We start from the raw sequence: 72,089 nt of genomic DNA, 5'->3' as shown, positions 1-72,089 counted from the left end.
AGATACCGGTAGTGTGAGCTAACTAGGCAATAAACTGCTGAAAGATAAATAATATCTATAGCTTCAGCTACTCAATGTTAATAGGTGATATGGGAAAGTTATTATACAGGGTCTTTTCGTACTTATTTTTACGAAAGAAACAAATTCAGTAAAACAAAAGGGACCAAGTTAAAATAGTGACAAGAGTGTTGGATTTGAGTTCTTATCCTATTAGTAGTGGAGACTTCTCTGAATCAGCTTGATGCTAACTTGTGTCCTGCGCGAAGAGAACTTAACCTCTGACACTTAATCCTTCGGTTTGGACGCGCAACCAGGTTCCTCTGTGCGGCCTTTATTAACAAAAGGCTGATATCTCCTCCCTTCCTTTCCAACCCTTTCCTCGCGGCAGTGAATACACGGCCAATTTTCTCTTCATAGCCATAAACGACCCTCACTAGGCTTCTGCGCCGAGCTGTTTAGTCAAAATCGCTAGTATTATGTCCAATTTTCCTAAATGTCGGTCACCTGAAAATGCCAAACACTTGAAGCACCTTGCTTCCAATCGTAATGGAGAAACCTAAGAGTTATACTATATTCGTTGCAGCTGTGGTACTCTCTTGTGATTTGAGGAACGGATCGAATTTCTTACTTTCCGTGAGCTTGTCTTTTGCCTTTCTCTCTTGGTTATTTCTATCTTGGCACGTTGTTACCATTTACTGGGCGCAATTTTGCTCTGTGAATTCAGTAATCTCTGTACTTATGTAAAAACTCTTATATCTTATTTATTTGACAACTTGTAAACGCTGTTTTGTTTGATACTGCAGCTCATAAATATTCGTACTGTATGCATTAATATTGATATTTTGATTTCTGTAACGGCTTCCACACTTTCAAGGTCACTGACTCTCCCTGTAGAATGCGAGGGAAACATTGCAAGTAGAAAGTAGTAAATGCCCTCCAAAATCTTCACGCATTTCTCGAAGATTATTGACAGGCATTTTTTATTTGCATTTTGTTACGTGTACTCTGTAAAGGTCTTGAGAAGTGGTTTTCGCTGAGTGAGAAAGTGTGGGTTAGACCTTCTCATCAGATCTTCAAGTGATTAAGCTATGTTTGTAATGTTTAATTTATATCAGTGCAGCGGTACTTCTTGTGGCTCATTTATTGATTGCAATGCTCTTCCACTAAATGATACGAATACTGCCTCTTTTTTTCATCAGCTCAGTTTGCTACTAGGATTTGTGTCTAAGTTTAGTTCATGGTAAAGTATCCACATTAAATGGCGATTTGAATTCGGAAAGCGAATGTTCCACCAAAGTACTATTGATCCAGTCTCGAGTCCTCAGACAAGGATTGTAACTCCATGTGAATGTGAAGCGCATAAAATGATGGTTTGGAATCAACCATGATTTTATGCCCATAAATTCTTTCGTAGTTTATACCAAAGGTTAGTCGCAGAGGCATGGTAACTCTATTGGTGCCAACTTCTTTACGACGACTCTTCGTTGCCGCTTCACGTAAGGGCTCTAATTATTATGATAAATCTCATAAAAAGTATTTATGCTAAGTGAAAATTTTAATGCTTATTTTTATTTACATGTTTTTATAGGTATACTGGAGCAGTGATCTTTTCATGTGTAGTTTATGTTTGCCTAGAGGAAAAATCGACTTCATTATGAAAATTTAATTGTATTTTATGACGCCATGGATAGTGGATAGTAATACTAACGTCCGTTATAAAAAAATCCTAATGAAACGGAAAAAAATTCATTTTCATTCTAATATCCTGTCCTATTGACAATGCATTATTCATGACCTACAAGACTGTATGCATTGTGTAAATGAAAAATGAATGTTCTTTTGATTTTTTAATTGAAATTTGACTTAGTACGAAATGGACTTTTGGCTGCCGCGGTTAAATTAAAATTTGTGGTTCCATGCGACTATCTTATTCATAGCTTTTAATCTTTCAAACGTAATTTTAGCCTTTCCCTAGCCACGAGAGGAAATGTATATACTTCATTACTTCACCTTTCTTTAGCTGAATAAGGGATTTACTCTTTAAAATATTATTTTCCAAAAGTATTGAACCTCCTAAGTTGCTTTCATGCAGTAACGCATTTATTTATGAATTTGCTGCAATGTAGTTTCAGTTGCTTTTCTTTCTTGATTATATCTTTTAATGAGGAGTTATGTAGTCATTTCCGGACAAATAAAAATTTAATTTTGTTGACAAAATATTATTAATATTTTTCTTAATAATACTCATATAATTTTTATTACATTTAATAATGAAAATGACTTAAATAATTTTGTTTGTTAATTGGGATGGTTTTTAGATGAAAAAGAGCTGTCTCCTAGGAAGCATTTAGTGAATATATATCCTGCTATCTGTAATAATTTTAGTGAACATTACTTGTGTTTCAAATTATTTATAATAAATCACCGTTGTGAGATTGGATTGCGAATTTTATTCCAACTGAAAGAAATTATCTTCGCCCAGTCTCGAGATGGTGTTTCGTGGTAAGTAATGCTTATATAATGCATGAAATAATTGTTTCGGTGTGTATGAATGTTGAGAGAACATTAGAATGTCATCATTACTACTTAATGTAATAGTTTAATCTATAGAGTGTGATTATACAAGTTTGATTTTCTGACATCTTTGTCGGTGGACTACGAAAACCTTTGAGATTCAATAGTATCTTTAAATAATTCATGATGTTATTTTACCTATTTAGTACCCATTAATTAAAGAAGGAATTTTTTCGCCCGGCGCGGTATAATGCATTTGTATCATTTTCGTTGCCCTGACAACCACGATTGGGTACTTGTAAAACAATTATATACCATCAGAGCGTTCACATACTTGTTGTGAGTGAGCTTTTGGGTTTAATAATATGTTTTTTGTTTGGAGATATCGAAGAAGTTTACTGCTATCTCCTTATCTCAATAATTTCACAACGCCATTGGGTTAGTACTCCGAAATTTCCTTCTTTTGTCATCAAATTAATTAGAATTTTCTGTATAATATCTTATTAATTGTTAGAATAAGATGTGATTATATCCTTATAAACCTATGACAGTGGTTATCAAATAGTTTTTAAAAGAGAATGCGTGAGACGTACCTTAAGATTACGCGGAGTCCTAAGTTTATTCTTGGATGATTCGTAGAAATTGGCGGTGGGCTTATGCACGAATTGGTTTATAAACAATGTGTTGTCATGAATATTTGTTTTCTGCCTCTAGACTTAAATCTTCACGTGCCCTTCAAAAGCATTCTACCATTTAAAAAAATGAATTACAAAGCTCAGATTAGCCATTACGAAAAATTCCTGGATTAAAATATTTGATGAAATCATAGCGTTTTTTAAATAGAAAATGTCAAATTCCGGAGAAAGATTTTTGTCACTTTATTTTCCCGTTTCAGAAGTCATTATATTTTACTAAGTTTGGGGTATTAGAGGCGAATAGCCTCCTCCTTTCTTTTCTAATGCGATTGCAATTCTTAATATAACCTTTTCCGACAGCATGAAATATCTAATGAAAGTCTGTAGAAGTTGCTTTTCTGATAAAATTAGCTCCTAGCGTTACCTGTTGATTCGGACTCTAAATTTTTGTTGAAAATACGAAATACGAAGATGTGGTTGTTTTTGTAAATGTTTATGCATTTAGGCTTTCATGTGCTCAAAAATTTATATGCTAAATTTTTGGATTGTATTGTTGCTGTGACTTAAGTATTGAAGGTGCATACCGGTCATAAAATTGTGTTCGTTAATTTGAGAGAAATTGCCCTTTGCTCTCGGAAGATAGGTAAGAGGTAGTCAGTTCACTCGTTGCTAGTGATCTATCTTGATTTATCAATACATTCCTACCTTACAGATGCATGTGAAGATGATCATATGGCTTATCCAACGGCGATTGGTGAGGTTTTAGGAGGAACACTCTTTCTTCCCGAGAAAATGTTTGAATGAATATATATTCACTGTTTAATGCTGAATTTTCTCCAGATGTTGGACCCACGTTTCGGGACTAGGCAGTATGGATTTGCGTGCAAGAAAAAAATGAGACAGCTCGTCTATTTGTAAGAATATTCTGGAAAACACTGACACCTATTCATACTCATCACAACTCTCTCTCTTTCAATTTTTTCATTTTGCTTTATCGCGGAAGTTTTAAAATTGGCGTGCTATTTTCCCTTTGTCGTGTAAGTTTCAGCGTTTGCCGCTACTCGTGCTGGCTCTGAGTTCGCACTGTTTCCCGTTTTCCCTGCAAGGCGCGCTGGCGGTAAGGAGTTAAATCATTACTGTGGCGCGTGATCTTTGATGTATTCAATACGAAGATCGAATGGGTTGGCCACGAAGTAGTTTTAATGTCCACTAATATTTGGCAATGAGACTTAAACGTTACTTGCCACGGAAATAACAACAAAGGGTTGAAAACAGTAATGCAACGTATATAAATATCGATATGTCCTTTGGCATTTAGGAAAGCCTTGGTGCGAATGCGTTACGCTTGTGATATTTTTTACTTGGCTCTTGTACGGCCATTTATTATCATGAGTTGGAATTCAGTTCATGTTCAAGTGAAATTTGCTAATTCTGAAGGAAGCTATGTTTAGAGTGCTTGCCTGAGAAGAGAATTCTTTGCTCGTAAACCTGCACATGGCCTAATCCTTATGGAATTATTTAAACTTCTTGACTTTCTTCATTGCTGCTTACGAGGCTGAAGTCGATTACTTCATAGATTAAATGGGGACTGAAAAGTTGTATTTTTATGGTCGTGATTTACGGATCAAAGTGCCACTGCACTATTAATTGGTCAGTTGAATGTCAATTTCACCTTTAGTAATAAACTGGTAATGAAATCTGTAATGTGAATTTGACCAAACTATTCAGTTTTGAAGCATGATTAATCATGCGAAGTGATAGAAATTCTAGCTAGTTCATAATTCCATGGCTAAGGTCATATTTTGCAATGGCATGTAAAACGTTAACTTGTTTTAAAAAAATGCGTAAAATATGGGACAACTTGACGGAAAAAGGACTCGGACTCAGTTGTGCAAGTAGTTACAATCGATTTCTGCTCCCCTGGTTAATGCTTAATAGGAAGCCCTGGCCTATTATTTTTACCATAAAAGTAATTTGACTTGATCTGATATGGAGAGTTAAAGAGGAACATGTCGGTATTAATTTACGATAATTATGCTCTGTTTTCAACTTGTTTTTCGTCTTCCCGATCTCGTTAATTCTATTTTTTGACCCATTTTTGGTAAAAGTTTTTAAGCTGATCATAATCCACCGTCGCCCTTTTTTTGACCTTGGTCCTGCTTGCAGTTGCGTACAAGAATTGAGCGATTGTGTGATAAATTCGTAATTAAATATTTTGAAATGGCATGAAAAACTAGCGAAAGTGAATGTGTTAGCAAATGCTGGGGATGGCAGCGGCTTTAACCGTCTTTTGATATCTGGGGACTTTTCTGGAAGGCACGAGGGACTTTGGTAATGTTTACTCTGTAAAAGGGCTCACATTAAAGCCCTGTGTATATCACGATGACATTCTGCGCATGCGCTTCTTTACCTCAGTACTCACACTCTCCAGTCTAAGCTTTGATACCGCTCAAAGCTAATTAGTCGATTTATGTGTTTTAACTTAGTTATTTTTAATTTTTTCACCGCGCTTATATTTCTATAAATTTTTTAAAAGTAATCCCCACGTATTTTTTTGCTTGATTCAACTGATAAATAATAATGAGGATAATTTGCTACTTGAATAAAATATTGCGACCAATGGCAACATGATTTCTTATGATTGAGAGTGAACTTTAGTTAGCGTCCTATTTTCTTGATTAAATGTATCCATTAACTATATTAAGACCACTGTAAGGAGGTTCAGGAATTCAGCGTTCATTTTTTGTGAGCAGTCTTTCGCTAACTAGGAATTAACCGATCTTCTTAACACTATTCCTACTTAAATGAATTAATTTTTTTTAATCGGCTCTTGTGTCCTTAAAAAGGCGGAAACCACGCATGGTTGCATTCCTAAAGGATAGCTTTCGCTCTCTTGAAGGTCGGAATTTGTTGTAAGATCATATGAAAAAAAACTGACTCCGAGTTAGACTGAGTTAAAAGTGATCGGAAGTGGTCGCTTATTTTAGGTTGGCAACAGTTTTTTTTAAAGACCTTGATGCAAGGAAAAGGTTTTTTGCCCGTCTGCGAGTATTCCATTAGTTTTCAGATGGAATTATTTTTAGAGTGAGATGTAGCAATGAAATGCGAGCAATTAAATTTTGGCTTTTAATTTGAAATGATTCCTGAACTTCCTCACTGTCATAGTATCAGTCATAAGACAATGGATTTCCTGTACTGAGTAATGCTGATAAATATCTGAGATTTTTTTCACAGAACTTTATATTTATTCCGGTTTTATTGATAGGGATCATTTGAAGAGCATGGAATTACGACATAATTGTTCACTGTTTATCTAAAAGAGGCGTATTGTCTTAAATGCGGTAAATAGCGAAAAATGATACCACGATTTGAGGTGCAAGCGTGTTCCACAGAGATGAAGAAGTCAATTGAATGTGTTGTGCCCAGATTTCCAATTTAATGGGGTGTTTGCATGGATTTTTTTAGCGATATATGCGGAAACTTCACTTCATCCTAGATACGGAAATGCTATTTAAATTTAAATTTAGGGTAATTTTGGCCATTTCTGGCTGCGTAAAAAATTACCCGGTTTGAACGTCCGCGAAAACAAGAAAAATGAACATGGCCGCCTGTGACGTCACGTGCCCGTAACTTCGAGTACTTGCCGTACGGCTATGCTGTAGTTAATGGTTACGCGCTCTCTTGAACGAAAGTCAGAGATAAACTGTGCGCAATGTCGGCATGTAAATTTATTTATTCCGGTTTTATTGGTTGTGATCAGTTGAAGTGCATGGCATTTCGACTTAATGTGTCACTGTTTATCTAAAAGAGACGTATTCTCTTAAATGCGGTAAATAGCGAAAAATGATCCCACAATTTGAGGTACAAGCGTGTTCCACAGAGATGAAGAAGTCCATTGAATGTGTTGTGCCCAGATTTCCAATTTAATTGCATTGCAATTAATTATGCTTGTAATTAGGCGTCAGATGACACGTATGAACGGGTAGTTGAGCGATGCTTATGCTCATCTCTCATTGTTGTCTTGTAGTTTTAACGAAATAAAATAGCACTTTGTTATAATTCATTTATTGGTCTGTATAAATAACCAATTACAATTGACTTAGAAGAATGGTAGGTAGATTTCACCACAGTGTAATATTTTTGATGGCAGTTTTCATTCAAGACATACAAAGAAGGTGGGAATTAACTTAACACTTTTAGTTTCCCTGTAGCTGTGCCACTAGTTTGATAGTACTGAGCGGCATTTGCTATTTGAATATTTTATTCCGTTCAAGTGCTACTACTTCAAACCATTTATATCCTCGATGCTCAAAAACGGACAGCTCTTGAAACAATCAGGCCAAATGATTGGGTCCAACCAACGTGTTACCTGTTTTCTTTATTATTATTATTTTCTTTGGTGTTTCTGTAGCTTTAAAATATAAGAAATGAAGGTGCACTTTTAACAGATTCATTATCATTTAGAACAATCATTAGCAATAAGACTGCGTTAAGTGATATAAGTGTATAACTATATACAAAGGCAAGGTTGTTTGACTACTCATATAGATTGCGTAGTTTCCAGCCCTCACGAGACTGCGTCAGTAGGATTGAATCAAATGGGGGTGGGTTTCAAGTTGAAAGCTATGCAATTCACACTCGGTAGTCAAGGAATTCTATGCATCTAATTAAAAAGAAATCTATGCTCGTGGTTTTGGCATCAGATGCATTAAATACATTTGATATGGAAAGAGGTGTGAGAAGGAATAGCGAGAGGTAAAGACGAGGAAAAGCTAATGAGACACAAGTATGAGAAAAATTGGTTTACATGCGATCATACTTTATGCCCCAGGGGAGATATTTACAAAACTAGATAAGGTATAAACTAACTACTCAGTTAAAGACGAAGGAGTATTTATTCTGGAAGAAAAGTTAAACTCAATTGCTATATGTCCATAAGTTTACGAATTTTGGGTCATTGCGTCAGATTAATTATTCTGTAATAAGAGTTTTACAGTCAAACAAAACTTTTTCTCGTCTCTGAGCCTCAGATTACTCCTTTCTCGTGCATAGTAATGATTCCGTGTGAAATTATCAGAATCTTGAGACTGTGCTATATCGGATCCATTGAATTTCTAATAATTGACAGGGCGCTTTACTTTATGGGGCCAAGATTCAAATTACGCGACCGGCGATATAATTTTTTAGAAAATGAGAAACATTTTGTGGATGAGTCTTAAAAACCAGTTTCATTTCTTATTCTTATCCAGTCGTGTTCGTGATGACTAAATTTATTTAAAATAAAATTTCGCTCGAAATGTAATCGACGTTGCTTGTGAACTCGTATTTATGGGCCAATTAATCAGGCAATTAGCTGTCAGTGAAAGATCGATGGTGACAGTTAGTCCTAGATTTCAATCTTGGCCGCATTTGCGGAAATCAACAATCGGTCTTATCATACATCGCTCCCAGCGGCTCCTCACTCATAGATTTTAATGGCTTCTGAAAACGTCTCGGGCGCAATTCGCCGTCGATATAGGTTTTACCGTTGTATAGTTTTGATGGTAAGGTGGTTGGAAAGGAATTCCATGCCTTTGACTCTAGATAGCCTGAATAATCAATGGACTTCTATGCAGGAGAGGGGAATCGATATATTACTCCATGAATCGAATGTCGTGGTTGGTTGTCGAGTGTCGCTGGTCGTACATTGTTGATAGTTATTGAATAGCCATCGTTGTCGAGGTCGTCGATGGTAAGGGTAGTCGACTGTCGTTCTTTGTCGTCAGTTTTCGATCGTGAGTTGTTTTTAACCTCAGCGTAGGAACTCATGTTAAATGGTCTGGCTTTTCAATCGTGACTATCTGCGACTGTCAGCACTCCACGACCATGGATAACAGGCGGGTCTCGCAAAAAAGTTACCGATGGCTGCTACTTAATATATATGAAGTGGTAGAAATCCTGAACTCGAAACAATGAAGTATTGTACCCTGAGGCAGGCGTACAAAATTTTGGGAAGAACATCTTTGGTTCTAGATGAATCTCGAATTTTGGTTGAGAAATATGGAAAATATGCAATTTGGATGCGGGCGTGGAAAATATGCTCAAGTTGTTCACGAATGCATTGAAAATTAGAGACAAGATCCGTAGCTATTTGCTCGACTTCTTTAATAGAATTCGGCAGTGTTGGAATGTATTCTGAGATAGGCAATCGTCACTCATTTGTAACGAGTTCAGGGATCCAGGCCGTCGAAGATCGTATATATCCATCTATTTATCGGAAAGACTGAGATCCTGTGGAGTAAGTAGAGGATCAAGGAGTGAGAATTGCTTAGATTCGTTGCTTTTCATAAGTGGGGGAAAGGCTCACTTTTTACGTCTATATACCTTTGTAAGTTCCGTATTTACCTTTGAATCTCCTAATTTTTACGCCTCTATCCAAGCGGAGGGGGTGCAACCTAAATTGTGTGGGAAGCAATTGAACGAGCCCAGTAGCTGAAGGACACCGAAAAAGGTTAATGTGTGAAGCATGCATAGATTCGTTGCTCTTGGGATGGGAACGCTCTACGGTTATATGCACCCTTTGCGAATCATCACCGTGTCTTTGCATCCTCTCTCGCCCGCTGCCTTGTTATAGTGGGACGCACGCGGTCAATTAGCGGATGTACTTGGGGCTGAGCTCCAGTCCGTAGCCGTAGCCGACGGCAGCCGTTGGCGCGGCGTACTGCACGGTTTGCGGAGCGTAATGCGCGGGAGCGGCGTAGGTCGCCAGTTTGGCGACGGCCGGAGCTGCGACGTACTGGTACGCGGGTCCTGGAGCAGGTGCTGGGGCGTAGAAGTTGGCTGGAGCGGCTGCGTAGGCGACCGGCGCGGGGTAGGCGTAGGCAGGAGCCGGGGCGTAGGCGACGGCCGGCGCGGCGGCGTACTGCAGTGCAGGGGCGGCGGCGTACGTGTACTTCGGAGTGTAGGCGATGGCGGGAGTGGCGACGGTGTACTTTCCATAGGGCAGCGGTGGCGCGGCGGCGTGGTGGGTGTAGGAGGGCACGGCGGAGGCCGGCGCCGAGTAAGCGCCGTAGCCGAAGCCGAAGACTCCTCTTTTGTCCTGGCTCTCCTTGGCGACGGGCTCCACGACGCCTTGGGTTGCGCTGGCCAGGGCCAAGACGATGCAAGCCTGGGGATGGAATGAAGTTTGAATTAATCATGAAAAGTGATAATGTTGAACGAATTAGAAATAGAATAAAAATAGAATGAAATCTATGATTCCGGGACAATTGTGTCCATTAGGAACTTGCGATATCATGAATGTATTAGAGTGAAAAAATAGTGCACACATTAGAAAGATTTACAAGATACATCAATATCACAGAATCTGACATAATATTTTACAAAATGTTGCAAAATAGTTTACAGGAACGTATGAATGAACATGAAGCAATTTGATTTTGTAAACTGTAGCACAATAGGTAGTTCACTTACAATATTAAGTTCACTTGTAGTAGTATTTCATGACATTTCTTTTTTAATTGACTCGCATTTTCAAATATTTTTTTTTACATCGTCTGCCAAATAATTCTTCAGGGCCTTTACCTCTGTCTCCTATGAGAAAATTGTACCCCATAAATTGTTCTAGGGTAAATTTACCATGCTAGAGATTTAAGAAAATAGTGAAATAGATTTACTGTTGATATTCTGTAAATTTTTTACATCGTCTTACAAATATTCTGGGAGACGCGAGAAACTCGGAGGCTGCATGCTAGGCTTAGACTGTGTGAGCAATTCAGAATAGATGTATTCAAGAGCGACACGGAGACCCTGATATTATAGCCCCACTAGATTTCCAGGTCCGACAGAAGCGATAAATTAAGCCCTCTTAGTCTTATAAAACATTTATAATTTCATTTTTCAAAAAAATGTTAATAATGAGTTACACAAATACAAGCAAGAGCTTCGATAGATTAATATAGATTGACGAGTATATAAGTGATTACTGAAATAGCAAAAAGCCGTTAGAAATTGACGCTGGAAGCAAATTATGCCGGAAGAATATCTTCCCAGAATGGTGTAATGCCACGATTCGGGAAGGTAATTTCTGTTTTCAGCAATAAATGTCTAGGCTATTGCTTATGAGTATGAAATGCATGATGGCTTGGTTTACGGTGGAGGCTAGTCGTGCTTTTCGAACGGTGATGGCTTTTATGAGGCAATCTTAAGTAAACAAGATGGAAACATAAACTGTTCTGTAAAACGAAACGGAACGAGTGATTCATGTTTCCGTCCGTGGCCAATCGTGGCTCGTTGAACTATCGCCTCACCTCACGCCGTACCGTACTGAATTTTCTCGCGAAAGTCATTCCCTTCCTGAGTCACGATTTGATCCGTTTCTAGCAAGTCAGCGTGACTTTAATGAGGGTTGATTGCATTTGATTTATCGCCGATTGTTGGAATTATTACTCCCCTAATTTTTGAGCGCACTATCACCTAGACCTTTAGATTAATATATTTTTAATTTTTTTCCGTCTATTAGAACTCTTTGTCATTGCCTAGTTTCGTTCCACTTTCTGCGGAGCTCAGCGTGCAGGAGTGATGGGCTTTTTCCTTTCCCATGATAAAAGTAGTTGCTCAACATCCGTGTTAACTCTATAACCGCCTCTAGCTATTGATCATGGCCTTGTCTATATCACTGTTAAGGGTTGTCAAAGGATGTCTGGTTGTAGAAATTTGAAAATCTCTCTTTTTTCTTGTACAAATTATAATTCATAATTAATCTTTGTTATTACACTGACTTCGTTTAGTGCATAAACATATGCTCTCTGAGGAAGATTTTTGGGGAACTGCCTTAGTTGACTTAAGATGACATAATATTGTGACTATTTGATTTTTCATTGAACCTAGATATCATACGAGTAAAATACTTAAATCGATCGGTTGGGCTTTCACTTGATGGAAATTCCTGCTGAATGAAGGTGTATAACCTGTGTAAATATTCACAGATTTTTTATTTGGTACGATAATACAATCGAGATACTCGTGTATATTCACAGAATCAAGGTTCTCGAGAATGTCCCGTTAGCGTCGACACACGTATTACGGAATAAAAACAATCTTGAAAATTTACGAAGGCTGTACATCTTCATTCGATTAAGATAATGTTTTTCGATCTCAGGGCGCCTTTTTTGGCTCAACTGCATCTGGACGTAGTGTGAAGTCAGATTTTCCAGTGATCGGATTATCAGAACTATACAGACAGTAGTACTCTGGTGGTCTACAGTACGGATTAGGCGGAACGCGAACCTGCGACCATAGGGCTCAGTGAATACTGCAATGATGGTGCTCCGCTATAAAAATGGAGAATTTATATTACTTAGTTTCCTCTGTGTTTATATTATTTCCACGCCAATTTTTTCTCTTTCTTAATACAGAATGGAGCTTCACGAGTAGATTGACGCCTCAGATTAGCGCGTACTCTTTAAGTAAGTCTTTAATATGGAACTAGCAGGCCACCCGGCGTTGCTCGGGTAGAATAGTACCCATAGAAGTGGGGAATTTAGGACTTGGAATTCTTTGTTACATAGCAGGATTTCTGGGTAAGCTGAATAGCGAATAATGGTAAAAATGATTTCCATAGAGTGGGCACGTGATCAGATCATACCCCTTCCACAAAATTGATCGCTGTGTGTGTATATAAAAAATGACTTGTGAACTAATACTCCAGCAAAAGGGTTTGCATCTAGAGGATTAATAGATAAGAGTAGTATTATTTTAGATATGTTTTCCCATTGAGCGAGTGAAGAGGTGTACCTATCCGGCAGGATACACAGCCACAAAAGTTTTATGACGTGACGTAACAAACGATAATGAAAAAACGGCGCAAAGGACGCGTCAGACACAACCTGAAGTAGTACCAGGGGCTTTGAGAGGATGAGATACACTTTCGCACTAACTTTGGTCGCAATCCGGTCAGCCATATGGAAACGCATAGCGGACAAACAAACAGAAACACTCTTTTATATATGTAAATAGAAGATTACAAAAACTTAACTTCCTACTATGAAGGTATGCTTGCAACCTGAAGGGAAGCAAACTAAAGAGCTAATTCTACGAAATGCGAATGTAAAACGAGGGGTAGTGGGGTTCTGTTGCACTCACCAGTACTTTCATGTTGAATTTCCGTAGGTTCTCGGTGGAAGTCGTGGGAGGACTGATGTCTTTGTCGGGTCGCCGTGGGATTTTATATCCTTTGACTTTTGAGGGCTCGACTCACACCTCTTTATTTCGCGCCTCGAGGCCATCTCCACTTCGCGAGGATCTGATCATTGCTGACTACCTAAAAAAAAAACGGCCAAAAACTCACAGGATACCCCCCCACCAGTGCCTTATCCTGATAAGTCAAGGGGTTGTTGCGCGCCACGGTTGGACCCCCTCCTTCACGCTGTGTCGCCCACGGCCCGTCCTCGTACCCCCTTGCCCTTAGTCCACTTTTCCTCTCTTGTCCACTGTCTCGTGTCCATTTCTGTGCCCTTCGGGTGCCTGCCCAAAACCTCTGTGGGAAGTGGCATCGCCCATCTGGGTTCCTTTTCGCGTCCCAAATCTTCCCCGATGTCACTCCGCGATCATCTCGGAGATTCCGGGTCTTCCTTCAACACCGATTTTCCCACATCCGCCGAGAAGTGGCTTTCGGTGGCTATGGAGGCTCCACCGCTATTTTTCACTTCAAAGCAGAATCTCTCGATTACAATTTTTCGTAAATATTGCTTAAAAATGTTGCTTTGACGAGAAGCAACCGTGATGTTAAATAACGAAGTTGTTTTTCATATGTTTTTCCATTTAGGATGTTCCTTTACCATTGGGGATTCGCATCTCCTGTCAAAAAATGGCTTATGCGCTGTGTGGAAGTTGAGTTATTATTAGAATGGTAACATAAAATGCTGAGGATTTAAGGTGTTTTTTGTGTGCATTCAATTGCTGTGCGATTCTGAATGCAATTAAGGTATTTTGTATGCTAGTTTTATATGTTTTTATAATTACTGGATTCTTAAAATTGAATACAAAAACGATAAGAAATAAAAATATTCACTAAATTGAATTATAGGAAATGTGTACCTTTCATTGGTAGCACCAGTTCTGTTGGAACAATGTATGATGGTAGCCCCAGAACTGGTTCATATGTGGCACATGCACTCCATTGATTTTTTTAAGAAGTTACTGCAATTTTGTATGAGTGGATAAAGTTTTACTATCATTACTGTCATACTTTCCTTTAGCTCGAGTAACTACAAATCAAGTAAATTTGTTAAGTTTCAGTTACATTACTATTGCGCTAATTAATTCGTAAGTGGTTAGGCGAAGGGATTTGGTTTATTTTTATTATGCTTCAGCCCTCGTATTAAATGTTTTTATCAGAAGGTAGTTTATAGTTTTCTAATAAAAATTTTGCTAGAACACTCAAGAACGGACGTTAGGTTTTCTAAAATTTTGCCATTATGAAATGAAATTTCCTGAGAATGTAAGGAGAATGAAACATTCATGGAAATAGTTTCTTTGTGAAATCTCTTCAAGCTTATCATACCGTTCCAGAGACTCCCTTTATGATTTTTGGAAGTAGCACGTTTTTTCTTTGAACCTTTCAATCCATTGTATAACATCATAATACGACATGATAACACAATGTATTATCATGTATTTAAATATTTTAAGGGAACTTTAAGAATCCTCCGAAACCTATCGTGGAAGTGCTGGTAAGCGCTGAAGATTATTATAATGCTGTTATACCATGCATTAATCTTCAGCACTTACCAGCACTTCCACGATAGGTTTCGGAGGATTCTTAAAGTTCCCTTAAAATATTTAAATTAACCATGTTAATGAGGCCTGCAGTGGTTGCGAAAACCTTGGAGTACTAAGTGCGTTATGTAGCTGCTCCCAGGAACAACTGGAAGTAATCGCACTGATAAAAGTTTCATTTTAGAGACGTCATTTTTGAGAATTCGTATTTTCATTATTTATGTTGGACGCTAAATCCCCGATTACTTTAAAGATTGTATTTTCAATGCAGTTATCGTAAGCATGAAGTTTGCTTGAATTTAAACCTATGATTGAATCTTATGGTCGTTTTTGCCTGGAGTATTATTGTAATGAATTCAACATGTGAATTCATGCATCTTAACATTTGTATATTACTACCACTCGCAAGATTTCTGGATAACTTTCATCAGATGTACCTTGATGATGATACTTTTTAATGTTATCAGTTTTATTACATACTTTTACATAAATTTTATATTAAAATTGAAGAATAATATCGTAAATTTTTGTGAGGTTTAAACATTTTCATGAGTAATTTGATTGATAGATTAAATGAACAAATGATTATAATAATAGAAATCTAAAGAGCGAGTTAAAAATTTAGGAAATACAAATTTTTGTGCCGGTTCCAATGTTAGTGTTTTTTTCCCCTTCCCAAACAGACTAATAGAGGATGTTCAAGAGGTGAGATTGACAAAGAAAAACATCCTTGTTTTTCTCAAAAAACCTTGTTTACTATGTTTGTTTTTCCTTGCTGGATGCCTCAATGGTTGCAGTTTTGATTTCGTTTAGGAAATATCGGAAGAGCGAAACCGATACCGTATGACAGACATTTAATAATTGCGTGTTGATTTTGAAACACGGATGTGCGTACTTGTTGTTCAAATGCGTGGAGTGCATCGAGGGACATACCAACCTGCCTACTGTACTACGGAGGGCGGCAGGATCTTTCGCAATGCTCAGTCATGTGCGTCATGTTCCCGCTTGTGCCATGCGGTATTTAGAGCTGCCAATATTTAGAGCACACCTTACTCAGTCGAGTGCGTTGGTGTTCTTGTTTTTTCCTTGTTACTTTTCTCCCCAATGTTTTCTTACGTCCCACTACGGCCTCGGTTGTGGAGGAGTAAAGTCCATGCGTGTTAGTTTAGGGGTCGTGAGTTCGATCCTCGCCTGGTTAGGATTTTATCCCATCCAGAGCTTGGATGTATCGACTTTTAAAGAAAGGACTTGTGTAGTCCAAAATTCGGTTGATTAATTAAGACAAAAGTATTGTTATTATTCCGCGTGTAATGCTTTTGGATTGGATTGGTAATTGTGGCCATGATTTTAAAGGTGGTTCAAATGTTGTCAGCTGGAGATGATCGTTTTTATGAGAATGTATTATTCTAATTTCCATATGCAAAGCGTACAAATTATGGCGTGTTCTTTATAATGGCTACAGGAAAGAGAGAAATGTATGGGATTCACGAAAGTATGAATGTCTATTGGTCGTCAAAAACACTTTCGTTTAATGGTAAGCCTTGCTTTACTCCAGCTAAAGGAACTTTAAGTTACCTACAGCTCATTATGAACGCCTAGAGGAGAAATATCCTTGATTTTACATCATAGCTGTTGATTATTAAAATATCTAAGATTCATGCCGAAGTACTTTAATTTTGAATTATAAGTGGCACTTCTTAATATAAAAATTAATTATTCACAAAAAAGCTATTTTTTTATATTTAATCTTCCACATGTTCCACTTTTCGGTGTTATGCAAAATTAGTTTTGCAATGAAAATATTACAGTTCCCTTAATGAAAACATACGGAGACGGTAGAGAACATTTTCTTCACTGTCACAAGAGCCTACTAAAGAGGCTTTCTGAGTAGTAGAAATTTTGCAGCTTCATGCTCATAATTATAGGATATATAAAGAAAATTAACGCCTGAAGTCAATAGCCCGGTAAAATATTAGTTTCAAGATGTCAAAATGATTGTTTTGGTTATTATATATGTTTAGAGTAGCAGTAATGGGAGTGTTATTATTTTTTTACAGTCTATTTAGTACAGTCTATTCTGCAACGCAATGGGGCCTTGGTGTTTATTGAGGTACTGAAGACCCTTCGTAATAGATTGCTATAATGTCTCTATAAACGATGGAAAAATGCAGATAAGAAAGTTCTTAAACTTTTGTACCCGCAAAAGGTAAAGTGGATATTATGTTAAGTAGTTCGTAATTTTCTCATTTTAAATGATCAACGTAGTCATTGTCAAACATAGCTTAAACTTTGACTATCGACGTAAATAAATTTATTTACTGTGGAAATGATAAATTCTATAGCCCGTCTTGCTATAAAGCTTTGAAAAAATAGTACGATGTTGGTGGAGGACTCAACGAAATTTATGGGAGAAATTCTTTAAGTATAGTTACGAGATATTCTGTGGTACGTTTTTCATGAAAAACTGTACAGGTATAATATTTTGTTTAGAGTTTGTCATGCAGCATACCAAGTGACACCTCGTATGGACTAAGAAAAATTCAGATAAATTTTGAAACCCGAGTTCTTTGGCAATTAACGGACAGAACGGAAAATGTAATGGTAAGAGGATAGACATGATTGATTTTTAAACTTCATATCAAAATAACGTTGTACGACGGTAGAATGCGATTCGCATATAGTTTTTGTCCCTAGAATCCAGTGAAAGTTGGTTAAAGGTATTTTAATTGGCATGACTATCAAGATTAACGGTAGTGTTGTGATCATATATTCACAGTAACTGGTAATTGGTACACTGCAACCTTCCGTCTTTCCTTTTCGCAATAAAGTTTCTGTAGTTTTTCGATGGTATTCTTCCTTTGTCCGAGTTCTTATCTCGTTTTATAATCATAATAATAATTATTTAAATAACATCGTCAAATTGGCTGTTTGCCATGTGAAAAAAGGCGTTTACAAAAATTGACATTGTGTAATTTAAGAATGAAGGTAAGGGATAACTTCTCATGCCGCGAAATTAAAGTAAGTTATAACGGAAAACTAACATAACTGTTAATAAATAAACAATCGATTTGCAATATCCCATTTCTTTGCCTGTTTCTTACATTTCAGTGTTTTAGGATTTTATTACACTATTTTTAGGTCTATCATGCATGCAATACATGCCTACCGCCTTTCTTTTCATTTTATTGTATTAATAAAAGTGGTATTTTTCGCGCAATTTCCAATGACCTTATAAAAATGGTAGCATAGTAGCTTACTAGGTCGAGTGATCGGCTGCTTGCCGGTTAGACTGGGGTTTAAATCCCATTTTGAAGCCTTTAGAGCCCTACTAAATGAATCCTCAAAGTGCGAAGTGCCCCTAGAAAATGCCCCCTCCTTCCATCTATGCATGAAAATCTCACGGCTGTGGCTTAACCTTTGGTGAGCTGTACCCTCAGATATCCGTACCAACCTTCCATGCTAAACCACTAATTGAATGGCATTAGAAAAATTTATGCTCAAGACTGCAAAGGTTTTGCTGTGTTGAAACTACTTTTAAGAGGTGGGAGCATTTTTTTCCCGCCATGATCCAAATCGTGAATGTAAAGTTTTTCCTCTATTGAGATATTTTTTGCAATCGATGTAGAACTTTGGGTGTCTTGTGAAAGGTAGAGGTAAAAAACGTCGTGGAAAATTAGACTCGAAAGAGAGAATGAACCCGTTGCATAACTTCCTTAGACCAGACAAAAAAATATTTTGGCCGTGCCATATCCCCTTTCCATCTCTTATCTTTATTTCAAGTCACGCTTCCTCCGTTCTTCATTGAGTCGTTCGAAAGGTTCTTTTTTATATTCTTACGTGCCCGCTCGTCATTCAAAAGTCGGCCGTACGCTCTTTATGTACTTCTTTCTCTATTTTGCTCCTTTTCCTCAAAATTTGCTTTTCATCCTAAAGATTATGGTCGTGAATTACGTTAAGAGAAAAATTCGTTTTTCCCGGGGAAATAGCACCACAGACTTATTCATTTACGGGCATATGCGCGTTTCTTTACGCTACCGGGGTATTTAATCTCCCTTAATTCCCTAGTTAGGATCCTTTTCTCTATTGGAAAAATTAAGCTGCGTCATCGAGCAAGTAGTTAGTTAATGATAATTTTCAAAATTGTGGTATTTACAGTGACACCGAAATCCAAATTTTGGTCGGATTCCGAATGGAGTTGATATTTTTCTTTATGGATATTCGTTATTATGTTAACCCTTTCTAACCCAGAGGTACTTCAGGGAGAAATCGAATTTCAAGTTTATTCATCTTGAAAGCTTGAAACTTTTGCAGTCAATCATGATTAGTATGGGAGCTAAATATTTCGTAATTAAGCTTTACGCCACAAAATAATACGTAGTTAAAGTATTTCTGAAATAGAGCTGAAAAGTTATACATTTTTGATGTTGCCTAGAAGCAACATTGGGTTAAAATGGGTTAAACCCGTCAACCATAGTGACACTAAATTTCATCGGAAAAAATTAGACTTCGTATGCCTTTCTTCCAGCCCATGACAGTTTGACCAATGGGGTAGGTTCTCTGGAACATATAAATTTATTCAAGTTTATAAATGCCTTTGCATGATAAATGCATTTGGCATGCAATGGCATGTGGGCATGCCCACATGCCATTGTCATCTGCAATATTATGATGATATTTATTAAAAAAAGCATTGTTTGGAAAAAAATTGGCCGACCCACCTGTAATAGGTCAATTCTACATTCATTCCAATTCGACCAAAGACTAAGTTAAATATTTTTGAGGTAATTCGACAGTGACTTCTTCTATCTTTTATTGTAACGAAGACTATAAGCTAAGTTCATATAACATAGGATAGTTAGTCATTAGTATTCCCCAATTGAATTCAGGAAATAATGTTTGCGTTAACTCTAATCAGAGATAACTAGTGAGGACAAGTAAGGAATCATTTTAGCTAAATAGAAGGGCATCAAAAGAATAAGATATTTGGAACTCAATGTACTAGCTGATGGAAACTTATACTAGCATGAATATCCTCCTTATTGACTATGAAACTTATAATTAGTAAGTCAGTGGAGCAGAAGATTGATTGCTGTGAAAATGTGGCGCAGAAATGTGAAAGTAAAAATTAATTAAGGAAATATGAGTAAAAATTATGGAAGCGATGATTGCATGGAAAATATACAGCATGAGTTATGTACGTACACCGGTATTTTGAATAGTACAGGGTTTAAACCTTCTCACCTTCTTCTTTTGCTGAACGGGTAGCTCCAGTGGTGCGTAAGACAGCTCATGCAATTAACAAGCCTCCATCTCTCTTATTTAGACGAAGTTTGATTTAGGCTTATATCCATCATCTTCATTTTGCTTCAGGATGGATGTAAACGAAACCTTGTGAAAATTGGTATTACGGTCATATGACGCAAAGTTTATTTAAGCTGTTGGAATGTATAAGATGTTTCATATGGCATTAAACTTTTTACATATTAAAGATATAAAAATGAACCTTTCCCTTTGTTTCTGATCGCTGAAGTAGCCCGCGAGTTGGTTTTAACTTTGATTATTGCATAATTTTGCGGTCGTAGTGCCAAATTACTTAATATTCAGAGCGAACGAAAACCTCAGATGTTGAGTTTGTAAACCTTATCATGGTATTATGAATGAATGACAAATCGATTTAAGCCACTATTGGAGTACTCGTCTAATTTGAATGCAATATTAGTCGTGGAAAATTAAAATAGCAATCATATTATAGCTGTTGTGTTTGACTCAAGCTCACCTGTAATCTATCATGGATCAGCATGTGCTTGATTTATGTAACAAAGGTAATCAGGCTCTTTATTTATTGAAAATGCAAAGGAAAAATCTTCCTATTTTCACTGGAATTATGCTTGTTACTTTCGTTATCTTCCCCATTGTTAATTGTTGTATATTAGTTTATAGTAACCTACCTAGTGTACTTGAAAAACTGCTGATTAACTCCTGCGTAGTTTGAGTCACGTAGTTTTTCAAAATTCTACATTGATCTGAATAGGATACCTCTTCATTGCCGAAGGAATTAAACCCTGAGATATTTTCTTTTCTCCATATTCCAAAACCAGACTCCTGCATACCTGTACGAACTATTTATCTCCCGTAATAGTTAATGTGATTTCCAACCGTTCAAAATTTGGCCTTCAAACTCCTCAAGCACCAATATATAATTCAATTATTTTCAGCTTACCGAATTTAGTTTCTATAATTCCCTTCCGCTAGATGTGAAAACATCACAATCACTTCAATAATTTAAAGAAAGACTGTAGGTACTCTTAATCAAAGAACAGTATTTAAGTTCGTTTATCATCGTTATTTTTCTTGTTATTAAAAGTTACTGTTTACATATGTGTGAGTACAATTAGTGCCAAAAGTTATATTTTTGTGGTATTGATATTGAACATTTAATTGTGTTGATGTCAAAACATTTTTACTTGTTGAACCTTGCTATGATCTCTTCAAAGCCGCATATTCATTTTTTCTATCACTGATATGGTATATTTTCTAAAAATTATATGTTTCAGAGTGGAACATTATATGTACTTTCTTTTCTTTGGTCTCACAGGTTTTTCCTAGAGCATAATAAATATTCATTCATGTATTGCTCCTCAAAATTCTGTATCCAATAGTTATTAGTCAAATCAACCTCATTCTTGTGAATCCCATGAAAATGTCTTTCGTGTATTTGAATTTTACGCAAGTTGTCGTAATAATCGCGCCCAGTCCCCTGCCAAATCCCTATTTTTTGTCATTTATGGCTAGGCCTCCGCAAAGTGCGGCCATAGGCGGTTCCTAGATCCTTATGTAATTCTGGGAAATCGGTATTCGGATTTATGGCTTCCAACTTTGTTAACGGTCCTTTTACTGGCATTTTCAAAACTGACCGCATAATTATTATGGTACAATAGCATTTCACTATCCCTTTCGATCAGGGCATAGCAATTATCAGTCCTCCAATTAGGCCATCAGATGCCCATCCCATGACTCCTCCCTTTAGAATCTGTGACTCTTGCGAATCCTTTTGCGGTCGGTTTCACCTGCCTTTGATTCAAACCTACCCGTTTTCCCGGAAAAATAAAAGAAATGCCTCAAGGTCGCTCTCTCCGGACTTTTCAAGGTTCCCGATGGGGATGGGTTTTGCGATTTCTATGAGGCAGCTCTCGTACTTCACGCCACTTTCGGAATTGAAAGTGAGAGGATGAAATACGATTTTATGTCTGCCACCGTTTGTCTTAATGAGTTACTTCTGCAATTAAAGATTATGATGGCTGCTCTCACCTCTGCGTGGCTCCAATGGCAATATAAATGATACAATTAAACGCTTTATAATGCTAACATTTCGCTTCGCTCGAGTCCGGAGGACTTAATTCGCTTCGCAAATGTACTTGTGAATATGATATGTGGCTATGAACCTTCTAGCTGGAATTTGAGCATTTTTTTGGCCAAAATATCTTTGAACAGATTGAATGTAGGGAATTTGACTATGATCGTATCAGTTTTTTCTTCTAATGTGTCAAGGCACCACATAGAAGAATCTATGCAGACCTAGCATTTTCCCTTAGACTTCTGTTTTTTTTTGGGATCTTATTTTGCCATCATCGTGACCTTTTGATTCTTTTGCAGATCCATCTGTTTCCGTGATAGCTATCTGTAAAGTAGAGGCATTTTTACTGTGATCAAATCAACATTCGGATGTTGAGGAAGATAATCTGGTTTTACTTCCATAGACTTTTAATTGGTGTGCTCGTTAAATGTTATGCGAGAGCCACGGTCGTATCTGATAAGCAATCCTCTACCCCTGCAGAAAAACATATATTCTTCTTACTCTTCTTGTCAGCAAGGGAACATATTCTTTGGAATCACGATGACTGTGGGAAAAAATGGATTTGTTTTGCGTGAAAAAATTTGAATTTTGAGTAACAAGCTTTCTCGCTATTTCATTGGCATAGTTCATTATATTAGATGCATTAGGAAGATTTTAAAAGCTTTAAATTCTCATATGACGGTATCTATTATTTAAGCTGATTCCCATCCCAAAAAAGGTATGTGCTAGCATGAATAACACTATTAAAGAGCAGTTTGTACTTGATTAATTGTTATCGTATTTAATGCCTGTTTGATCCGCCTTCTGATCCCAACATATAAGCATATATTTTGCACTAGCGTTTTAAAAGACTTAATCGTAGAAATAATTTTTTACCGTGCCCATTTCAGAAATATATAATCTTTATTCAAGTATAAAATCCTCTGACCACGTGGTATGTGAAAATCTGTCGTGTTGCTTATTTCGAACTTTCATTTATCCAAACTATATTATTCAGCTTAATAATTATCCTATGCTAAGTAACATAGGCTGTCATAGAGCACAGACTTTAAAAATTTGAGGATAAGGATAGGAACTTTGAAGCGAATCTGTGGTGTGGTTGGGTCCGGGTCGAGATCGTTGTATTTTTTGCTACGAATGAAATCTGAATTTATATTACCTGGGTTGGTTTAGTCATGCGTCTATGATCTTGGAATGGATACGTACGTCGCCATTATATTATTGATTGAATTTAGCACTTAATGAGCACTTTTGCGGATGTAGAATAACTAAAATGTCAGTCGTCATTTGCATCGAGGCGGTAGAGGATATTGCTAGTGAGGCTAGAGGATATTGCTAATCATGGCGTTAGTTCCCGTCAATAGGAGAGAAAATATTAATTTACTTGGAGATTAAATGAGTATTTGGAGATTAAATATTTATATGTTAGGAGATTAAATGAGTCGTTAAAATCCATTTTTAAATGTTAAATTATTTGAAGTGTGAATATTTAAATGATACAAAAACCCAAATGAACTGGGTACCGATCTAAGCTTGGCGGTATTTATTAGAAGGTATCGCAGAATACATCTAACTCTTAAGTGAGAAGGACCTAGGCAATTATCTTGGTTAAATTCGTCGGAGATATTATTTGAAGCGATACAGCTTTTGAAGCTGGCCATGGAGCGGAAATATTCCGTCAAGCATGTCATTATAGTTATTTAATTTTAGTTCCAAGGCATAGTTTCTGAACTTAACCTTGAAAGCAGTGATATTCCCATAACTCCAACACAGTACTTCAATGTGTGAATTCGTAGAGTAACATTCACATGAATTGTTACGGAGAGCTATGTCCTTTGAAAACTTTAAATCTACCTACCGGGTAAACGAGCAGCGTTCTTGAAAATAGTGAGACATCAAATACGATGCTGACGCATTACATAATTATCTGAATGAATAAACTTTGTTGTAGTAGCTGGTATCAACGTATGATTCTCATTTGTATTAATCGCGGTGAGTGATTTATTGCGGAGCATTTAACTCAGCCGCATGAAAAAGAATCCCATTCATTTGTGATTCACATCCTGTTCGTTGGCGTTTGATGCTACTGATTCATCTTCTTGGCGAAGTTTCTATCCCAACAACTAAATTAGGCGCCGAATTTCAAGCTAATATATGAAGGAATGCGTGACGCACCTTATAATTAAACGATCCGTCCCGCTGATTGTGGCAAAAGTTTAGCATACATACTCTCTCTTTGCCCTTGGACAGAAAATGCCCCAGTGGGGTTCTTCGGCGTGGGGGATGCCGGCCGCTACCGCCGGGCTTCCGTTATGGAAGGTTTTATCATCACTACGTGCGTTAAAGCACGCCAAAGAATTTTCAGCGTGGTTATACTAGCAACTTCATTTCAGCTGGGAAATGAATTTAAAATATTATTTAGCTGTTTTTTAAAAATTACTTTTTCAAATGATTCCGATACAGAGCCTTGACTTTCATGGTAATTTGGCCTCGATAGCAGCGGGTTAGTGTCCTCGATTGTCAAACCGAAGGTCGCGGGTTCGAGTCCAGTCTGGGTAGCTCTCTCCAGCCAGACTCTCCAGGACATGGGTGTTTGAGATACTTTATTGTCCATTGATGAATATTCCCCGTGAAAGACCAAACTTGTGCTGTTTTCGGAACAAGTGGATAAAATATAAATATATAATCTTCAAGTTCCATAAGACGTAAAGTTTATTTAAGCTATTGGAATGGATGTTTGCTATGAGGTGACAAAAGTTTTCCATATTTAAGCCATAAAAAAGAACCTCGCTATAGGAATTTTTCAGTGTAGTATGTCATTATAATCATTTAATTTGATTTGGAAGGGATATTTGCCGAACTTAGTTGTAAAATAAGTGATATTACTATTAATTTTTAATATTACTATTACTAATTTCATTTATGAATTCACGAATTAACGTGAACATGAATTGGTATTGTGAAAACGTACCTATGGAGTTAGGATGTCAGAATTCTGTGGGACTTAAGATTGTCAGAAATTGACGGAGAACAATATATATAATCTAAAAACAACGAAAAATGAATAAAAACGTTGGATGATAATTAACCCCTTCTACTTATATTTATCTTCTGAATATCGTGCTCCTATCCTATTCATTTTATTCTATGGTTATATTTACGAGTATATCGAGCGGTAGGCAATGAAATGATACATCGTAGTTTCTAATCAACGTAGAACAGTGAAATAAAAAGTGATTTTTAAACATCGAGAATAATGCTATCGCCACTCGCATAGAATCATTGTATTCCTTCCAGGGTATAAAGTTAAATGAAATATGAGTTATTTGTGTACATTATGGATGATTTAACATCGTTAAACTTTCAAAATATTTGTATTGTTCCTCTAAATACAGCACACTCCCGATTATCCGGGCTAATGATGGGGAGAGACGGCACGAATAATCGGAAAACGCGGATAACCCAAAGTTTCACTTTAATGTCTTGTAATGTTCATAATTTACGTAAAACAAACAACATATTATTTATGCTGTTATTCTGTTATTTTAAAGTGCTTTCCGGACTAATTGAGAGCTTTCTTCGCCAGTTTACGATCTTTTTACCGGCGATAACATGGTTGCACTCGTATTATTACTCCTCCATCTAAGACCTGGTTTCGAAAACCACGCATCCGTGGCTGATTACAACCGATACATATGAACCGATACAGAATAGTGGTTTGCACACATGCTTAAAAACCACTGCGTGACTTCGGAAATTACACTTTCAGGAACCACGCCATATAGTCGCGTCTCGCACAAGTTGCCCGGGTTACAACTGCTGCGGGGCGTATATCCGTGATCACGGAGCTTGGTCGCGCACTGCAAGGCTTGGAAAACAGGAACACGGTGCTCCCGTGAATGCAGCTACAGCGCGATCGCTTCCATTTTACGAAGGGGATTCTAACGGAAATAATGAGCCCGGTGTATCCACGCATTAATGCAGTCTTTCCGATGATTTTGCGTCCGATTGTATTTAAAAAAAATAAAGATCGCAGAAAATATTGAGCGAGAGTGAATATCATCACGGATAATCCGCAAACGGATATACCGCAGCCGGATAATCGGGAGTCTGCTGTAGTGCTAAAATTATGAAAATCTGATGACGTGTTACACTAATTATCGCGCGATTTCGCGTCGGAAGATAGTGACGAGCTATACTAATCATTTCAGTGCAAGGGGTTAAGGTAGGACTCCTTCATGTCCTGCAGTGTCAAGACGGGTGGCAGTGGACTACATCAGGAAGCGGAAGACGATAGCTTCGTGACTCGTCGCTGACTGTCTTACTTTGCCCGCCGCACGCCACCTGGCTGCCCAAAACGCGTGACCCACGCGCATCCTTGAGAAGCGGGCGAGGCTCGCGCCTCCTATCTTGTCTTCTCATCATCCCGAGATACGTCCGCCCCCGATACCACCGCCACCGCCGAGTCACCCCGCAGATAGCAATCGAACTTTCTCACCGGTAACCTTCTCGCCTCTACGAGCACGTCTCCCACCTCCCTCTCCTTTTCATTTGGCTAATCCACCACATTCCTCCGCTCATTCTTTTTGGCTATAGACGTGCTTTATCCGTCCTTTTGCTCCTTGAAAAAGGAATTAAATCGACGGTGACTCTCTGTGAAAAATTTGTGAGTTATGGAGGTTGGTGATAGTTTCGAAGTATATGCCATTTTTATTAATATTTCGAGATTCGCTCCACTAATTAAAGTGAAATGTTATTTTGATGGAGCTTCCTAGATTAGCTCAACTAATTGCTCCTTATCTATTGACGGCTCCCGAAAATGGGCTTTCCGTGGTATATATTATGGTAATTTCATTTGATAATCCGCCTTCTTATGCGGCTTCTTATGACGATACTTGTCTGAGGTCACGAAAAATATTGAATAACTGATATTATATTTGTTATGCGTCAAGAAACACGAAAAATTAACATCTCGGCTCGTCACCGAACTCCTATTTGAGTTATTAGCAAATGAATTTTGCAATTGGAGTCGAATCATGATGGTAATAAGATACTTAGTAGGCTTATCTACTGACGGCTACCAAAAATGGGCTTTCCGTGGAATATATTATGGTAATTTCAATAGATAATCCGCCTCTTTATGCAGTTTCTTAAGAAAATACTTGTCTTTGGTCACGAAAAATATTTAACATATCTCTGGAATTATTGTTCATTAAGAAATATAAGGATCAATTTATCCATATTTTCTGTTGTATAACTTTATTTCTCAACCTCAATGGATGTGATGTGTTGCTACAAAGCTTTATTTGTAACATAAGTAAAATGTATTTTTTGAATCGCGCGGTCTGGATTCTTCATCTCTTAATTTGTTACTTCCAATGCGGAGGAACATTCATTTGCCGTTGCTGAATAAGAGCTTAAGGATCGCCTCGGGTTTGGTGATTGCTGATTATTTCGTGATCGAGTTTTACTCCATTTAATTCAATTGGCAATTCAAACCCTTTAGCCATAAACCCGTTCATTTATTAATTTAGGTGGTTAAGTGCAAAAATTAACTTCTCGTTCCTCATTTAAAAGAAATACTGCCAATCTACCTCGGCGTTGGCGTCCACAATGATTGTGCATCCGCGTTTAAGAAATCATTAAATGCGATATGTTTTAAAGTGATTTATAGCACAAACGTATCAGCTCCAGTAAGGAATCCTAATTAAAGTGAAGCATTAACAGCTTATGGCAAAGGAGGGACGAATATGGCGAGGAAACAAGGAGGGTACCGAAGAATAGGAAAATAAAAGTGAAGTGAGGATCCCTATACGAGTGGTTGGGCCGTATCATTCCACACAGCAAATACGAAAAAAATGTAATGGAGGGAAAACTTGAAATAAAAGACTTACGAATGAGGGAGGAGGGGTTGGAGGATGAACTGGATTCGCTGAGGTCGCCCACTATTTTGCGTTGGTATAAAACCCACCGAGGAGCCAAGATTCTTCAGTCCATCAGGAAGAATCCTCTCAGGCAATACCACAGCGGAAGACAAAACCTCCAACAAACATCACCATGAAATTCTTGGTAAGTTGAAATCTTCGCCCTGTCTGTTTGAACCCACTGCCTCCATTCACTGCTCGTTTTATCACCTCACGAGGAAATAATCCCGTGATAGCCAGTGCTTCTAAAACATACTTCGAACTCGAGCAATATAGTTCCAGCTCTATGATCTCTATTAAAGGTCAACCCTTAATAGACAGTAATTCTAAAACATATGTGGGTCTTGAGCTTGTTTCTCCAGCTCATTGATCTCCATTCAGGATCAAGAAACTAGTATTTTGCTTGTTAGGTCCATTGCCATTGACTGGTTCCATAACGGCAATCGTGATTTTCCACCATGCAAATATGGTCTTAGTTGACCAAATTTGCGTCTTAAATTTAGCTATGGGATAAATGTACTCCCTTTTCTAAACTGATAGAAGAAATTGAATATATTCAATCAGGTATCCATTTTTAAATTTAAAGCCGTCAACAGTGAATACTTCGCTCAGCTCCGTATTTTCTGTGTAGGATAAATTATTTTGCTAAGACATCTCAACCCTCACCGACGAAAAGGATTATCTTTAAATTTAATTAACGTAGAAATAGTTTTTGAATTAACCTGGTCATTCAAAACAGACCATATCCATAACTGTAGCCACCAATGAAAAAGATATTTGGTAATACTCGCCTCCAATAAGTATCATTTAGATATCTTCTAAACATAGAAATAGTTTTCGAATATCCCTGATCATTTAAAACAGACCATTTATATAACCGTAACTGCAACTGAGAGAGATATTTGACAATCCTCGCCACTAACAAGGATTATTTTTAAATTTGCTAAATATTTTTCGAATTGCCCGGAACATTTTAAATGAAACACCCCCATAATTTGAACCGCGGCAGGGAGAAATATTTACCGTTTCGGGCCACGAGAAAAATTTCTACGAAGAAAACCACTGCAATCAACCATATTACTGACTATAAATGTCTTTTTCCCTTAAACAGGCATGCATCGTCCTGGCCCTGGCCGTCTGCGCCTACGCCGATGAGGAGCCCGCAAAGGAGAAGAGGACCGTCTTCGGTCTGGGATACGGAGCATACCCCTATGGTGCCTACCCCTACAACTACGGAAGTTACTACGGAGGATACGGCGCATACCCATACGCCGCTACCCCCTACTACGGATCCCACCTCGCCTACTCCGGAGTCGTCCCAGCCAAGACCGAGGTGATCCCCGCCGCTAAGGTTGTCACCAAGACCGTTCCCGTCACCACCGCCCCCGTCCTGCCCTACTCCACCTTCGGAGCCTACCCCTACTCCTATGGCGCCTACCCCTACTCCTACGGTGCCTACCCATATGGTGCCTACGCCGGATACCCCTACGGATTCGCCGGAAAGCTCATCAAGTAAAGCGGATTGGCCCGAATAATGCTGGAGGGAGGTAGAAGCGGGCTGGGGAAATAGCGCACACCATCGCCCTTGCCGTTTCCCCGGCGGGAACATCAACGAGAGGGTCCTGTTAACACCTTGTGGACTCCTTCTTTACTCCATTCAATTTTTTTGTGAGTCGACCGAGTGTCCTGAGTGTTCCCCCACGAAGGTGCTCGGGAGATTAATCAAAAAAATAAACAAACTGTGTAAAAAAATTGTTCGAGTTCACGACCAATGGTGGTGGATGAGAAATTAAAAAAATCAGCAACTCTAAAACAAACTCTTTCATTTCATGCTACCCTACCCTCATCCTAAAAGCTCACATTCAATATTTGTTTAGAGTTAAAACGCTCACTGAGGATGGCAATAACAAAGTTCGGAGAAGCCAATCGATTTGTTTTCGAAGACCTCAATTAAGATGCATAAAGTAGACTAGATAAATTAAAAATTTGATTTTGCATAAAAGCTAATATTTGAAGAGAAAATGCATACTTGAAACTTTTTGTATGATAATCCGAAAACTCAAACTCGGAAATACAAGGGAATGTCTCAATTTCCTGAAAATTGTAACTTTCCATTCGTTTGATATTAATCTATCAAAAATCCATATTTATTTTTAGTATGTCTTGTATTAGCAAAATTAACGAAAGCTATAAATTCTTAACCGTTGTAGTACCGAATAGCTTGCAAATAAACTCATAGTAAACTCATCATAAATAGTTAGTGAATCGTTGGGATTCCTAAAGTGAAAGATGTCGAGTAGTATTATAACGTATTGCGTGTATTATTATTGCAATCAAAAATTTACTCCCTCAGATTGACATATTTGCTGAGTTTTTATGCTGTAAAATAAAAATCCATACCCAATTCTTGCATTGGAAATATCCTTTAATTATTATGTGCTCCAACATTTTTATCTCTATACTCCTGGCCTTACGTCGCCCTAAAATATTTCGTGGCTAACAAGGCTTTCTCCTGCTTACCCCAATAGATGGCACTCGCCTATTTATTAAATATTTATCAGAGTTATCTACCTAAAAAACAACGACGTTATTGTTTTGGAATGTAGATCTAAAGGGCGTGGAAAAGGAGTAAAAAATTCGCTTGTGGAAGGACAATTTCGTGTAATATAAACTCTACGGTTTCATATTCATCAAAATGGCGTTTTAGTCCGTCCATTTCAAAATATATTTTTTAAAGTCAGGTTTAACAAAAAAATCAAGTCTTCCATGAATAGGTTACTTACAAAATGTTGTCAGTAAGCACAATGTCGGAAGACGTATGGTGAAACCAAATATCGATCCAAATATTGCCAAATACATTTTTGTAAACAAATGAACGGAGTAGAATAATTTATTTTAGAACAGCCGTCTTCTCTTCCCAAATTTTTTGTCTCCTCGCCCGGAGAATGGAATAGATCCTTAGAACATGCCAGTAGGGTGTTTTTGTTTGCTTACAATTAACAGTGGGGCTGTCGTAAATATTAAATGTTTGCGGACGCATTTTTTTGTGCGAGCGAGATTGAAATTGGAGGACGTTGAATTGTCGGAGGAAGGTTTTCAGTCGTATCGCGAAAAGAATGCTGTGTGTCTAAAAGCCGCATTTTATCATTCTTTTTTGGCTGAGAGAAGTTTTTCAATGCCCAAAGGGGATGATTTTAATGGAGCAGGTTTTACATCGCCCACTCTCTTATTCTTTTTGCGGTTCTATAAAGTGATTAATAATTTAATGATCCTGAAGGTTATTTGCATGCTGAAATTTGAATGCGAAACGTATTCGAATCCTGTCTACACTTTTCACGCTTCAGAACTTATCTTCATTGAAAGTAACCTAAGCTTTATAGTTATCCGATAATTTAAATGGATTCAAAACAGGTATATACCCATTTGCGGGTGGTCATGCATAAATTGCGCGACCAACCTGTGGGGAGAAGTCTGCTTAGTATATTAGGTGGGTAACGAGGGAAGCGGTTATACTCAAAGCAGTGTAGTTGTTGCGAAGTGCATGTTTATGTTCTTACTCGTCTGCATCACGTCGACAACACCACTATCGGCGCAGAAAAGGTAGAGCGCTGAGCTTTAAGCATTTGTATAAAATCCTGCTGAAGCTCCATAGGGTCGTGTCATATATCGGTTTACTCATTGTTTATTTGAATACAATAATCAATCAAACATTGTTTAAACGCAAACTTTTAGCTTCTACGGACTAAAGAGTGAAGAAGAACACGCGAAAAACTATGAGAACGGCGAAACGGTCGTGTCTTCATCACGTCACGGGCAAAACATTTGATTGGTATATTTTATATTATTTTTTATAGAGAGATCGACATATTCGCATTAAAAATAGCCTTTTAAAACTAAATTTTACCCATTCTTTGATTTTTTTAAATGGCCGAAAGGTAGATTTCAATTTCCGAGGTGCAGTAAAGAAAATGAATATCGCAGTTCCGTGTGCTATAAGTAAAAATTATATCTAAACTTTTCACGCAAATAAATGTTTATATCGTTCCTCTAACTCAGAATAAACCCAAAAGACGGAATTCGTCCCGTGGCAATGCACTCTACCAAAACGAACATTTTTGTCATTTTGCTTTATTTTATGTACGAGGAACAATATAAAAATTTCCTATCATTAAAAGTTTGAAAATATTTTTTGCACAAAGAATACTTAACTTCAATATTCATGTACTCTTCTAAAACTTGGAAAATGTAATCTTCCTTTTGGCCATTGTTAAAATCAAGGAATCGGTAAAATGTAATTTAAAAAAGCTATTTTTAACGCGAAGATGTCGTTCTCCTTATAGTTGTGCATGACATATAGATTGCTATGAGTCCCCAAGCTTGTAGTTTGACTCCATGCTGTGTTATTATTATCCCTTAAATGCTGCAGATATTAATTAAATTGAATTGATGATGTGTTCGTCAAATTTATAATGAAAGAGCTATGGGAAACGCAGAAATGAGATAGAATAAACTCTTTCTATAAATGAGTAAATGTATTTTTATGGAAATTCTTATTGGCAGTTGTTAATTTTCCTAGGGGTTGGTTGGTAAAGATACTGAAATTGCCACTATGCATAGTGGAGGGTGTAGCAAAATCTATGAAAATGGTAACTAGTAAATGTACGTGCCCTTTATTCGGCTCTGTTTTGCATTAAAGAGGTTCCTTTGTGACTGCATTATCCGAAACTAATACTGTTGGCGTAAATATTTTGTAAAAAAAATTCACTTTCACGGATGACGTTTTTTATTGCTAAAAATTGAAATTTAGGCACTCAGTATTTGGAAAATTCATTTTGTATTTATTAAAGTTTCTTTAAGTTTTGAATCCGTAGTGCGCCATGTCATTAAACTAACGCTTAGACTTCAGGAAAAACTAATTACTTATCCTAGTTTCTCTAAAGTGTGGTGGCTCTATTTCTGCTTTCACGCTATGTTAAATCGCATACAAGTTTTATGTGAAAACTGCTGATTCCATTTTTAAGATATTTTAATCGTTCAGACAAGCATCGCCATGAGACCCTACTTAAGGTCCCTCAACAGCTAGCGCATTTAACCCAGATATTTAAACACCAGAATTTTGAAAAAAGTAAAAAGGACAAATGGTAGTTAAGAAATAAAACAGCATATGCTTCGTTCCCGTTTGAGCTTATTTAAAAAGCATATGCCCACGGTAACTAAGGGGGACACGACTGCCTTGGCGGATATGCAGTCCGCACGGCGGGTGTGCTATGCCGGTTTGTGATAAAGCGTCGGCCATAAGTCGTCGAGGTGTACGTCCAATGCCGACACGTAGGCGTGGCTCGATTGTATCCTTGGATGCACAAAAGAAGAATATGCATGCATTCTCCGCAGTTATAATTTTCTTGGGTGTACGATGAATCTATGGGACGTAAATCTCGCCTGATTATCCCTCATTACAGCATTTCATCGAAATATTTTCTCGTTTAGTGGCGGGGAAAATCTTATACTGCTTTTGCGATCACGTAAGCTATCTTTAAACCCCAGAAATGAGAAGAAAGTATGAAAGATAAATTATAATTGTCTATAATAGAAAATACACGGATAACTTGAAAAATCCATTATTGCAAACTTGAGGTATTCCTGGGTTTTAAAGCCAGGATACATGATAATATAATGTCTCTCTTTATCCTTATTATTCATTTATCTTTAACTGCCTTGTATGATAGCCTAATATTTCTTTTCTTCTTTATAATTAACATAAATTTTAGTGACGATACTGATTGATGGAAATTGACGTGACGATATTAGTCTCCCGAGCAGTGTTTATAAATGTAGTCTATCGTCATAAATGCTCATAGAAGAAGTCAATTTCAAACCGTAGAAAGTATAAGAGTATTTGTGACTAAATATTTAACTAATGCCTAATTTACAGTTACTTTAAAATTGTTTGAAACTTTTACTCAAAGTTTTGCCCTTATTTAAAATAATGTGGTGTATTCCACAGCTGAAAATTATGAATATATTGTGAGTGAAAGCAGGTTTTAGTTCAGTACGCTTACTATCTCGCCTCAAATTTCAAGTTGTATTACCAACAGGTTTCTCGATGTCTATCGATATGCAACTGGCATATTCAAAGCTTTATATGCAGACCCTTAGCGATTTTATTTAAGGTATTTGGAGCTACAAGAATACTTTTAATTAATTTTCATCATCCGGGTGTTCTGAGTTTGATATAAAAATTAGTAAGATTTTGGAGGATTATTGTTATTTGTAACGGAAGATTGCCATATTCACAAAATTGTGAGATTCGCTTGTATTTCTGACTTTGAGTTTTCTGAGTAGCTTTCAAAAAGTGTCAAGAAAGAATTTTCTTTGCGAATGTTAGCTTTTGTGCCTAACCAAAAATTTAAATATTTCTAGTCTATTTTATGCATCTTAATTGAGGTCTTCGAAAACAATTCGAATAGCTTCTCCGAACTTTGTTAGTTCCATTCTCTGTGAATGTCTTAACACGTAATAAATTTTAAATTGCTGACTAAACAAGAAAGACATCGCTTCAAGCCGTGGAGAAAACGTGAATTCGTATTTTGACAAAAAAAATTAGCAGTAATGAGACCTTTGGGATAAGGGTAGCGTAGCATGAAATGAAAGAGTTTGTTTTAGAGTTGCTGATTTTTTTTTATTTCTCATCCACCACCATTGGTCGTGAACTCGAACAATTTTTTTTACACAGTTTGTTTATTTTTTTGATTAATCTCCCGAGCACCTTCATGGGGGAACACTCAGGACACTCGGTCGACTCACAAAAAAATGAATGGAGTACAGAAGGAGTCCTCAAGATGTTAATAGGACCCTCTCGTTGATGTTCCCGCCGGGGAAACGGCAAGGGCGATGGTGTGCGCTATTTCCCCAGCCCACTGCTGCCTCCCTCCAGCATTATTCGGGCCAATCCGCTTCACTTGATGAGCTTTCCGGCGAATCCGTAGGGGTATCCGGCGTAGGCACCATAGGGGTAGGCACCGTAGGAGTAGGGGTAGGCGCCATAGGAGTAGGGGTAGGCTCCGAAGGTGGAGTATGGCAGGACGGGGGCGGTGGTGACGGGAACGGTCTTGGTGACAACCTTAGCGGCGGGGATCACCTCGGTCTTGGCTGGGACGACTCCGGAGTAGGCGAGGTGGGATCCGTAGTAGGGGGTAGCGGCGTATGGGTATGCGCCGTATCCTCCGTAGTAACTTCCGTAGTTGTAGGGGTAGGCACCATAGGGGTATGCTCCGTATCCCAGACCGAAGACGGTCCTCTTCTCCTTTGCGGGCTCCTCATCGGCGTAGGCGCAGACGGCCAGGGCCAGGACGATGCATGCCTGTTTAAGGGAAAAAGACATTTATCGTCAGTATTATGGTTAATGGCAATGGTTATCTTCGTAGAAATTTTTCTCGTGGCCCGAAACGGTAAATATTTCTCTCTGCTGCGGTTCAAATTATGGGGGTGTTTCATTTAAAATGTTCCGGGCAATTCGAAAAATATTTAGCAAATTTAAAAATAATCCTTGTTAGTGGCGAGGATTGTCAAATATCTCTCTCAGTTGCAGTTACGGTTATGGAAATGGTTTATTTTAAAATTTCATGGGAATTCAAAAACTATTTCTACGTATATCAAATTTAGAGATAATCCTTTTCGTCGGTGAGGGTTGACATGTCCTAGCAAAATAAACAACCCTACACAGAAAATACGGAGCGGAGCGAAGTATTCCACATTAACTGTTGACGGCTTTAAATTTAAAAATATACAACTGATTGAATCTTTTTAATTTTTTCTATTAGTTTAGAAAAGTGAGAACCTTAATCCCAGAGCTAAATTTAAGACACAAATTTGGTCAACTAAGATCATTTTTGCAAGGTAGCAAATCACGATTGCCTTTATGGAGCCAGTCAATGGCAATGGATCTAACAAGCAAAAGGGTAGTTTCTTGATCCTGAGTGGAGATTATAGAACCGGAGAAATAAGCTCAAATCCCATATTAGTTTTGAAAGTAATGACTATCAGGGAATTATTTCCTCGTGAGGCGAGAAAACGAACTGTTATTGCAAACAGTCGATAACTGAGCAAAGCATTCCATAATTACTGTTGGTGGCTTTAAAATTTAATAATGGCTAATAAGCGTTCCCGAATGAATCTGATTAATTTCTTCGATTTGTTTGGCAAATGTTCTCATCGTTAAATTTGAAATTCAAATTTAGTCCGCTGAGATCATTGAAGAATGTAGAAAATAACGGTTGCCGTAATGAAACCGGTCAATGGCAAGGAATCTAAGAACCAAAAGAGCTGTTTCTTGATGCTGCATGAAGATCATGGGGCTGGAGAAAAAAGCTCAAGACCCACGTATGTTTTAGAATTACTTTAGGTTCAAGGGTTGAACTTGAAATGAGATCATAGAGCTGGAGCTATATAGCTCAATTCGGAAGTATGTTTTAGAAGTGCTGACTACCAAGGGATTATTTCTTCGTTAGGCGAGCAAACGAGCTGTGATTGGAGACAGTGGCTTGAAAAAGAGAGCTTTGTCAGGGCGAAGATTTCAACTTACCAAGAATTTCATGGTGATGTTTGTTGGAGGTTTTGTCTACCGCTGTGATATTGCCAGAGAGGATTCTTCCTGATGGACTGAAGAATCTTGGTTCCTCGGAGGGTTTTATACCAACGCAAGAGAGTGGGCGACCTCAGCGAATCCGGTTCATCCTCCAACCCCTCCTCCCTGTTCTCTTCCACACCCTCTCTGGAGCGACTCCCACGCCCCCCTTCCTTTCCTCCCTTTCTTCCCCCACACCCCACTCTTTACGCGTTCAAACCTTACGTTTACCGAAAATCCTCATTTCTTATCCGGTCTTCCTCCTGTCGCACCCGACGTCCCAACCCCTTCTCTCTCTCTCTCACTCTCTCCCTCTCTCACTCTCTACCCCACTCTCTCCATCAATCCACGCCTCTTTATTATTTTTTTTATTCGCCTTCCCGAGGGAAGCGAGCGGACCTCGCCCAACCTGTTGATCCCGAGCTATTATTTCGACCTTGAGAGCATCCTAGTTCTCGAGAGCGTTACTACGCGGAGGGAGTTGGAAATGTGTCCGTTTGGACCCCACCCCACGCGTCAACCCTTCTGAATGTTCCTCCTCCCCGTTTTCCTCCTTCTGTTCATGGGAAGATCCTCTTGTCTCTAAACCTCTCTGTCTCCCGTTTGGGCTCCGATCAGACCCGCCAAATGTGTTGCGGGCATACGTTTTTCTCATCCTTTCTTGCAAGCTTAAACCTTATTATAACCGTAGGGCGGGGCACTTCTGCTTTTTCCTCCAGTCTTGCCGTACACTTATGTGAAAATTGGCTGCTTACTGTTTGCCGCAAAGAAAAGATTGACTTCTCAGTGGTGATCTCCTGTAATTGATTTCACCGCTTCTTAGTGGTTACGGAGTCCTGTTATTGTTTTCACGATGGTCATTTCACCATAATTTTTAAGTATACATCTATGTCTCATTTGTACTAATTTACTTGGCTTCATTCAAGAGTAACTTGGCAATTTTTTTTCCATATATTGTATCTAAAATGGTGGTTACATGGAAGATGGGGCTTTCTAGTACCAATCATGCCCGATGAAGACATATTATTATTTTTATAGCCCTTTAGGGGCACGTTATTCCTCGCCCTAAATGGAGTAAGTTTCCAAGTCGGTAATCGGACTCGCTATGTCTATGTGATAGGTAAATCAATATTTTAGCCCATTCATAGCAGAACGTCGATTACCTACGCTAATGTTGTTAGTACTTTGTTATTTGAAATCAATGCTTGGGTTATGCTATGAAATGCGTCGGTTTTATTATTTATATTGTTTTTTTGATATGTGTATTTTCATTTCAATTTGAAATTCAAATATGATTGAAATAGCCCATTTTTATTCACTAATAAATAGGTATCGATTGTTTATCGTCCCTGAGACCATTATTTAAAAAAAACATGATCTTGGTAACATACAAAATATCTTAAAACTGGGGGGTGTTATGCTGAATGTATTGCCTAAGGTCCTATTGAAATCTATATCTTTCATGAATATTTGTGCCCTGACTTGGGAACGTCAAAATTTAACATTTCTACCTCAGCTCTTCCTTGAGGTTTGGAGTTCAAATTGCGATCAAGTTTACGTAATCAGCTGAGGGAAATGGTTAAATAATCTTCCAATATATGGTTATTAAAATATTGGATAGGTAGAGTAATTTTCGTATACCTTTGGTAATTTTAACTCACCATGTTGATTGGTTCTGTTTCTTGTACGCGACGCTTAACGACTTCACGTTCCTAATAATGATAACGAGGCCTAATACATACTCTAAATAATGAAAATTTTAGACGCCTTGACTTATTATTTCATAATTCTAGCACTCGTGCACATATGTCTCTTACGCCTTTTTTTCTTGGTTCGTTGCCCTTCTCCGAGGGTTTATTTGAAAAAAAATGGAAATCTAATGGCACTAGCCATATTTACAGCGCTTCATAATTATTCTCCCCATAGTGATGATGATTGGCAATAAAACGAAAAACTCTGTTGAAATAAATTTGTGCCATCTGGTTTCCACGTAGGTTCTCGACCTTTGTCTTATCAACATATGTTCGCTTTTTTATATTATACATCGTGCCATCCCAACAAATTTGCAAATGGGAATAATTTAAAATCCACTGAAACGCCTTTTGATTTTGGCTAATTATCATTAATTTATTCTTCTGGTAGGCGTTCGGCCCGTCGTAGGCTCTTATAATTGGTTGATTCCCCCTTTTTGCATTCTCTTTTCCTCAAGGAACTAGTTATACAGGCTTCTTTAATTTTCCGTATCTCCCATCGTATTCATTACCATGCTCCTCCTAAACCACCCACCGTTTTTCCTTTGTTTTTTCTCTCGCTTGCCTTTCCGATATCCTATAATCAAGGGTAGGTCAGATTGTCTCCTCCGGTGAAAAACTGATAATGTAAAAACTGACGATGTGGAATTAATTAAAAATTATGTGAAAAAAATTAGAATTTCATTAGAATATGAAAAATAACTGTCGAACAGCAATAGTTCATTATGATTGAAATTTAATTAGAGTTCACTGCAAGTAGTGCTCAGCTTCATGAAACATTGCATAAATATTTTTATGAGCAGTCGGCTTTTTAATCGTATTCCGTATAGGGGTATTAACACTACAGAATTCATTTATGCCTAAAATGTTGGTTATTTACGGAAAATTGAAGTAGGTGTTTGAACTTTTTGGATATTTTTTATGAAGTAAATCACTCTGGGGCCTATTAATTTCAACTGAGAAAAGTAAATGTAATTGGATCAAAATATGTGACGAGAAAAATAAGGAAACAAAAAAAATAGAATTTGGTGAAACATCATCTCTAAAATTGAGCAGTTATGTTCCTAGGGGGGGGGGGGGGGGAACGAATATAATTCTAATATAGACCGTGAAAGCTCGATGCCCTTAGAGTTATTACAGAAAGTGTTTGCCAAGTACTCCAAAGGTTATATGTTTTCTGAATCTTGTTGAGACGTTTTGCTCAAATTTGCAATGGAAAGTAAATGGTTTGATATCATGATACGTATATTATACAAAAGGAACCTTTATGCAATGAATTGGCCAGTCGCCGAATGAGTGACTTTATATTATCCTACAATGTATAAGTTTCTACTGTTCCGTGTGTCTCACTGGTATTCCGGGTAAATACGCGCTATGAAGATTATTTATAAATAGGAAGTAACCGGAAAATATACAAGTAGCCAAAATGAATGCTGGAAACGAGAGTATTGCGTGTTGAAAGGGCTATTTTTTTAAGTGGCGGTATTATGCTGTTTGTAGGACTTAAAATTAAATTATTAGCCGTATTTTGTAAAAAAATCTTATTTTCCTTTTTTTCAGGACATTATGCGATCCGCCTCAATGGTATTTCCGTTGTACGCAACGCGCTAAATCTGAGGGTTTTCATCGACGGATTTTTATTATCGTGCATTACCATGCAATTTTAAGTATTTACCGTGAATATATGCGTATTTTATATTTCTAGACGTATTGTGTATCGCTAAAATTAATTTGTTACTTCAACCGATCCTAAATACGCAAAAACTCCTTTTCTCGTTTTTATCATCATGGAATTGTTGTTCCGATAAAATACTTCATCTATGAATGACATTAATCTCTTGGGAAATCTCCATGTTCGTCAGCGTGCATTATTTTATCTCTCAACTTTACCTCACTTTACTTTCGGCTTTAGTCTATGGCGATCGTAAATTTCGGTAATTGCAACGTAGTCTGCGAATAAATATTATCGTATGAGTCAGAAATGCGTGGGTATTTCAATATTTTGGGTATATATTTTCGAGATAACTCCTAGAATATTATGTAGAGGTTTTTATTGGGTGAATAGGAGGTTATTTTCCTCTCATTGTTAACGGTAGGGTTCTTAAATAAAAGCGACGCCAAGTAGAAACATTTTTAGTTTCTAAAAAAATATTGCTAGATAACAACAAAACAACACTTGTAAAACGGTTGCTTGTTTTGTTTTACGTTATTTAGCTGATATACACATTGTTTTCGCCAGATCACTTAATATTTTTAGTTTAAGCTTGAAGAAAGAGTTATATTTTCAATTTGTGTAAAAGTAATAATTGACCTCATTAAATTTGGTGCTCACCCGCAGAGTGAAGCCGAATTTTATGTAACATATCATCACGTTTGATTGGATGGCCAGCTGTATTTGTTGCTTGAATGTAAACTATTTACATAATATTAGCCGGCAATTCTGCGGTGTATACAGCAAAATCTTTTATTATGGATATAACGAAATCCCGTTTATAACAAAAAAGAATGGTGGTCTTCAGCTTATTAAAAAAAGAAAGCAATCGTCTGTTTTCACATTCTTTTATTTTCGCCGACCATGGTTTCGGCAACCTGTGCCATTATCAAGTTACTTATTATTAAATACCTTGATAATGGCACAAGTTGCCGAAACCATGGTCGGTGAAAATAAGAGTGTGGAAACAGACAAGTGTTTTTAATAAGCTGAATATCAAAGATTTCCACCGTATCACGCCGGACACTGTATCTTTTAGAATAGTGGTCCCCTGAAATTCTTCATGAGCGAGTTTTACTTTAAACTTCTGGAAAAGTCAAAATTGAACGCATTCACTCCGCGGAATGGAACAGATTTTTATGTAATATATATCATCACGTTTGAGTGGATGGCCAGTCGTACTCTACTTGTCTTACGTAGCCAGCTACCTTCTCTCTCTCTCCTCTCCCTGTCTCCTCTCCCCATCCTCCGCAGCTCACCGGAGGAAAACTAGTTTCCATCCTCCCTCTTCCTTTTGTTCGTCGATGTTAATTTTTTTTCCGACCCAGCATCTGATTCATTGCCCGGTTGCCGTCCACGCGGTGTCTCCTGTGTCCCGAGGTCACCCGTTTGAGTTACGCTCGCTTTGCGCTACCCCATGCGTGTTAAGCGTTCACTTTGACAATTACAAGGAGAGGCGGTACCAAGGGAAGAATGTATCTCTTCCCCAGCCCATTTCCTTCGGCCGCCCAACGGTCTCATTCCGCCGAAATCTCCGCGACCTTGACGACACGCTCCGTTTTCTTTCACGTAGGTCCCGAACTCGGTGCGATTCAGTCTATTTTTATCGTGCTGAAATTCACCGCTATCGGTGACTCACGCACGTGATAAATAAATAGGGGATCGGAAAGTCATTTTCCCTGGAATCAATGCCTCATTCTTAAAGCTTCGATCACTGTAACTTAACTCGGCGCTACTAAGGAATTGAAACATCAAGTGTAGCGTCACTTGGTCACGTCGGTTGTCAGCCTAAAGTGACTTAAATCGACTTAGTATTGTTATTACTTGAGAAGAGATCAAATTCAAAATGCAGCAAGGAAGATAGTTTTGCCTATCATGGGATATAATTATAATAGTTTGTCCTAAAAATTTTATGATCAATGTGCGGTTTGTGTTGTGAATATACCCGTTCTCAGCAACTTAGTGCTATTAAGAAATTGTAAAATCAAATAGATCGTCACTTGGTTGGCAGCCTTATGTGACTTTAATCGACTTAAAATAGTCATTAGTTTAGAAAATCTCAAATTTAAACTTTAGCAAGGAAGGTAGTTTTGCCTATCATAATATCTAATTATAATTTCCTTTAGTAAAAAATCGATTCCATTACTAATGCGTGGTTTATGTCCTGATTATATTTAATTGGTCTGATTCGTAGAAATTTAAGCTACGTCACGTTAAGTTGTTGTTAACGGGGTTTCATGTAATTTGCTGCGCACTTGCGCATCTTTTGACTATTGGGTGTTATAAGGAAGAATTTTTCGCTCATGTAGAGCTTCATGGCATTAGTTTACAACCTTTTCAAAATGAGCTGAATCCAGTATTAGAAAAATATGACTTGTAGCTACTGTAGGTAATGCATACAGATATATCCATATTCCTTTGACACTAAGCCTGTGTCAGCATATTTCTCTCACTCCTAATAGTTATCTTCGTAAAAAATGATTTCACCTTTCCCTTCGAATAATTTATAGCTACTCCAATTATTTTGAAGATAAGTTCCTTTTATGCTGTTAGTCTTCATTTGATAGGGAACATAAAGTATTCACGTTTAATACAGGCTTCTGTCATACATTTCTGGTATTGTGAACCAATAATCTTGAGAATAGGTAGATTTATCATAGGCTCCCGAAAGAAGGAGTGGGTTTAGAGCACCTATACGCGTCTCTTGTTCCTGTCCAGCTGGTATTCAGTTCAAAGTTACTATCTCTCAACTGCTGTTATGCATGTAGTACCCTTAGAAAACATCTTATTAAACTATATGGAGTGAACAAGCAATTTGCTAGCTGTGTAGCACCCGTGGAATTTCTGTGTAGAAAACTTTCCTAATATTTTTTGTAGCTGAATCTGGTCACATGTTTTGGAAAATCATTTCTGTGATTTATTAATGTTGAGTACTAAGAGCCAAATTACGTGCATAGAAAAAATATTTGATGGTTTACCGGCTAGTTATGTGGGTAAACGTCTCGCGGGATTTCCACCGGGTTAGAATCTCCATTCCCTCCAACGTTTCGAGCTCCTACTCAGGGCTCATTCTCAGGGCTGCTAACTCTTGTTTCGAGAAAATTGGCCTTCTTACCGTGAATTAGAAGTAAAATAGTATCCTTATTATTGGCCTTCTTACATGCGTGTAGATTTTTATTTCCCATAGCCCTCGTATTCAGACGCTGTTCTCCGGGTTTTAAGTTGTTCATACCGCTAGCACACTATTTAACCATGGCAACGAATAATGTCACTATGCTAAAGGACTTTCTACTATCTATAGTTCAGGAATCCATAGTACTAACCTAAGAACCTTTGCTTACCGGGCCATTCATAATATTCAGGTTCCACAGTTTTTTTTGTTTTGGAAAGAGCTTGGCCAACTTCAGAAAAAGTGCATCTTCTTCCTTTTAGAACTACCCTTGCATGAAGTGTGTAATTGAGTACTAGTTTCAATTAACACGATATGGATGTTAGAAAAGTGAAATTATGCCTAGACAAGACTCGCCGGAGGAAGCTAGATTTTTTACTTACCCTCTGCCAAGAGTTCCAAACTGGTTTGAGTTGCTTTCAGACAATTTTGGTTTGATTATCGCGATGGGTTGTAAAACTACCTCTGGTCATTCACTCCTGTTGGACTCGATCACGAAATTCAAGGTCCTCTCGGATATACGACCTTGTGACCTTCACGTCGATCGGATGGTAACTGTGTCCGTCTGCAGCCTTTCGCTTTCACGGCCGTATATTTTTTAAACGGCGGATATGCATGCCGGGTAATTTGGCCATCGGCCGTAAAGAGAATTCACCCGTTGAATCTGGGCGTGGTTACTCGTGGGGAAGAAAGTCGTCGTATGTATGGGTCTTGATAAAAATAATTGGCTAAGGTTTTTTTTGCTATCGTTCACTGGGGATACCTTATGAACAGTCTTACTTCGTTTTCACGAATCATTGGAAAATGAAGTACTTTTAGTCACGTGTGTAGTTAAACAGTCAAAATTTGAAAGTTATTGAAAACATTTATCAGAGTAGATAATGTATTCCTCGAAAGCGTTATTTAATGACTCTAAGAAATATAAGTACATGACATTTAGTTTGAGCGGCGAACTAAGCGGAAATAAATATTGCTTTATGAAGATAATTTGTGCTAACTATGTGTCTAGAATACCGCTGAGTTCGCAGAAATTGATATAAATGTCGTACACCCTTATTTTCTGCTCTATGGACCCAACTTGTGCTAGGCGTTTTGACGAATTGATGAGCTGATACGCGGGTGATATAATTTCAAAATAGTTTTGGAATATGACAAGTTATAGTCACTACTCTCAAATATAATTCCTTCTCTTTATGATGCCCGCTATCAGGCTTACTGATTAGTCTCACGGATGGTATACGTTAAGGACGAAATACATTAATTGTCATTATGGTGTTTTGCAATAAACGTGGGTTTAACTCGCGGTAGAAGACGTATTTTTAGTTCCCGCAGGCCAACGCCTTCTTTTTTTTAAGCCTTTTTGGATACCCTCTCAATTCACCTAAATGTTTCATTCTTAATAATCTAATAGACTTGCAGGTTCTCGGTGCTTTACGAATAACTGCTTCCGTCGTAGAAATAAACTCAGAAACAAGAAATATTACCGCTAGCGTGTGAACTAATCCAGTTCAGCCTCTCCACCAACTTTTTCGTTACATTCTTTTTCGGAAAAACTGGTCCTTAACCGCTATCAACTTCACCACACGCAAAAACTGGTATGCTATCACTTTGCCATGGAGTAATGAATATGAGAAAAATTTGTTTGCGTGTTTATCGAGTTAATATTTGTTTCAGGAGGGAAGGAAGTATTGCTAAATCCCTTAGCCTCGAGACTGAATTCTACTTGTAACATTTTTTAAATCCACGTTCGCAGGCATCCAGCTGTCCTCAAATCTTCATTCAGTTACATACAGTTTTCAAAGTATGAATCAAACTTCGAGTCGTTGAACCACGATGGGTTTGGGGAGTCTTGTGCAAGAACGATTATTCCGATGATCAAATTCAGTTCAAAGCATTGCGGAATATTTTCAGACGACAATTTCGGAGTCGCTGATGAGATGGGCGTACCCAGTGAGGGGCGGGGGGGGAGGTTGGCAGTTGATCCCCCTTGAAGCAAAAGTTGCAAAAGTCTTTCAGCAAAATCAGTACTGAATTGATACGAAAGCATTTAACTAATTTTATTTAAACCCACGAAAAATGATGTGTGTTAGTATAAGAAGATATGTGACTAAAATAAAACTATTTTTTCCGGGAAATAATCTCATAAACTAATGTCACAACTTGGTTTGCACCGCCCTGGACCATGGCTTGCTCCCCCCCTCCCCTAGTTGTGATCCTGGGTACGCCCTTGGCTGATGACTCTATATTAGGGGTGTATTTACATGGTTGGAAGCATGGTGGTTTTTTTTATATAACACTGAGGTAGCAGAAGTTCATTACTAAGGAATGACCTATGTTGCGTTTCAAAATCCAAGTATTGCAGAGTTTTTTTTGTTAGATATATAATAAAAAACAATATAATTAACTTAAAACTACTCGTATTTCTACCAATGCGTGTACATATTACCCCAAACGCTGCCTCAATAGGCGCGTATCGGGAGGATAAGACCCGTTTTAAAATAAAAGGGAAATAGTCTAACGATATTACGGCAACCGTTTATTAGTCCTTTATCGTGCGGGGGAAAACCAATAATCATACTTATTCGTTCGGCAAAATATCTCTCTTAATTTATCCTTTCTGTCGGACGTGGACATATAGTAGGGTTCTAATATGATGTTCTCTGTGTCGCTCATAAAGATATCCATTCTCTTTTTCCCTACCAGTCTAAGCCTAGTGCGCAGCTTCCGAATCTCCAGCGGTTCCCAACCTAATTCGTTTAACAACAGTATCAGCTAACAAAATTGTTATAAAAGTTAGTCTTCACCGAAATCCCACGGGTGCTATGCATCTTTCATCATTGCAACAACTGCCTCTTCAATTTGTAAATATTCGTTTTCGAAGGGTGGAAGGGTGGTGCACACATTCCAGCAGTATACAAATTGGTAGTTTGAACTGAATATCTGCTGAACTAAACCTATCCATTCCCAAGATGATTGGTTCAAATCACAGAAAAGTATAATAGAATCCTAGATTAAACGTAAATCCTCGAAATTAAATATAAAATAAAGACGTATAGCACATAAGTAATTTGACTTAAAAATAATTAGAGTAGTTACAAATTATCGGTAGGGAAACGATAAATTATTTTTATATAATACCATCCCGATGCAATGGTATTACGCGGCGTCGATTAAGTGATTACTCAAAAGAGTCGAAGAGGAGTTAAAAAATGATTTTTTTCTTGTCTGTATTTTCTGAATATATATTAATATGCCTATGATTACAACCAACTAGTCACACATCGTGGTGTTTTTTTTCCTTTTGAAACCAAATGCATTCGAAACATTTTGCGCCCAAGAGTCTGTTAATTACAAACGAAATCCGAAATATTTTGGTGGCGATGAATTGCCATTTAAGGTAAAGTATCACCAAAAATTAAATTCATTAACCAAGCGGAACATGAGTCGTATGTGGAATATGTAATTAATCGAAAGCGTTTCGGTCTTGTTGGCATGCTTCAGTATTCGAATCGACCTTCCGTTCCCATTCAAGGCTGGAAACGCTGTCATTGGCCTTGGATGTGCGGTACCGTATGATTTACCGCATGAAGTGCTTAATATGTCGCAAACCAAGTGTTTTAAAATAAATATTGTCTAATTTCACTATCATGTTGAAAATGAGAGGAGCCGAAAGAGTTTGGGCTAATTTTTCGGTACATTCTTAAAGGAGTTATTGTATAACTTATACCGCGAGCCGAAAATGAGACAGAGAAGAACAGCCTATAATTTACTCCTTTCTTTTCTTAGATACATGTGTCCTCTGTTAGTATTTATGGGTGCACTCTGTTACTGTGCCTATGCTTTCCGCGTCACTACAGTACAGAATGTATTATTTATAATAGCTATCTTTTGCATTCTCGCTATGCCATTTTCTCTATCGTTAATTGTACTTTTTAAATTAAGCGCGCGAAAATACACTGAGGATTTATCATTCACCTTGGACTCGTACTGGCATCGCCCTCATTCACCCCGAGCGTTTACCCATTAGCTAAGTGGTACACGAATAAAATATCTTTCTCCCTGAATTATTATTGATGGCTTCACTATAAAGAAAGTCTTCATATTGAAGAGCATTCTTAAGGCTTACTTCGTTCAGTGGCAGTAGATTAAATAAAATGTTGGTAATTTCTTCTGCTTTAAATTTTTTTCTTTGAACTAGGTTGTGCTGGTAACTTTTCGTGCCCCGTGTGCATAATCTTTGTACTTGTCATTCTTTTTTATGCGCTTATTCTTAAAATTTTCTGTCCGCTTATTTTAGATTTGCGGCGAATGTCTTTGGTAAATTTTAAATTTCCTCAGGTGTTACTCATTATGTATTGTTCTCGGAATTTTTTCTCTTCACCATACATTGTTTTTTCACAAATAGCTGAAGTGATTTCGTTATTGGAGTGGTTAAATTGTGAACACAATGCATTTCCTTCTATATGCATTAGTATTCAACCGATGGTATTTAAAAGTATTCTTACAGTATTCATGAATTATTTACTATGCAAAGGTATTAAATTATCACGCAGAAAATGACAATTTTTAGGGAAAAACATAAAAATAACGGTTTATCAATTGTTTCCGTAGAAGAAAAAATTGGAAGAAATTATGAAAGAAAAGGTGTCATGTTTGAGCCTCGATTCTTGGTCCGCTCTTATGAAGCAACCAGGCTGCTGCGGAACATGAGAAGATGTTGTTGTTATGATGGCAGTGTAATTGAAACTTCCGATTTGGGTGCCACTTCATAAATTATCAGAATTCATTGTATGAATTTGTTTTCGGTGCATTAACTTCAATCAGTTCATATTGGAGATAGACTACCCTGAACGATGTTGGAGAATGTTTTTTTTTCATTTAAATTATGCATACCGACTATTTTTTCTCATAAGAAACTTTTGAGCTAGCATAATCTCTGAACAATTTCATATAATCTCTTTTTCGTCATGCTGGTGAATGAATATTTTATCTAGGATCTGCCTGTGTTTTGGTCAGTAATGCAGTTCTGTGTCTAAGAGAATTCCATCTTGATAACGTGCACATTATACAAAGCAATTGCAATTGAAGTATTCTTTTTTGACTCACGCATTGAACTGAAAAGTTCTCCGACATCTAATTATAGACTTTTCAATCCGTTTTAAATCCGAATATCGTCTATGAATGAACCGACCCATACAGCACAAGCGACGCGAAACCCGGGTAAAATCATAATAAAACACGTGTAAAAACTCGTGTATATTCCGTTTCTACACGTGTAGAACTGGTGTAAATGCGGCGTATTTCTGGTACTATGTCCGCTATTTCTGGTGTAAACACGTGTTTTATCCTTATATTATTCCTTAAGCCCCATGTAGTACCACGGTCCCCGATGGCGACGCCACCGTAGCCACACCGAGTTACTTCGAGATTTGGCCGCTAGACAGCAGTACAGACACAGCAGCCAAATCGATTGGTCGAATATATCGAACTATTGATAGGTCGCTCTTTGCGATATATATTGACTCAATGATAAGTCGCTCTTGACAATTATTAGACCCTGAACGATTAGGATGAATAAATAAACATTGTTATTCCACAGATCAAAAAATTAAACTTTGCAATTCCACAGAAATGGGATATTCCAGGAATATGCTAACTGCTACACGTTCTCAAGGAAATATGCTAAGCACTGTTGTTAAGATTCCTTACATTCTGTCGAGAACGGGAGAAATACCAATAAATACTGCGTCCTGGTCGAGTACTAGGATGGAATACTGTATGAATAATGAAAGGATACTGATGAATACGAATGTATACCAAATGAATAGTGACAAGTACTCTTGCCGTTTACCTTGGGATTTTCAACATGGATGGGAATGTGTGTGAATGTGTTGCGATTGAGGTTGAAATAGTTGTATGGCCCCTTGAATATAATAATTGAAAGTTAGTTAAATGTAAAAATAAGCCATTAATCAACGATTAAGTTGGTTGTTCACGCGTTTCCTTTTCTTCCTAAGCAGAAGATATCAGAACCCTCCTGCTATATCTTTGAATTGTCGATTAATTTGGAAAAGTTTCTCTTTTTGATTGCTTGTAAGATAAAAGGAAGGGTAGGAGTAATTTTTTGTATTAAGATATCCTAATTTATGGTTTTAGAGCATCAGGTGCTTCATAAGTTGCTTAGAGGAGGAGAATTAAAACTTTCCGACTAAGCAAATCACTTATTGACCCCGAATTCAGGTTTAATTTATATTTTAGTGCTCAAGGGACGGACAGATATCTCTGAATGGTGTAAAATAATAATACTGCGGCCAATCATTAAGTTTACAGGAGATTTTTATTGCATTCAAACTGACGTAAAAGTATACCGCTGTATTTGATGCTGACTGTGATAGTCAAAATATAATTTTGCTTCAGTCTTCTATATCTCATTTCGTTTTTTTTTTCATGTGGAGTTTCTGAAATCCCTTACTCAACACTTATTATTTTACTCTTAGGGGAGAGGAACCGATCGGGTTGGTTATGTGTTAAGTGTTCATGACAACCCACTATATCTTGTTGAATAAATTTAATCATTCGTATTGCTTGACGCAAAATAAGTCGTTTCAGTGGAATAGGGTAGTTTCCTTCATCAAAGAAAACGAAAGGCATTGATTGCGATTCGTTACCCACCATTAGTGTATTCAAAATACACAAATTATTTGGTTTTTGAAATACCGGTTTAGACGAATGGCAAGGGTCAAATTTTATCCTCATTTGAAAAAGGCCAGATTGGCGCCCATGCGATTCCACTCCGCATGACGTCACAGGGACCTAGTTTCTACACGAGAGGATAGGAGTTATGCATCGTCTGAGGTTAGCAATGCATGCATGAGGCACAGAGCTCAGGGAAACATGTCTTAATAATCACCTATTAAAACTGGCTAATGTCGGAAAGTTTTCTTCGTTTGATAAGGTATTAATAAACCTTTTTTAAGCCAAGCGCTACCGTTCAGGAAGGTACTCAGCTATCCGCTAGCATCCTGCGACGTATCAGAGCTAAGCCTCGCCTCAAGGTCACGTCACCGGGCGGGAGGGGGAACCAGAAATACGACGTACGGAGATATTTCCCGACATTCATACTTAAGCGTCGCGTTTTCGCGCGCTTGAAATTTTTCACTTTTCATTTAATCGCGAAAAATAGATGTTGTAATTTAAAAATCTAAAAGCGCGAAATTCGTACTCCAGGAGTAATAATATTTCGATTAAGGCAATAAAAAAATAATAGGAAACCACCCTATTGAAATTTCGAGAAAATTAGTGTGGATTAAACATGTTTTTAAAGTTAGCCTTGTTTAGTAAGCATTAGATGAGTAAATTTTTTGGTGAATTTTAATATATATTCGTCGAGTAAACAAAACTATTTTCTCCTGTGAGGTTTTAACTCACGGCCCCTGGTTTACGAGGCCAGTGCTCTACCACTGAGCTAAAGAGGCTTCTCGTAGGTGATATGAGAGAGGAAATCGATGTAGTTACTAATAGATACGTAGAAGGTAGAAAACATGCTGGTGGTGGTGGTCGGGTCGTGTACGTGGTATTCAAGCGTTGCAGTATGAGGAATGCATACGTTTCAGGTTTATGTCGGGGTTCATAGTAGCTTAGTTGAGTGCTACTGGTCGCAGGGACCCGGGTTTGTATCCTGGAGAAGCCTTCGGAAACCCCCGAATAAAGTCCTTGAAGTGCAAAGTTGCCCAGGTAAAAAACTGTCCTCACTACCCTATATGTGTGATATTCACATGCCTGTGGCTTAGCCTGGGGTGATCTCTAACCTAACCAACCTGCGGGTTGAATCGCCTAGTGAAGGATATATGCAACAAGTTATTTGAAAGTAAAGTATGCCTCCTTCCAACTTCGGATTCCTGAATCCCTGATGATGGTGGACGAGTTTCTCATCGAAATTTTGGAAGAAGACATGGAGGACTTACCCGGTGCGAAATCCGTGAAAACTTTACTGTAATTTTTCGCCGGGGAAAAAAACAAAAATTATGTAACTTATTAGAAGATTTTTGAGGAACAATTTGGCCTGAAATTTTATCCGACTAACAATCATAGATTTTAACTCCATATTATTATTATTATAATTAAAATTGTTACAAGTAGGCCATTGGCCTGGTGGTAACATGTACGTATGATGAAAGAAAACAATAGAAAACATTGAAAAAACAATAAAAAAAACATTTGAAAAAACAATAGAAAACATTATAAAAAGCCCTTGGTCCCTACTTCTTCAACCGCTTCTTAAAACTCCGATATCATATCCGATTATCAGCTATGATTGAACGGAATGGTAGTTGAAATGGCAGAAACTAATGTGTAGTCAGGGATAAACATGGGAACAATTTTATGCGACATGGGAAAACATTGTGTGTAAAAATTTTATTTTATTCTTCATTCAAACCGTTCAAGTGCGATAGGATCGAGCTTAAACTAAGTGGAGTATCAAAATAAGATCCAGGAATATAATTACAACTACACTTTCCCTAGGAACGTCGCCAAGCTCTATTGTTATTATTCTCATTGGCTGCTCAATCACCACGCTCAACATAACGTCACCTGATCCATTCCCGCCATTCATTTCTAAATTCAGGAGCCTCCGAGAGTCAGAAATAATTGTACATGCCTTAATTATTAAAGCTGTGTTACTATGAAAATATCGTGAATGTATGCCTGTAGTTCGAAAAATCCAACGAACACACTCATTCCTAGCGTAATGATAATTTTTGACAATATGTGCTATTGAATTAAAAATTTGGGATTTTTGATCCCTCTGCCCCTACTAATTAAATAAAAACTATTGAGAAATATTCAACCAAAGGAATCAGGTGTCATTGGGTGATACCTTTTTTTAGTTGACCTTGAGGAGTGGATTGCGTAATAAATAAATGATTAGGTAAGGTTTAAGTTACCCTCGTCGATTTAACAAAATGCTTGCCTCCTGTGAGGATTGAACTCACGACCCCTGGTTTACGAGACCAGTGCTCTGCCACTGAGCTAAAGAGGCTTCACATTTCCAAGATCGTAACGTTTGCCATACTTCAGGCTTTTTCCCTCATTTTTTACCAAACGGGTAGGTAGATGGAGTAAATGGCCAATTTTTTGCTGTGATTCTGCGTTGAAAAATTGCTCTCCGGTGTTACAGACTGGAGCATAAAAAAATTGCTCCCGTGTTTAGTTTTCATGAAAATACCCATGGAATTTTTTATCTTAGAATATACGTGCTCTAGCGTCTCGTTTATTTTTCAGATTTCAATTAGACATGGCGACATTAATACTCTTTAATAATAATTAATCTTGTTGGGGGATGGCTCTTTGTGAACTAAATGATTGAAAAAAGAATTATGTTGTCTCCGTTTTCACCCTTCCTCCCAGAGTCACTTTCGAAATCGATGACGGTTCTACCGTATGACAGTTATATTAACCTTTCATCGCTTTGCTTACTAAAGTTATGGAAATAGTATGGCAGTTTTCTTTGTTTTTAAAAACTGAAGTGGCGACCAACCTGAATGTACAATGCATCTATATCAGGTATAAAGATTTTTGATAAGTATCTACACTTTCAGCAATTTCCTAGGAGAATTCTAGAGACGTGGAAAGTCAGGCAACTTCAGTTTTCAAACTGGCCATTAAGCGCCAAATTGCGGATCTAAACATCTACTTTCAGTAAATGCCTAATAAGAACGTCGAACCGATGCCCTACCTCTTCAAACCTAATCTTAAATTCCTCCTATTTGCTTAATGTGTGTATATGTCAGTAGGATATAATGTTCACGAAATGTTGATGTTGTACCGGTTGCTATTACATCATGACCATATGAAAAGGCTGTTCTTTTACGTTCCTTCGCGGCCTTGCGAGTGAAATATGTGCAGTTAACGTCTTCTTTTGGAGAGTATTAATTTAAATATTTACTTTTAAGCTTAAAGCTCAAACAAAATTGGTGTCACCTGTGAGGATTGAACTCAAAACCCTTGTTACGAGACCAGTGCTCTTGTACTGAGCTGAAGAGGCTTCATGGACAGGAGTTGGAAACGTTTGCTGTACCTTAAAAAAAATTTCCTCATCTTGTGCCAGATGGGTGTTAAGGCCATGTTTTGGCTAGCAAGCAAATAATGTTAGTAATAATAAGCTTTCACATTTTTAAACCTCCCGATATTTGAAAAACATTAGAATACTTGAAATGCCTATAAGTGTATGATTTTTCTGTTCAGTAAACTCTTTTTCTAGCTATTCGCTGAGACCTTAGCGGCATTTTCATTCAACTAACGTATTTTGATTTATTGAGCTGTATTCATTTTCTAAAACCTCACAACATTATGATGAAGTACCTCCGTTTTATTTTTTCACTAATCTCATTACATGACGCATCTCATTTAAGATTTTTTGTCAAGTGACACAGGTATTTCGTATGTAATGTGCATTACTACCAGTAATACCAATAATATACTTACTCTATGCTACCAGTTACTGCAAAAAGAAGAATTTTGGTGCTTCTTGAGGTATTCTGTTTTTAAAATGTAATTTCCAAAAAAATATTGAAGTTGTAATTGAAGTTTTGAAATTTTAATGGCTTGAGCGGAAGTCTATAGAGGACGACAAAGAGAAAATGTTTAGAAATTTTAACAAAAAATGGCATAGCTTTTAATCTGGGGAATATTTGTGGTCTTTACCGGAAGTTTGGCTGTGATCAACATTCGGAATTCTCATAGGAATAAAAAAAACATAATATGGACAATGGTAGTCAGAGGAGAAGGCTGAAATATATTCCTCAAATATTTTACTGTCTCGAAAATGACATAAATGTCAACTATAAAACTTGGTAATTCCACTGTAGGTGCGCCAGTAACGTAATGAAGGCAATATTATATATCTCCATTCAGTACCAGACTCTCCATTAGTACCAGAACGCGTCGCTCAACATTTTCTTCAACAGTCGCTACATCTCCATTGAGATCTTCCAGAACTACATGAACAATGGGGTATTACAAAGTTTTTACTTTTCATTATGTCAAGTCGAATCCATGAAGTCACGCCCGTGACTACAAATTGTATCGAAATTGACATTTGCCTCGTTACCCACCGTTCCAAATTTCATAATTATGATATCCGTCTGCGTCACGCCTGGAACCACTCTTTTTTAATTTTTTTCTCGTATTCCGACTTTTTCACGGTCTCCGGGATGGATGTTTGAGGCTATCCTTCCCGTCGCTTTGCTCATTTTTCTTTCGGGGGAGCCATATGTCGCATGGCCGTTGGTCCAGTTTCCTCTCTCCGACCACTTTCCGCTTCCCACCCACTGGCGTAAGCATCCCTCTCCCCCACACACTCGTAGGAATGCGCCTTCTCATCCAAAACAGCAGAGACGCTCCACGCGGTGACTTTGTGTAGATGAGGGAGGGTAAAAATAATTGCCCAACGATGAAGCTGCTTTCGTGTTCACCTTCGGATGTTTTAAGACGCGCGACCCAAAGTGAAGACCTGGATACCTGTCGCACACACATATATTTTTTCCCTCCTTTAATGGGAAGTTTTCTTTCGCCGTCCCTGCTCTGAATTTCTCAGCCTTCCATGCCCGCCGGCGGTGTCTGATGCGACTGGTGCAAGAACTGGAACACCTCGGGGGCACGGCGATAATTTTCGTTCCTTGTACAGAGCGCTACCTACCGTTATAGAATGGAGGCTCACCGTGGACATGATTGATGAAGGAGATGCAGGCTAATTGCAGTGAACCCGTGGGAGTTTCTATACTCTGCCACCTGTTCTCTTAGAGAAAATGAAATTCACTATCACTTCTTCGTCGATGACTTCCGCGATGTATGGGAAATGTCTTCACATTTTCCGAATGTTCCCTAATTTGCAGAACAAAATAAATAAAAAATAGCTGAAGATGATTGTTCCCTGCTTTTCCCACCTAATCTAACGCTGAATAATCCAAACACGATTTCATTTTGTCATGGATATATGATAGGAATTAAGTTATCAAATCCTCGATAAATCTGAAGTTCCAAGGTAATCCAAAACAAGCCTGATAATGTACGCAATATTTTTTATATATCATAGTTAGGTATTTTCTTAATTATTCATTTATACGTATTTAAGATGAATTCTTATTTTTTCAGTACTCGTAGTTAATGGTATCTCATTTCACAGTTACTGTTCATATGAACAGCTAGTTAGTTAAGATAGTAATGTTTTTGTGTATATATAATCGAAATATTGGTTTTATTTTATTCATAAATTTGTGCTATTGTGGTCATACTGTCTTATGAGGTTATTACGCCTCTCCTTCAAAACACCGAGCTTCCTCTTGGCGAGATCACCCCGCTGATACGATTCCTGAGCTAGTGACTCCCTGAATTTCGGCCCGTGTACTTGGTGACGGACTTCAGTGACGCCCTGTGCAATTCGTCTGCAACTTACGAACTTTCATTCAAACACGGCCAAAATTTCAAAATTGGCGCCTTTGGAGTTAGCCGATGCGACTGACATGCGGCGGAAGATCGCACTTTGTGATCAAAGCGCATGACGAATTCCATGACGTTACGAATGTTTGCCATATGATCGTATTATATGGATACATCCCTTCGAAAGCATGCGCTCGAAAAAGTTAGTTACTAGAAAGTGTAGCAAAGTATGACTGCTAGAGTATCGCGACACTAATGACCGATAGTGAATCACATATTACTTTGGGTACTTACTTTGATTATTCTTAGATTGCTCCTTTATAAAGCGAATGATATCCGCTGCCGCATTTTGTTACAAGTAACATAAGCTTTCAACTTACGGAGAAATTCAACAAACAAGGTCTCGGAAAACATATTGTTCGTATATCGAGGACTTGCTGTCTTGGATGTTATAATTTCAATACAGTTGCGCCATCCTCGGCTATAAATTCTAACCGCGGTTACCTGACTGCGGATGGCAGGTTGCGCAGGATTTCAGACGTGGTGGGAACACTAGTTATGTGACTGCGTTTACTTTCACGAACTTTAATGCTTATTCGAACTGGCCTTAGAGTTTTATCTCAACATTTATATTTATTCCGGTAATGGCTCTCGAAAAAATGTTGTCGAGTTGTCTCTCGATTACTTCGAGAGCTGGTCGTATATCCATCAAATTCAGACGGCTATGAGGAGAGCGTCGCAGATATTTGGCAAATATTTCTGGAATGAACGTCTTATATTGAACGTTTGCGATCCATTTCCAGTTATAGCCCGTAAAAAACATAAAATATGCCCAAATATCCTTGGATGCTTTAATTTAACTCTTTTTTTTATAAATTATAGCTTTAAATGCTAGTTTAAAATTTTCCGTATGCAGATAACCTCGGAATGAATATTATTCATCACATTCTAGGAGTGAAAATCATTAATCGATATGAGTGGGAATTCTAAGTGGTTTCCATGGAGCGCATCGCCTTATAAGAACGGTTCTATTTATTCGCTGAGACATATCAATCCCATTTAATTTGAATATTTGCATATATGCCATGAGTTTTACGATTTCAAGGCCAACGTCTAATGTTGCCGCCCTTGATTAGGGAAAGGATATTTTGATTAAACATTGGTGGTAATTCTCTCTGAATGTTGCATTTTTTCTCGGTGTGACCTCTATTATCATGAACTTACTTCCTCAGTCCTTTTCGTAAATTAAGCATCTGTTTGATTTCCTTTATACAGAAAAAAGGAGAAAAAATTTAACCAGCCTGTAAATAAATAATGTGAGAAATATAAGTCGATATGGCGATTAAAGTTTTCCAAAAAAATTAAATTTTCATTCGTCTCTTCTCTAGGGAAAAAAATGGTTATAAAGTTCTCCTGAAAAGCATTGCAGCAAATTATTTCCAAGTATGAGTTTCAAAAGCTCAGGCGTTATAGATATTTTAAAAACTTGGGGAATTAATGCTTCATTTTATCTCTTTGGAAGGGAAGGCAAGTGAGGTGGTGGTAAAAGCCAGCGTACCCTTTACGGATTACAAATGTATACCAATGCATTTACCTATGAATTATATAACCCTGTGGAGCGATGAATCGTTGAATAACGCGTTATGAATTGAATTCAGCTTCATCTCAACATTTGACTCGGTTTTCTGCGATCGTTACTTAGCCTTCTTCCGTCATTCATATTAACTCACCAAGTAATTTATTTTTGGTCTGCTTTCGCTCATAGAAATATATTCATGAATGGCTTTAGTGAGCGGGAAATTTCTGATGGTTTTCATTTTAAATGTCTATGAGGTAAGGAGCTTTAGCTGTCTCCTGTCTTATTCATATTCCTCATAGAATTTCGACGTTTTCCGGTTAGCAATAGTCTGCTTTCACTGATAAGATAATAAATCTCTTCGGTCTTCGGAAAAGTATCTCAGCATTGGGCGCATATATTTTTATAAATGACTGGTTTTTTTTCTTATAGTAATATTGATGTGATAGTAATGACATTCAAATTTCGAATGCACTTTTTTTATGTTGAAATTGAGGCGAAATACTATGCTTTATAGCCTAGGTAATTTTTCACTCCGTAATATTATGTCCTTCTAGAGTAACAATTAGATATAAATATGATCTCATTCACTAGTCACTTGATGTTTATGTATTCTTTTTAATAAACTTGATGGGGAAATATTTGGCTTAGAGTAACAAAATTTTTGAAAATTTAGAGAACGAGAAAAATATTTTTACCATTCATTCCGAAAGAGGTTGATCCATTTTATCCCATGATAATAACTATCGAAGGGCAACAAGTACTTATTGCTCATTTATTCACGTATTGTTAATAATAATAAACGTAACAACTCACGTCACGTATCAACTCATTGCGAAATTTTAACTTCCAAATGTCTAAATGAGTAATAATATTGATTTATTATAAAATTATTTTTCCCCGAAGAAAAAATATTATTTTTGCACGCATTGAATCGAAATTTCATCATCAGGCGGAAGTTTTCTATTTAATTTTTGGTTTTACATTGATAATTTTCAACTTTACGCGTTTTGAAAGCGAAATCAATCGAATTTTTCTAGCATGCAGCCTGTAGGGTACTAGAATCTGTAGTTTGACTCAGAATTATGAGAGAAACTCAGTTTTTCTTTTGTAAATTTCTTAATTTGCATGATTTTTCATGAAGGTGTAGTAAAATGTGGTCTACATTAATCAATCGCAATTGTTTTTTATTGCTTCATCCCGTATCTATTTAAGAACTAAGAAAAATGGGTTATTCCCCGTATATAGAATTTTTATATATACTAAAGGACACTCAAGGCAAAAATGGATATTTCTATAGTTGGAAACATTTTGGTAATTTTTTTCTCGTGTAAACCATTCTTACTAATCTTCATAATAGTTAGGATTTCTTGGTTTCGTTCAGAAATAAATTTTCTTCCACGGATTGAACAGAACTTTTGCAGACTACGATGTATGAAATATTAAAGAATAAAAAGACAAAGATTTCTGAATTAGCACGACCCAGCAGATGTAGAAAGACAGAGAAATATAAATATAAAAGAGGCAAAATCATATTTCTTTTGCTGGATGTGCTCTTAAAAATACAGTGAGCCGATTATCGGAGACTGAATATAGCGCAGCCAGTGCAAAGGATGGGCGTACGAGAATGTCACATGATATGCAGGAATATGCTGCTACTTCTGGAATGACTGTCAAGACTAATTTGTTAATTTTCAAAGTTATCGTTTTTGCCATTAACTATTATCCGTTTTACCCTGGTACGACGGGCAAAACAGATTATTGATAAGTTTTAATGTAAATGATTTTAGGATAAGTTATTTTTTAAGTTCTTATTTTTTTAATGCCCTAGTGCAAAGTGTTTGAAACAAAGTACTGATAATAAGCAAGGAAAGTTCTGTTTATCATGTATTTGTACAGTTTTTAATATACTTTCCCTTAACATATGCGTCTAGCCCGGGCCTCCCCTATTAAACTGAGCTCTCAATTTATGAAAGTGTATCTTCTAATAAAGTACAGCGGCTCGCCGGTTGTTTTTGAAACTTTGCCTTAATGGTAAATCTGGAGATGATTCATTTACCTGAATTAGTGTTGGTGGTTGTCTCTTGTAATTTTCTACTTTTCGCGTGAAATATAAACAGTAGAGGTTGGAAGTAATTATTAAGGCCGAAAAATGGTGGTAAGTTCCGAAATTACTGGAAAAATGAATCAAAATACTGTATAAACAAATCAGGTATCTGATTAATATTAAATAACGAGAAAAATGTTTTCCTTTTAAATTTTTAACTTATGAGATGGAGGTAAATAAATAGGAAATGATCAAATATGTCTTATGTTAGATGGGATGAGATCATTCCATAAGAAAGGAAGGCACTGCTAGATATTCCACTTGCAACAGTTGTATTAATCTTTTCTCAGATATTTTTGTTGTGTTAACAGTAGAATTTCGCGCAGTTTCGTCCTTTCTTGAGGGAAAAATCGAAGTAAGGATACTCACTACTCAAAATGAATAAATGGACAAAATTTTTCCCTTAAAAAAGTTTTTATTCGAATAAATTCCTTTTTTACAACGGGAAACAGTAGGCACGGTTGTTATCGTGCTAAAGGTTACGGACTTGAAGTGTTTGAGCCCATCGGAGCGGTGTTGGGCTCTTCATGAGGATTCAAATCCTATGACTTTGCTCGCGTCATCGTGCGAACCCTTTCTCTCTCCCTCTTCTGTTCTTTTTCTCTGTCATGCGTCACGTCGAATCTTCATTTACAGGAGGTCTTCAGTGGTAGGCGAATCCGTGTCCGTAAGAGAGACCATTACCGTAGGAGAGACCATGTCCGTAGGAGAGGCCATGTCCGTAGGAAAGACCGTATCCCAGACCGTGTCCGTAGCCAAGACCGGCGGAGTATGCCACGGGGGCAGCGGCGATCTTAGCAACGGGGGCGGCGTATGAGACGGCGGGGGCGGCGTAGGACACAGCGGGGGCAGCGTAGGACACAGCAGGGGCGGCGTAGGACACAGCGGGGGCTGCGTAGGAGACAGCGGGGGCGGCGTATGCCACGGGGGCAGCGACCTTAGCGGCGTAGGTCACGGCGGGGGCAGCGTAGGACACGGCGGGAGCGGCGTAGGACACGGCGGGTGCGGCGTAGGACACGGCGGGTGCGGCGTAGGCGACCTTAGCGATGGGGGCGGCGTGGGTGGTGGCGTAGCTCACTTTGGAGATGGAGGCGACGGATGTGGGGGCGGCGTAGGCCACGGGGTGTGCGGCGGCGGCGTATGTCACGGCGGGGGCGGCGACAGCGGCCACCTTGGCGACAGCGGGTGCGGCGTAGGCGACGGGGTGGGCTGCGGCGGCGTATGTCACGGCAGGGGCGGCGTAGGAGACGGCGGGAGCGGCGTAGGAGACGGCGGGGGCGGCGTAGGAGACAGCGGGGGCGGCGTAGCCGTAGCCGTGGCCGTAGCCGTGGCCGTAGCCCAGGCCGTATCCTCCATAGCCCAAGGCCAATCCTCTCTTCTCCTGCTTCTTCTCTTCAGCGAAGGCGCATGCGGCGAGCGCGAGGACGAGAATGGCCTATTGAGAGAGAAAAACATATAATTATTACAACGAGAATGGTTTGGTAATTGGAGGAGGCGTCCGACAACTTGAGATCATTTCCGCCATATGCGAAGGGTAGAGAGGTGGAGAGAAACCTGGCCTGCTCTTGAGGAATGGCGCCAAGAGGACCGCGCCTTAGCGTCCCATGCGACGGATGGAGTGCGGTGCTTTTAGTGCCCTCCACAAAGTTATCTAGCAGAGGTCGGAAATTCTATGAAAAATCTCCGCCACCCCCGCAATTTGAACCCAGAATCGCAGGATGGGAAACATAAACACTATCCGCCACACCAACCATATTCCCACTCATTATAATTAGAACTGGTATTAATATTCCGGTGTGTCCATAGAAGATGGACGCTCCGGGAATCATAGACTTGAAGGCGACAGGCGTAACTTTTTGAAACTTCATGTTAAATGAAGCGAATTTCATCGTCTTTGCGAATTTTCACAATTAATCTTGATAATGGCTTTTGAACATATGAAACGTTAGTGGTTATCAATGTGCGAAGCCTCACCAAACTGATAATTTCATGATATACTTAAGAAAAAGAACAAAAATTAATGCGTTAGCAACCGATTTTTCTGTAGAATAAGTTCGAATGATATTTTATGAAGCTGAGACTGTTTACCACTAAAATCCATTGTGGTAGAATAGAATTTTAAACTAATTTTTGCAAACATAAATGGCTTTCATTTACTTTAAATAACAAAGAATACCTGAGTATAATGATATTACAAATAGTCGTTGCGTGTTAGAACTTGACTAGAGAAAACGTTCCATAAGTGAGAAGCGGTTTGGCCTCTTTTAGTCCGGTCACCTGTTGAAGAGGTAAGCGAACTGCATTCCGTGTCTCGAGTATTCTATTAGTAGAAAATAGATGGGACTGAAACCTTCGGTGTTCGTATGGCGGATGACTTGCAGTTTTACCAATCTTGAAAGCCTGCGTTGAAGCTTGGGCTGAATTTTATCCTAATTAAGGCGTTTTATATGATAATGTCTTAACTATTTTAGAAATAAACATTGGGAGTTCCTCATTGAGGATGGCACACAATTATCGTGACTGTATGACATCCCAGGTGCCATCATGTGACATGTATACAATCAGACTTGATTTTTTTCAGAATACTTGTCAGAAAAAATAAGCATTTTTTTAGCGGTTAAAGGAATGGAAAGGCAAAATTAAATGGCTGAAAATAATTTTGAGGGATATGTTTTTTCTGACTACAAACTGTTAAAAAATATATCTTGTGAGGGTATAGTGGTCCTCTTTAATACTCTGGTCTCTTAAGGATTACCTGTCGTATTACAGTTTTAATTGCTTATTTTCTCCTGAAAAAAAAATTCAAATTCATTATTTTAACTATTCTATTTTCACATTTACTTAATTTGGTTACTTTGTTATAAACCACTCAAAAACCATCCAAGACGGTTGATGATGCGTTCCCTTTACGTGGGAAAATATTATACTAGGATATCTGGATAATTTGAAGCTGCCACAATGATGTAAAGTGGATAAGTTTACCATCGTATCGAGTAAGGGTATGAAGATGATTTCGCACGAGCAATAGTAGCAAAATTATTTCACTATTCATGTCGGTTAACAATTTTACGTATGTTTTTCCTCTACCGATCCGCAGAGTGATTGAATGCCTAACAATGAACCTTAAAAGACACCTTGTTATGCAAATGATGCCCGAGAAGACGTGAAACGAGTTTCGTTTTTTTGGCCGCCCTCACAGGTACGGTCTTCAAAGATTTCCTTTAAGTTTCTCCTCGGGATTTCAAGAAGTTGCGCAACAATCATTGTGTGGTCAGTCCGTCGAAATCGGCTTGCACGTTAGCTTTCTCCTACGGAGCACATAAAATATGCTTGTATGATTTTTCGATGCTCTACAATAGAGGGCTGTAAAAACGTGAATAGTAATGTGCCTGCAGCTGTTCATAGATGATATTTCGGCGTTTTCAGTGACAAAGTACGACGTGATATCATTTAAATTTTCGTGGAAATATGATTTTTAACCCTATTTAATAATTTAAAATCGCTCAGGTTGGGCCAAGTGATGTATTTTAAAGGGTCTAGCAAGTGAATGAGGCACATAATGATTATTACTGTAGTCCCTATTTTTTCCCCTATTTTCCCAATGTAAATTTTGATTCGAAACATCAACGACACAATTTCTGTTCCTATGAAAAATAAATATCGACTAAAGCGTTAAAAAGAGATAGGTGCTTGGAGGTAAGGATACTTTCCCCGTCTTCTGTGAATTATCCGGCTTGTAATTTTTTTGTACATCGCGTAATGCAATACCAACGTACCATCGGTTACCTCTGCCATGGAAACGTCCGAATCACAATTCCTAATTCCCTAGGGAGACTCGAGGCTCCATTTATATTTCACAGCATCACCACAGACCCCGTAGTCTGTGTGAACATAGTAAAATATATTCCATCGTGCTGTTTTGAGAAAAATACTTGTAATCCTGTCTTTCACAATAGTCCTAAGGGTGATTATATCCTCTACACGTTTCCCACAGATTCAAGTTGCTTATGGCCGGCTCGACTCAAGCACAATCATCAGAGGAGTAGATCTACTCCGCTTGCTTGATGTTGGTTCCCTAGCCGTGATCCGAAACGTCGGCCGTGGAGGATTTTATCCGATAGAAAACCCAGGAAGAATTTATGTTATTTATATTGCTTGTTTCTGAGGGAAGTACACTCTCTTATACTTCGGAATATCAGCGGATGAGGATTATTTTTTCTAAAGTTCTTCTTAGAATGAAATGGGCAGTGGTAGTTCTATACTACAGATCCTGGGTTTAAATCCGTTTTGGAGACTTTGAATTTAAGTATTAGCTTATTTAAAGCGATCGAAACTGGCCGTACTACCCTGAATCTAAGATGTTAACGCGCCAATGGTTCGTCTGAGGTGAGCTCTACCCTCACCTATATTGACCAACCTTCAGGTTGAGGCACTGTGAGTGGGCGAGCGAGTTCTTATGCTGAAGATATCCTCCCCTCGCTCGGTACTGCAAGTCGGCATGTACCGAGGCGAGGGTACTGGTGGTGCTGAAAGGAAAGAAAAAAATCTCCGCCAAAATCCATATGGACACTCACCAAGACCTTCATGGTGAATGATTCTCTGGGAGAGCTGGAACGTTGGTGAGATGAGGAGACTGTGTCGAGTGATACTCCCAACATCCAAGTCGGCCACTATATATACTCCTCGAGTGGTGGGGTCCCTTTCTCTCTCTCTCTTTCTTTCGGCCTATCTATCTCGCACACGCACTTCGGGGATGTCGACTGATTGAGGGTGGAGGGGAGAGAAAAAAAAGGTGGTGAGGGATGATGAGGGGAGTGTCCAATACGGCAGCTTCTCCCACCCCACCCCCCCGCGAAGGGTTGATATGTCAAACGGGAGGGGTTGGGGGAAGAGAGGCTTACTCTGCTGGGGGTCGAGGGAGAGAGAGGTTGAGGAGACGAATTAGGAGCGCTCAGGTGGGTGGGAGGGGGAGCTGGGTGTCGCACGGAGCAGGGCATGTGAAGAAGAGGGGCCGGAGTAGTTGCGTCCATTTGCGATTGCGTCTCGCGACTCGCGGGGCAATTGCAGGCTGGTGGGACACATATTCGTAGGAAGGTGGGCGGAAGGGTAGTGACCCCGTTTTCAGGCATACGTATAAACGTATGCTGTCTTTATGATGCATTTTAATGATGGACATTGGAATATCTGTCATCTACGCCTGCGTTCACTTGCAATTGAGTGTCAGAATTCTGTTAAAGGGTAGAGGCCGTGACTTTGGGCGTGAGAAGACGTAACTTGCGGAAGTGCTTTCAGCAGCATTATGAATTAATAAACACGCGCTAAATATTAGATAATATTTCATTTCACTCTCCCTGTACTTATTAATCTTAATTAAAATATATATTGAAGCAATACTAATACGTTTTTGTACTAATTTAGATTCATGTAGGTGACAGATTTATATAAATCCGTAATACATCATGTGAGTGTCATTTACGTATTAGCGTATGTAATCGAAAACATTGAATATCAATCCTGAAATTGGATTGACGCTCCTTAACAATCAGCTGTTTTATTAGGTGGTCCGTTCACATGCACGTAATTCTTTATTATAATATTTTCCATTCAAGAGAACTATCGGGAGACCTTCCCTTACGGTAGCCCTCCAGCTGCTTTTCTTCGACTGTCTTCATTGTCCTCTGTTCCTAATAATGTGGACGATTAACCTGTTTTGTGTTCTTGTTTTGGTGTTCAGAAGGCTTCTCTTTTTCTATATTCTTTTTTGAATTTATTAGATTCTATATTTAATTTGATTTTTATGCCCTAAAAGCGAAAAAAAGAGGCCGTGAACCTGTGGAAGAAATTTTATTGTGTCAATTGCTAATATACCATACATTCATCCATTTCCGGGTGATTAGTAGCCTCAAGAGGCCCATGAACAACACTTTAAAATCACGCAAAATCACCGAAGGGACTTATAATTTATTTTTTTCATGTCAGTTTCTGGTCGAAACAGCCTACTTTATACGTTGAACCCTAATTGTCACAACTCTGAGATCGTAAATATCAGTTTTGTTCATGTGGTCTTTCTACTTCCTTGTTGTGTAAGAATTGAAAGGAAAGTATCCAGTAGTTCCTGAACCCTACGTAGATATTTAATTTTTATTTATGTAACCCATTCATTCGCTGAAGTGTGTACGTGTAAAATTATTCAGTCTTGACCTTTTTTCGTGAATATTATTTGTAGCTGGTCGTAATAAGCATTCTGAAGGTAAGTGAAAGGTCATAAGGGGATCGATTCCTGTCTCTGGCTGTGACGTTACGTTTTCCTCGGCTTTGTTCCTGGAATAGAATTAACGTGTTTTTATTAATAATTTAAGCCTTGGAGCAGAATGTTGGTTACATTTTCTATTTCTATTTGAAGATAGCGCCTTCTATTTCGTGTTTAGAAAGAAAATTGCCACGGGTATGACCACTAAAATATAGTGATGAAGCCAGATGGCGCAAGTTTCTGATACAGCAGTCAGCGTTTCAGTACCTGGGAGTTAGCTCTTGTTGAACCAAACGTTCGCTTGATTCCCAATAGGGGCAAAATGTATTTTTAACATATATGTTAAAGACGAATTATATAAAAAATATAAAATCGGTTATTGAGTTAGGTAAAGCGAAGTGCGGAGACCTTTTTTTCCGTGTAGTCATTAATAAGATTTTTCGAAATTTTCTTTTTAACAGAAATAGAAGTTAATTTTACATGTGTTGTAAAGTGTTAATGCTTGTGATAATTTCTCTACAAGTTGAAAAGCATCAATCGGTTGCATGAAGGATTCTCTCTCTTTCTGTATGCTTTAGAAAATTCTCTCTGTCGTCCGTCGCTAAGGCAAAAATTAGACTCAATTACAATATCCAAGCAGATATTGTAATTGAGTTTATTTTCGGTTCTATAAAGTCCTGCGCCATTTCAAGGAGTAGCAAATGATAACATACGTTTTTACCAGTATTTTCGAAGTAGTTGGAATTAGCGAGCTGAGATATTGAGTGCATTTACCACTCTAAAATTGTGTTTATAATTAGTCAACTATTTTTAGAAAGTAGCTATATGAGTGTTAGTATTAAAAAAATGGTATATTACTTCCCTCATATTTGAAAATATATTCATCCAGTAGATAGAAATTTCAACCAGTAAATAGAATATTTTTTCTATGGTGTGTTGGATGAATTTACTTTTCTTTAATATCATTCATCCCTAATTTTTTATCCCCACTCCTGTTTAATCGGTCATTGTTTAATTTTTTGTCCTTGTGAATTACGCCTTCAAGTTAATTCTCCCTCACGGGTATTATAGATTGTATAAATATAAATATTAGAGGTGACGAATTTTTGCTAATAGCGGAAGATCTGAGTTCACTAAAGCGATCTTTCTTTATATGATTATGGTGTGGGCTACATGGATATATAATAATCACTATTCAGGCATAATTTTTACGTTTCATAACAATTATAGACAAGTGAGATTAAGGAAAAATTAGCACTACCGGAACATACTTTCCCTAACTTTTTTTAGAAGTGAAATATTACTGTATGTTTTTTATTACTAGTTATTTCTTACATTTTATTAGAACTTTTTTGTTTTGGTTTCGTATTAGAAGTTTCGAGGAAATAAAATTTATAGAAGTGTTATTCAGCTATAATGTGTTTTGTTAACCGGTACCGGAACGGCTTTCCGGCGCCTTCCGGCACCATGAAACCACTGCTATAGATGAATATTGTTGAAATAAAATGGACTTACAGTTATTATTCTCGGAAATTCGGTGCCTGTTAACTATTAGCTCACCCGAATTGAAAACAGAAAGTAAAACTGGATCAAAGGAGAAGAATGAGAATTAATTGACCTGTTAAGTGACGAGATTGACAATTTTTTTAACCACAAATCTCAGATCACGTCCCGCATTGTCACATACAACTATCCTTTTTACCCATTTGGAAGATCACACAGACCGCTTACGCGAGTGGAAAAAAATGATACAGAAAAAGGCTCGTGGCTGAGCGATCGAGACTTGCCCATATTTCCCTAGAAAACTCACGTACTATCCTTCTCATCTCATTTTTTTCCCTCGCGTTCTGCCGATTCGCTCTTTTTTTTACCCCCTCTCTCTTACCATTCCTTTCGGGCAAAAACCTTTTATGTTTGCCTCCCCCTTCCGTGTCGTCCCCATTCTTGAGAGATCGAACGCGTAACTCCACAGCTGTGTATTTTTTTTCTTTCCCAACGTCGCGACGGCCGATTGGGGAGGTTGACGAGAATGCGAGGTCTGGTGGCCGGTGACGGTTATCAGTCGGCCGCGAGCAGCTGACTTGAGTGACAAAGGCGATCCATCTCTGTGCGGGGGAGATAGAGGTTACGCCGAGCCTAAATTGATTAATACGTACCACTCAGGTTATCCATATTGGACGGCAGTATCGGTAGTTCCACGTGGTCATCGTTCCACTCGCTCGGATTAAGGGAAATCGTTGATTGAACGCTCCTTATGTGACTCAATCCTTGCGTCGCGGAATGCCCTTACTAATTGAGTATGTGTATTGAAGAGGCTCTGAGAGAATTCCGGAGAAGGGTATTAATCGGGTGTATGAATGCGAGGAGAAATAATTGGCGTGCTGAAAATTACGGACGATATTTCTGTTTGTGGAAGCATATTAGTCTAGTGGGTAGAGCGCTTAGCTACTGACTTAAAGATCTCGTTTTCAAATCCTAACTGGAGCTTTCGGACTCCTCCGAATGAAGATCTTTGAGGTACGAGTCGGCAATGGGAATTTAATTGGCCTCCCTAATATGAAGAAGATGTTAAATTCACACGCTTGTATCTTAGGTATGGTATTTGGAGGAGGCGACCGACAGCTGAGGTCATTTGCGCCGTGAGGGAAGGGTATGGAAGGAAGGGTGGAGAGAAACCTGGCGTCGGCATTAGCCTGCTCTTAACGAAAGGCGCCAAGGGGACCACGACTTAAGGTCCCATCCGACGGACGGAGTGTTGCGCTTGAAATGTCCTACACACAACACTCAAGCAGGGATCGGGCAGTCTCGGAAAATTCTCTGCCGCTGCCGGGATTTGAACCCGGGCCCACCGGGTGGGAAGCCAACGCTCTAGCAACCACACCAACCCGATCCCCTTGTATCTTAGTCTGGGATGAGTTTTACCGTAACCTATCCAAACCAACCTATAGGTAGATTCCCTGATTTAGTTAGTGAGTGAATGCTGCCTGAGTGGAGAAGGAAGAAGTCCTCTTAAAAACATTTGATGAGTTAAATGAAATCCAAAATGATGAGCAGTGCTACCAGAACATATATAATGGTACGTCACAGGGAGGACTAGTTAATAAGTAAATTGGTCGGTTGCAAGCGGTTTTATCGACTGGAATCATTATTTGTCATGTGAAAGTGTAATAATGATAGATGGGCCGAGTAGAGATGATCTGAGGAGTAAAATTAATCGAGGTTAGAATTATAAAAAAGTAATTTTCGACCAGGTGTGTAAATATGAAATGGCCCCCTCAGTCTTATGTATTGAATATAACGCTTTAAGTTTGTGAGACATAGACGCTATGTGATTACAAAGAGAGAACAATAAACCCTTAAACTTCAGTGATTCACGCGTTTTCTTCAAATCTGGTAAGCAAAAAAAGTGACAAATGAAGAAGTTCTACATTGTGTAGATAAATAAAGACGGCGGAGATAAAGTCTCGGTTCAGAGATAACTTATTTAACTGTTGCTGAAGTACGAAGAGATGAAAGTAATAACTTCCCTAATCGATATCGCACCGAAAACAAATAATTCGGCGGGCTCTCCTGCGGCAGGATAAAGTCCTTGATTACCAAATTGAAGGACGCGGGTGATGGTGCCACTTGATTAGGTTGTCTCTTTTTGGATAGTAGGTATGGGAATCTATATACTATAAAATACACCTCCGATCACTGATTGACTGATTCATACAAATATTTGTGCTGAATGATACGAGATACGACAAAAAGTCATAGAATAGACCCCTTCTAAAATCGTCTGAAACCTTAGGAGAAATTGTCGAAGCACTAAATTTCCTATCTATTAAAATATCGCCATCTGTCTTTATGCCTATACTCTTTGGGGAAATTATTGGGGCATTGAAAAAAATGGATGGTATTGAGGAATTAAAACATTGCGGAGAGGCTTGTTAAGGGCACCTAAGTCATTGTGACAATCTTTGGTCCACACGTGGCACTCGAAAAGCCTGTAAGCCCAGAAATATTTGATATTCCTAGGATTCAATTTAAGTAGGCTAGATAGCACTGGAAAAATTTAATTGTTGAGGAACTAACACAAAAAAATTGCAATAACTGGCAGAGCGATCAGAAAAGGCTGCAGGTTGAGCTAAAGCAAGTTAATTAATAAAACCAGAAGCCAGCCAGTAAGTATTCAGGATAAACCCTGTGGTGCCGTCTTTGACCGGGGAGATTCATATTGGACCGCCACGGCTTAAGTGCTAAAACGCATGCTTGCGTGAAAGGTAGAAGGATTAAGTCATTTTCTAGATCAAATGAGACAGGTGACAGAAATAGCTTGGGATAGGTAGAGAGTGAAAAACTTGACGATTCAAACTAGATCGTATTTCCGCGTAAAGCTTCCTTATTCATAATAAGCGAGTGAAACTGAAAAAAGAGATTTCTTGAGATAAGTGATTCCGGCAATCGCTTAGATCATTTATACGTTGCAATTATCTGAAGCATTCATGATGGAGCAGAAAGGGGCTTATTTTAATGCGTATTTGTTTTAATAATTTTATTCTGAATTTTTTTTCTCTGTGATTCCGATTTTTTTATTTTGTAAGAGGATAAGAAGATGAGGATTTACATCTCTGTTAAAAATTGGCTTATGCGCTATGAGGAGGTAGAGTTTATGCTAAGAAAGGTGGCATAAATTGTTCTCAATACAAACTATGTTGTACGTATATATTTAATTGTTATCCGTTTCTAAAAGCAAGCAGTCAAGTTATCATTTGTATTAGTATTGTATGCATGTACATAACCGGAATATCACAATTGAATGCAAACGATTAGAAAAAAAATATCACTGAATTCAACGAAAGAAAATTATTTGTCATGTATTGATAGCGCCAGTCCTATATAAACAGAGTATGATGTTAGCCCGAAAACGATTTCACAAAGGGTACCTATATATTCCACCATTCTTAAAGGGGTTTCTGTTGTAAAGTTATTGCATATGGGTGGAATAAACTTATATTATTATATACGGAATAACTTATACTTATACGGAACAACCTTATAGGCCACATCTTGAGACATGATGGCCTGATGAAGACAATCGTCGAAGGATAAGTGGAAGGCAAGAATGGAAAAGGAAGACCCCGAACAAAATATATGGAGCAAGTAAAGAGAGATGTGAAAGAGAAGAAATACGTAGGTGTGAAAAGATTAGCTGATAGGAGAACTGAGTGGAGAGCTGCGTCAAACCAATCCTAGGATTGTTGACCAGTGATGATGATATTATTAAAGTAAGATTTTATTGCCATCTGTGCAGTATATAAATAGAGCTGAAACTTGACTTAGTTTGTGGTATAATTTGAAGTAATTTTAATTGTGCAGATATTATACAGATTTACAATTTTTACGTTAAAATTTCATTTAAGTTGAGTCTTTTTGCTCACATGGTGTTTTTTAGGCTATTTAACTCTGAAGGAGAAATGAGGATGATTAAATGAACTTAGAATTACTGTCCAAAAATGAGTGTGTTTTCTAGTTTTGTGCCTCTAGACGTTGCGAACAATGCTGATTGATCATTTCCAATTTTCTACGTCGTTCGTATTTACTACTTTAGAATTGGAGTTTACGGGCTGGAACTCATTAATTTATTTCAAGTAATCGATTTTATCGCGAATTTTTTTTGTCACGTTGTAGTTGATATGGCTTCAATTTGAAGTTTCTCAGGAGATATTGTTCCTTGAATCATGTATTAGTGAAAATAGTGGAATATTTCCATTCTTTTTAATTAATACAGATGAAGTAATTTTTTATTGTATGAAAAGATTATTTTGAAAGAATTGGTCAACGTTTTGGATACCTATCGACATAGGACCTTGATAACCCAGGAAAAAAGTAATGACAGATTTTCTCATCCGTTTATTTTAATCCAATTTTACACCAAATTGTTTGAGAATGTATGTCATTTTTTTCTTGATTTTTTTAAGTTAAACAGTTCTATGCTGCCTTTTTTATGTAAAATTTTCTCACTTTTCATATTAACTAACATATATCGAATCGAAATTATTTAACTAATTACAAATTCACTCATGTATCTGCATGTAGTTACAATATTGTCATGAAATTCCATTCGTATTTGCATCGTTTCACATGTAAACGGTTTTTCAGTGGCTAAAAAAATATTGTTTGAATTATTTCACCAACTTATAATCTTTTTCTTGCCCCAACTTGTATTTGTAAACGCCTTCAAATTGAGGCATGCTATCGCATTTCAATGACTTTTTTATGCCAATGGAGTAGTTCA

The 72,089-nt window shown here is 38.0% G+C and overlaps 4 protein-coding genes and 2 non-coding genes across 6 annotated transcripts; 1 reads left to right on the top strand and 5 right to left on the bottom strand.

Annotated features, from left to right (window-relative positions):
• Positions 1 to 7,210: 7,210 nt before the first annotated feature.
• LOC124154275 (cuticle protein 16.5-like) lies at positions 7,211 to 13,310 on the bottom strand. Its single transcript, XM_046527898.1, has 2 exons — positions 13,272 to 13,310; positions 7,211 to 10,296 (listed from the first exon to the last, which is right to left on the bottom strand). Exons 1-2 carry the CDS (start codon positions 13,281 to 13,283, stop codon positions 9,781 to 9,783), a joined length of 528 nt encoding a protein of 175 aa, XP_046383854.1. The 5' UTR covers positions 13,284 to 13,310; the 3' UTR covers positions 7,211 to 9,780.
• A 14,911-nt stretch (positions 13,311 to 28,221) lies between these two features.
• Positions 28,222 to 29,974, top strand: LOC124154276 (shematrin-like protein 1). The gene is made up of 2 exons (XM_046527899.1): positions 28,222 to 28,329; positions 29,296 to 29,974. Exons 1-2 carry the CDS (start codon positions 28,318 to 28,320, stop codon positions 29,698 to 29,700), a joined length of 417 nt encoding a protein of 138 aa, XP_046383855.1. The 5' UTR covers positions 28,222 to 28,317; the 3' UTR covers positions 29,701 to 29,974.
• Positions 29,975 to 34,852: 4,878 nt separating this feature from the next.
• On the bottom strand, positions 34,853 to 36,871 carry LOC124154277 (shematrin-like protein 1). Its single transcript, XM_046527900.1, has 2 exons — positions 36,766 to 36,871; positions 34,853 to 35,544 (listed from the first exon to the last, which is right to left on the bottom strand). Exons 1-2 carry the CDS (start codon positions 36,775 to 36,777, stop codon positions 35,140 to 35,142), a joined length of 417 nt encoding a protein of 138 aa, XP_046383856.1. The 5' UTR covers positions 36,778 to 36,871; the 3' UTR covers positions 34,853 to 35,139.
• A 13,970-nt stretch (positions 36,872 to 50,841) lies between these two features.
• Positions 50,842 to 50,913, bottom strand: Trnat-cgu. Its single transcript has one exon. It is a non-coding gene; the product is annotated as a tRNA-Thr (tRNA).
• A 1,493-nt stretch (positions 50,914 to 52,406) lies between these two features.
• Trnat-cgu lies at positions 52,407 to 52,478 on the bottom strand. Its single transcript has one exon. It is a non-coding gene; the product is annotated as a tRNA-Thr (tRNA).
• Positions 52,479 to 60,006: 7,528 nt separating this feature from the next.
• On the bottom strand, positions 60,007 to 64,235 carry LOC124154274 (cuticle protein 16.5-like). Its single transcript, XM_046527897.1, has 2 exons — positions 64,134 to 64,235; positions 60,007 to 60,994 (listed from the first exon to the last, which is right to left on the bottom strand). The coding sequence occupies exons 1-2, from the start codon at positions 64,215 to 64,217 to the stop codon at positions 60,203 to 60,205; spliced, it is 876 nt and encodes a 291-aa protein (XP_046383853.1). The 5' UTR covers positions 64,218 to 64,235; the 3' UTR covers positions 60,007 to 60,202.
• Positions 64,236 to 72,089: the final 7,854 nt, after the last annotated feature.

This window comes from Ischnura elegans, chromosome 2 (genome assembly GCF_921293095.1).
Source record: "Ischnura elegans chromosome 2, ioIscEleg1.1, whole genome shotgun sequence".
Classification (NCBI taxonomy): domain Eukaryota; kingdom Metazoa; phylum Arthropoda; class Insecta; order Odonata; family Coenagrionidae; genus Ischnura; species Ischnura elegans.
Note: the sequence above shows the minus strand (reverse complement) of the source record. Positions and strands in the feature narration are given on the sequence as shown.

What these genes read in the sequence shown, in the direction of transcription:
- LOC124154274 (XM_046527897.1), bottom strand. Translation starts at nt 64,217, where the DNA reads ATGTTGGGAGTATCACTCGACACAGTCTCCTCATCTCACCAACGTTCC. An exon ending in CATTCACCATGAAGGTCTTG is followed by an intron (nt 60,995 to 64,133) that starts GTGAGTGTCCAT and finishes CTCTCTCAATAG; the next exon opens with GCCATTCTCGTCCTCGCGCT.